The 72,089-nt window shown below is 42.0% G+C and overlaps 1 long non-coding RNA gene across 2 annotated transcripts; it reads right to left on the bottom strand.

Annotated features, from left to right (window-relative positions):
* Nucleotides 1-44,037: 44,037 nt before the first annotated feature.
* Nucleotides 44,038-71,465, bottom strand: LOC130541466 (uncharacterized). Of its 2 annotated transcripts, none has more exons than XR_008955527.1 (4): nt 71,324-71,465; nt 67,536-67,711; nt 62,430-62,540; nt 44,038-44,521 (listed from the first exon to the last, which is right to left on the bottom strand). It is a non-coding gene; the product is annotated as an uncharacterized LOC130541466 (long non-coding RNA). The 2 variants fall into 2 exon arrangements; XR_008955528.1 differs by lacking the exon at nt 67,536-67,711 and adding an exon at nt 45,310-45,397.
* Nucleotides 71,466-72,089: the final 624 nt, after the last annotated feature.

The raw sequence follows: 72,089 nt of genomic DNA, 5'->3' as shown, positions 1-72,089 counted from the left end.
AGGTGGATTTAATGATGGAGATGACATTTCCAGGGGTTTATCTGCAAGTGAGAAAAGTTCCTTCTACATTTCTTCATTGCATTTTTGGCCTGGAACCTCACAAAGCAGCCTAAATGCTGTCAAACATCTTCTGGGTCATAAATCATGATCAGAAGCATGGTGAGCGCTAAATCAATAGCGCTTCTAATTTTTCAAAAACTAGGAAGGTGCTTATGTAACCCTGCTGGGGAAAGAGAAGGCCATTGGCAGCTTGTCTTGTTTATCCTGAATTGGATTCACGCTTGGAGGCCTCTCTGCTTCCTGGAAACCCCTTTGCTCAGATGGCACTGGGGAAAATGCTGAAATCTGCAATCCTTGGACATCCAATTTCCCCATATTATCTTGTTCTAGCCATAGTTCATTCTGCAATTGGAACTGACTGAGGAGAGGTGTTTACAGTGTTGCACATTGTAGCGTTGCTAACATTTTCTCTTCTGTAGGAGTGAGGAGGTGGGAGCTGGAAGAGAAAGAACATTTATCATATGGGACAATTTCCCTCCCAAATGTGATCTTCTTACCTTTTCAGAGAAATAAAACACTTCTGGCACCTATTTCCTAGGAAATTTAAATTCCTAACCCCTCACACTTCTATGATATAATCTTAAAGCAAAGGACATCTGAGCAGAAACACAGCCTGTACTCCAGTCCTCGAAGCTTCTCGGCCTTGCCTGTTTATTATCTGCACCCAAAGTCTGCTGAATGCTCTGGGCTTTCTTTATCAGAAAAGTAGGGTGAAAATGTTTTTTTCTTTGCAGCAGAACCAAGGTGGGGAATGGCACTGGCAGTTTAATACTCCAGATACCTGGTCTATTGTACCAGTTCAGCAAATTTCAACAGGGCTAGATATCAAAGCTGCCCTTCATGGACGAGGGAGAGTTAAGTGAGAGAGAGATAAAAAGATATGACATAAATGATCAAAGCAATAAAACTCACTGCTCAATTAGTCAGTCGGAGAGGCAGAAGATAGAGGGAATTGGTGGTTGAGGAAAAGTGTATATTTGCTCTGCAGGGATCCTATTCATTTCACAGTGTCACCCTAACCTTCTTGAGCATGCCGCAGAATTCAGGCTGGTTGTTAATTTTATAGGAAGTCCACCTACCCGCCCACCCCTCTTTCCTATTACTTTAAAACATTAGCTGGTTAACCAAAGAATATTCATCATCTTATGCAAATTATGCCTCTCTGTTGTGATGGCTGTAAGAGCAAACAGCCTTGCTCCTACTCCAACTGTTGCCGATGATTTGAGTTTCGTTCATTTTCCCAAGATACCATTATAGGCGACACTGAAAGCAAAAGTCCTTTAGGGTCCATTTGGCAACTGCTAGAAATTTATATGAATACATGTTTTTATTGGCTTAACATGCAATACACAAGTCCTGATATTAGGCATTTCTGATGGCTGCTCCTGGCTTGACCTTGGAGGATGTTCTAGGAAATCCAGAACTAGGACAACATTAGATGTGCCCCAGAAAATTTGATCTGTCATCGAGAAAGAGCAATTTATATTGGGAGGAACTGGTGGAAGCTAATAACTACTTTTGAATTTTTCCAATCTGGTCTAAATTAGCCCTAGTACTTCCAAGGTCTAGCTACCTAATGAGAACAATTATTTCTGGATTTCAATTCAATTAAATTGAAGAAGGATTTTACTCATTTTTATTTGAAATTTTTTCATTATAAAAGTAATATAGCCCCATTATAGAGAATATGAAAAATATATTGGAAAAAAAGACTGCCATAATCCCCTGCCCTAATGAGATTGCTGTATTTAATCTTGGTGTAATCGAATAGTATTTAAGGAGCATCCACAGTGGTAGATGTAGTGTGGTGGAATAAACAACCACAGTAACAAAAGCATAAAGTAAGAGGTTTGCAGGCTGGCTGGGGAGGTCCTACATGTGCATGTCACTCAAACATTAGGTTGGTGCAAAAGTAATTGTGATTTTTGCCATTGATAGTAATAGTAAAGTAATAGTAAAGTGCAATTGTTAAGTCTCTCATTATCTTCATATTTGAAGACTCTTGAAAATGACTTGCAAGACCTTCTATAATCTGAGCAAACCCTTTCCTTGATTTATTTAGTCAAAAATTATTGATTGAACGTCTGCTTTTTCCCAGACACTATGTGGGTCACTACACATATATCCATGAATAATAGAACAACAATTTATTAAGTGCCATTGATAGTAATGGCAAAAATCGCAATTACTTTTGCACCAACCTAATAACAGAATGGGGTCATGCATGATGGTATGACTGGTTTAGGACTGTAGGGGCTTATGAATAAGGCCTAGTATACAAGCAGAGATCCACAAGGTCACAGGAAATGAGTAGCGCCTTAAAGAGTGGACAGATGTGGTCAGGGGAGAGGCTGCTGGAGTCATGGACCAGGGCAGAACTAGGGAATGAATCCAGCATATTTGTAAGGAATAAAGAATTGTGGCTGATGGATTTAAATGGGGGAAGTCATATATCATATGGTAGAAAGTATCAGCCCTGGCAACATAGCCTGAAAAGTCCTCGTGAGATGGAACTATGTTATCTTTTTCCCCAGCACAGCATCTGTCACATAGTAGGCACTTAATAAATTGTTGTTCTATTATTCATGGATATATGTCTAGTGACGCACATAGTGTCTGGGAAAAAGGAGACGTTCAATCAATAATTTTTCACTAAATAAATCAAGGAAAGGATATGCTCAGATTATAGAAGGTCTTGCAAGTCATTTTCAAGAGTCTTCAAATTCGAAGATAATGAGAGACTTACAATTACACTTTTTGAGTTAGGGTTGGGGGTGGGGAACAAATTGAGACTAGCAGTCTAGAAAAGTGAATGTGGTAGCAGAGTGCAGAAAGGATTGGACAGGGAAGGTTTGAAGGGAGGAAGAGCAGTTAGGACATTATTATAATAATTAAAAGAGGCCGGGCGTGGTGGCTCATGTCTGTAATTCCTACACTTTGGAAGGTGGAGGCAGGCGGATTGCTTGAGGTCAAGAATTTGAGAACAGCCTGGCCAACATGGTGAAACCCTGTCTCTACTAAAAGAATACAAAAATTAGCTGGGCATGGTGGTGGGCGCCTGTAATCCCAGCTACTCGGGAGGCTGTTGCATGGGAATCACTTGAACCTAGGAGGTGGAGGTTGTAGTGAGCCAAAATCACACCACTGCACTCCAGCCTAGGTGATAGAGCGAGACTGTGTCTCAAAAAATAATAAATAAATAAAGAGAGAATGTGATGAGAAGCTGGAGGAAAGTAGAGGCAGGGAAAATAGGAAGAACTGGAGATAGTGAGGGAGGCAGAGATCTGAAGAATAATTGGATATTGGGCAGAGATGGTCTTGATGAAGGCAGAGTCAAAAACTCTACAAGTCTTGAACTTGGAAATCTGGAGATACCAGTGAGGGAAACTGGGTAGTCAAAATGTGGATTCTCTTGGAGGAGAAGGGCTGGATGCCATTTTAAACTTACTGGGTTCAGAGTGACACTGGCACATTGAGACCAAAACACTGGGCTACCAGACTGCAACTAGGTTGGCTCTAGTGGTACTCTCTAGCCCAGTGGTATTCATACATTTTCATCAAACACCCATCAGGAAAAAGTTTTGAGCATACAACCTATGGTTTATTGTTACTTATTATTGTTATGTATATGTACACTCTAATATATTAGATACATTAAAAACTATACATAAAATTTAAATTAAAAAGGAAGGGAAGATTAAGTTGACAAAGACAATATTTTAAAATATTTTGCTAATGTGATGCTTCATTTGAGTAGCAAATGCTAATATTCCAGAGTGAGAAACTCTAAGGATGAAATGGATTGTGAATGGTAGTGATATAAATTCATATTTAAAATATCTTTTTAATAACATCAAAATATCTTGATTAGCTTCTTGACAGACCTTATTGTAATCTGCATGTTCTTTGCCTTGAATGTGGCTGAGGAAGAGCTTGTGTCTGGAGAAAGGGTGTCCGCAATGCTTTCTCTTACTGTTTGCTTGTGCTGCGTTATTAGTGGAGTGAACATGTGTCCCAGTTTGCTTAGGACATTCTCAGTTCACACCTGTTTCCTGGCATAATGATTAATAGTTCTCCCTTTAACCTCAGAAGTGTCCCTGTTTGGATGATAAATTAGATCGCCCTAATTATTAGTATTATCTCCAATTTATAGTTTCATTTCAGGAAATTTTTTAAGCCGCTTGTCCATTTTTGTGGGTTGGTTTGGTTTAAAAAGGATGATGCAATCCACAAATCTGCCTAAGAAGCACTTATAAACACAGTGGGCTGCAGTGAGCTGCAACAGCCTCCATGGCTGTGGGGCTTAAGGTCAACCCTACGTTGCGTGGACATCCTTTCAGCCCTAAGGGCCACCATGAACCAACATCCGTTCAGCCCAATGGGCCACCATGCACCACACATAACCCACAACTGTCTGACTTTTAGACTGAATGAAGAATCACTGTCCACACAAATAGGGACTATTAATAAACCCTCACTTCTATCTCAGTTTTTGCCTGAAAAAGAATTAAATATGCATGAGAACATTCCCTTCGATGAGCTGCCTTTTGCACCTGCTGGGACTATTCACCTCACATTGAGTTCTTCAAGGGTCTCCCTACTCCCGTCTCTATCCCCAAGGCTTGGCACTGCATTGGGCAAATAGGAGGTGTTGAGTGTGTCCAAGGAATATTGAATAAGTGAATGATGTATGCAAATGAATGAAATTCAGGTGAAATGCAAAAGTGGAAGTGATGAAGAAGAGAAACTAACGTCTATAGTACTTTTCTTGAACCCAATTCTTTTACTAATGCTTTCATTTACTCCTTCCTATAATCCCATTAGGTATGCTTTTTTTAGTTCCATTTTTACAAATGAGATTGAAATTCAGGAGAGTTACATAACTTATCCAAAGTAAGTGATGAGGCCTGGTCTGTGTGACTTCAAACCCATATTCTTTCTCGGGCTTGGCTGCGCAGAGGTCATGTTTGAAGGCATGAAAATCAGTGAGTTCTTCAGTGCAAAGAACGTACTGTCAAAGAAGAGGGCTAATGGTTGGGTTTGGGGAAATGCCTACAGAAGGGGTTCCCAACTCCCGGGCCACGGACTGGTACTAGTCTGTGGCCTGTTAAGATCTGGGCCGCACAGCATGTGGTGAGTGGTGGGTAAGTAAGCATTACAACCAGACCTCCGCCTCCTATCAGAACAATGGTGGCATTAGCTTCTCAAAGGAACGAGAGCCCTATTGTTAACTGTGCATGTGAGGGAGCTAGGTTGTGTGCTCCTTATGAGAATCTAATGTCTGATGCTCTGTCACTGACTCCCATCACTCTCAGATGGGACCATCTAGTTGCAGGAAAACAAGCTCAGGGCCCCCATGGATTCTACATTATGGTGAATGGTATAATTATTTCATTATACATTACGATGTAATAATAATAGAAATAAAATGCACAATAAATGTAATGCACTTGAATCATCCTGAAACCATCCCCCAAACCGTCTGTGGAAAAAGTGTCATCCATGAAACCAGTCCCTGGTGCCAAAAAGCTTGGGGACTGCTGGCCTACAGGGACCAGGAAGGACCAGGAAGAGGAGTAAATACAGAGGGGTGAGGGAAACAAGGAAGAGTTGGATGAGGACATCTGCTTATGGAGGAGGGAATTGCACCAGGAAAGGAAGGCTGACATGTTCAAGGCCTGCAATGAACTGAAGAAATGGGGGCCATGAAAGAGAGTGACTGGCAACCCTCAGAGTGGCTTGTAATCAAACAAGGCAGGGAAAGGCCGCAGTGCAGGGTAAGAGAAAGACAAGCTGATGAGGAAACACACAGAGGAGAAGCACACACTTCTTTGGGAAGCTTCTCACTGAAAGGCAGTTCAGGTCCAAGAGGGTCAGGCAAAGCTTTCTCAAGTCACAGGAAATGTGTGCATTTGTGAAGGAGATAGCAGAGACAGTTGGCATTCACTTCTACATACTCACTCCCATTTACCAGTCTTCTTTGCAAACAGATGAGGGCCATGTAGTTATTTCTGGCCAGAGGATTGCGAGCAGGAGTGACGTGCAGAGCTTTTGGTGGAGCTAGGAAAAGCTGATGTGCCTTCTCTGTCACCTTCTTTCCTTGACTTGGTGCCTCTAGAGACCACATGTTCCAGATACATAGCTCCAAAGCAAAGGAGGGCCATCTAGCCTTTTTCAGACTGTGAAAGTGAGACATTGGTCTTTGTTGTGTTAAGCCACTGAAATTGTAGAGTGTTGTCTGATAAAATAGCTAATTTCCATTATTCTGACTAAGTGAAACCAACCCAGTTGTCCTATAGAACTGATGTTTATGGTTTCTTTTGAATAAACATAGAGATTGACCCTCCTTGTCTTGAAATTTGAGAAAGTTACATTTGTCTTATCTGAGTTCCTTTCTTAGGAAACCAATCATCAGTCCTCCCTGATAGTATCAAGGAACTAAAACTTCCCAGATCATGGCGCCTGGACAATGATCAGACCCCTCACCTGTCGTGATTGCCTAACCCATCACCTGCATCCTATTGACCTACTCTTCTTCCTCACCCCTCCCTAATTCCTGTTTCCTCTCATGTAGTTACATTTGTTCCCTGCTATATAAACCTCTAATTTTAGTTGGTCAGGAAGATCGACTTGAGACTTATCTCCCATCTCCTTGGCTGCAGCACCCGACTAAAGCCTTCTTCCTTGGCAATATTCATTGTCTCAGTGATTGGCTTTCTGTGGTGTGAGCAGCAGGACCTAGACCAATCCCCTGATGTTTTGGCAACATAAGGAAATAATGAGATGATAGAGAGGGAGGGAGAAGTCTGTCAGGATTCAGGAAAGAGTGGGATTTAGAAGGGAGAACAATTCTTGACCTGAAAGCAGAGGAAAGGCTGAGAGGACGAAAGTCGAGGTTGAGGGCTCCTGTAGGATGAGCTGATCTTCTCACTGGTGGAAGGTGAGGGGATGATCACTGAGCTCACTAGCTGGGGAGTGGTCATAGGAGCTGGGGCTGGAGAAGAGAATCCATGATCTGAAGCAACTGCTGTCAGGCCTGTGCTAACTAAAGAATCAATAAGGGATTATCAAAGCCCAGCTGAAGTTGTATTTCTCCTCAAGAAAGATATAAAGAGCTGGAAAACATCCAGAGGAGAATGAAAATGATCAAGTAAATGTGATTTTTGTTCGAAGAGAAGCTGAAATGATTGGAACTCTTCAGCCTGAAAGCACAAAGGCTGAGCAAGATGTGATCAAAGGGTTTATATTATGAAAGGGACAGAAGGAGAGGAAGACACAGTCTGGCTCACTGAAACTTGCAAAATTCTGCAAAGGAACACACCCTGAAACCTGAAAGAAGTCGTTTTAAGATAAAGAACCAAAACACTACTTTCTATAGCACTTTAGTTATTGGCATAAGGTATGGTGTAAGATAAATACAGCAGGAAATTGAATTCTGAGACTGGATTTTCAAAAATGTATACAAACATTACATAGAAATAAGCAAGACTTGTGCATGGTTGAAAGCAGAGTGGAAAAAGAATATGGTTTTGAGATAGAGAGACCTGGTTTTGAGCTCCCCTTACCAGTGTGTTCCATCATTCGTCCAACAAATACATAGTGCTGTTGAACACCTGCTATGCATTTGCACTGAGCGACACAGCAGGGTTCTGGTAGTGTTTCTTGATTTGGTGCTCCTGGAGGCCACATATTCCAGATAGCGTAGTGTCAAGATGGAAGAGGGCCTGTCAAGACATGCGTGGTTCCTGTCTTCATAGGGTTTACAATTTAGTGGAGAAGGTAGATATAAATAAATGATTGCAGAAATAATTATTTAAATTAAAATTTTGATAAGTGCCTCCAGGGGCAAGCACAGGGTGCTGTGAGAGCATCCAGAGGGACTAAACTAATCTGGGTGCATGAAGGAAGATTTTTTGAAGGGAGTGATATTTAAGCTGAAATTTATTACAAAACCAATAAGAATTGGCAAGCACCAGGTGTGCCGGTTCATGCCTGTAATCCCAGCACTTTGGGAGGCTGAGGGGGGAAGATCACCTTAGGTCAGGAGTTTGAGACCAGCCTGGTCAACATGGTGAAACCCCATCTCTACTAAAAACATAAAAATTAGCTGGGCATGGTGGCAGGTGCCTGTAATCCCAGCTACTCAGGAGGCTGAGGCAGGGAGAATCGCTTGAACCCAGGAGGCAGAGGTTGCAGTGAGTGGAGATTGTGCCACTGCACTCCAGCCTGGGTGACAGAGCAAGACTGTGTCTCAAAACAAAAAAACAAAAAACAAACAAACAAAAAGAATTGGCAAGCTTCCAGGAAGGTGAAGAGAGTTCTGGGCAGAAGAAAAGGCAAGAGTGAAGGCCTAAGGCTGACAAACTTCTTACCCTCTCTGAGCCTCAGTTTCCCCATCTGTAGTAAATGTTGCTGGTGGCCCACACAAGCCACAAGACACATCCCACAGCTGCTTGGAGGGTTGGCTACCAACAGCCCACAGCTGCCCCTTTGGAGAATTCGTCCTCTGCCTGGAGAACTGCATCACCTGAAATGCCTGGGAAGTGATGGTACCCCCATTCCATCTTCACTGTGGGCAGGTGGAAAGGGGTAGCTGCAGCCCAACCCAAGGATTGACTGGTACAGGAGAACAAAAGGCCAGCCCTTCCCTCATGCTGTGGTGTCACTCATGCTCCAGACATATATGGGATCAGCCTAAGCCTGGACTTCAGTGGACATGACACCTTTGCTTGATTTCCTCTCCTGTCTTCTCTGGAGACCTCTCCTGAGAGTGCTGTCTCCATGTGCACTTACACAAGAGTCTCCATCTCAGGCTTTGCTTCTGGGAATGCCACCCAGGATGGTCACCTTAAATGAAATCATGGATTTAAAGGACCTGAGAGGGCCAGGCACGGTGGCTCACGCCTGTAATCCCAGTGCTTTGGGAGGCTGAGTCAGGCAGACCGCTTGAGCTCAGGAGTTCAAGACAAGCCTGGACAACATGGTGAAACCCTGTCGCTACAAAAAATATGAAAATTAGCTGGGCGTGGTGGCATGTGCCTATAGTCCTAGCTACTCGGGAGGCTGAGGTGTGAGGATCACTTGAACCTGGGCAATCGAGGCAGTAGTGAGCTCAAATCATGCCCCCTCCACTACAGCCTCGGCACCAGAGAAAGACCCTGTCTACAAACAAACAAACAAGGGGGGCCTGAGACACATACTGATGGTCATGCAGTGGAAGAGCACTGGACTGAGAGTCCATGGCACTGGCAGAATGAGCCCTGGGAGCATCTCTTGATACTTCCTTCCAGATATCTGGATACTTTGCTTTGTGCAAGGAAGTTTACTGTACTGTTAACAAAATACATTCATATCCATCATCTAATTTGTCTTTCAAAACAATCCCTTGGAGCAGGAGGCAGCAAGTATCATCGCAGGCCTCATGGTCCAGATGAGGAAAGCTACGGTCAGAGAGATGAGTGACTTGCTGGAACTTACCCATCTGTGTTGCTGGGACTCAGAGCTGTGACCTTGGTCACCAAGCTCTTTTACCTCCACACACCCCGCCCATCCTGTTGATTGGTGCCCCTGTACGGATTGAGCACAGATGGAGATTGAGGACTTGCCTGACTTGATGTGGCATTTTCATGCTCTCGTGAATTTGCTTTCATCTTTGCTAATTCGACCTTGAGGGAAAACATGTTAATTATGTGAATACATATAACACTTTCAAAATGTGTATCTGTGTTTTCTTTTTTCCAAACTAAATGACATATGCTGGCTTCCTTTACCTCTGAGATTCAACTAGTGCATAACAATCTAAAGGGGAAAGTAAATGAAATGGTTTGGGTACTGTTTCCGTTAGAGAATTAAGGAGGTCTTGAAGAGCCCCAACCTCTCAGGCAAATTTGCTGAAAGATGCCAAATGATTCCAGGGAAGGAGTCCCACTCATTCTCTCCCGCCTGTGAGCTTTGAATAAGAGGGCAGAGTGACTTTGTACGTAACCTATCTGGTCCTGAAATTCTATAGGCAGAAAAAAGAATGCGTTGGCATTTGTGTGATAGCCTCTGGATTTTTCTTTCCCTGCCTCCAAGTGCACAGAAACAGGACTTTCATTTCTTGAGAGTTAATTTGCTTCAGCAGCTTATTCTCCATCTAAAGTCACAATCCTCTTTGGGGAAGCAATTGGTTATTGTGTAAAGGATTTTGAAGTTACATACTAAGGATTATGTCTCTATTTGGTGAGTAAGAAGCAGTGTCAGGAGAATTCTTAAGCACCAAATACCCAGTTTTGATGAAAATGTTCCTAGTGGAGATAAATAAGGGAAGGAGCAGTAAAATCTATGAAGTTGTTATAAGAGGGAGAATTGCTAATGAGAACTTCATCCAAATGTGGCACATCATTTTATCTATTGAGCACTGCAATGTGTTTCTGCCAGGTGTACTGGGACACTCTGGTTATAAATTGAACTTTACTGGTTTTATGAAACTCTTTTTTCTCATTATTTTTATCACATCACTCTTGCCATAAACATAATCCCTGCCCTGCCTACCTCTGAGGACTTCAGTGAAGAACAAATGAGAAAATGTGCAAAATCACTACATTTCTGCAGAGAAGTCTTCTCGTCACGTGTAGCTCATCACAAAACAGAAAGTCCACAGTATGGTTGTTTCACATTCCTGAGTAGTAGCATTTTAACACGGTTCTACATGAGCACTGTTTTATTTAAACATGTACACGAACCTGACCGAAATAATGCTCATGATATTAACTTAAGAAATCTAACCCAAAATGCATGATGTGGGAAAATTGCAAATTTCATCATGCTGATCATTCAGTGTCTTTCACTACTGTTTAATTTTTTATGTAAGCCACCTATTTGCAACCAGAGTTTGTTGGCCTACAATTCAGAATGTTAACTTTAGCATCACATGGCTCCAGGGAAGCCAGCCCTCTTTGCTCATGGGAGGTACGTGTGTTCTTCCATTTAGCTCTCTGAGTTAATTCATTAAACAAAAAAATGTGTCCTTATCCTGCAGATCCCCTTTTTCCAATGGGTTACCATGGCTTCCAGCCAAAAGTTATTTTGATTAGCCTCCTTGCTTTAGTTTGGAAATAAATTCTAAGGAAAAGAACTCCAATATACATCCTGAAACCATGTGACTCCACCAGATCAGAAAATGCTACACAACTAATTGTGGGATGGACTCTGAAGCCCAGAAGTACATGCCACTCCTATTTCTGCCCATTTGCTGTAGAATATAATCATATTTTCATGAGGGGAACAGGCACACTATTGTGCTCTTAGTCAAAAGTTTCATATTTCCTCTGCATTAAAGTGAACTTTCCACCATTTTGAGCTCTCATTAGTTCTTATGAATCATTTTTCAAAGTCAGCCGTGAGTGCCCATTTATTCAAAAGCCCATGTGTGATGCTCAAATGGCTGTATATTTCCTGCACAGTGACAAGTGATGCTCTTAATGATGACTCCAAGGTACCACGAGATCCTGAAATGTCTGTAGAATCATCAGGGATAAAATAACACTCACTGCAAGCTTAGGATTAAGTGTATGTGATTTTCTTATAATTCATTGCAAAACTGATAACTCTTGTTGATATATAGGTAAGTCTGTGTTAGGTAAAATATTAGCCAACAATCCTATTATCCCAGTGTCAAATAAGAAAAAACACCCAACTAATATCTTTCAAAAATAGAAGCTAGGAGAGTGACTTTTAAAACAAATCTCCAGAGAACTCAGAACTTTGATTTTTAATAGATATGTTCATGATGACTTTGCAGCCCTACGTACATTCTTTTTTTTTTTTTTTAATGTAGTCTTGCTCTTGCTGCGCAGGCTGGAATGCAACCTCCACCTCCCTGGGTTCAAGTGATTCTCCTGCCTTGACCTCCCAAGTAGCTGGGATTACAGGCTCCCACCACCATGCCCAGTTAATTTTTGTATTTTTAGTAGAGACAGGGTTTCACCATGTTGGCCAGGCTGGTCTCAAACTCCTGACCTCAGGTGATCCACCCACCTTGGCCACCCAAAGTGCTGGGATTATAGGCATGAGCCACTGCACCCGGCCCCTATGTACATCCTTAACGCAACACAGACATGTACAAATGCATGGCCTTTTCTGAACACACACATAATTGTGGATGGAGGGCAGTGAATTTGCTGCCTGCCTGTAGGGAGAGTCAAGATGTGGCTTAGATCATAGCTCTGATCAGAAAACCCCAAGGAGGTCTACAGCCATACCACCAGTCTTAGTTTGTATTTTGTTGCTATAAAGGAATACCTGAGGCTGGGTAATTTATAAAGAAAAAAGGTTTATTTGGCTCACAGTTCTGCAGGACGTACAAGAAGCATGGTGCTGGCATCTGCCTCTGATGAGGGTCTTAGGAAGCTTCCATTCATGGTGGAAGACAAAGGGGAGCAGGAATGTGCAGATCACATGGTGAAAGAAGAAGGAAGAGAGACAGGAGGGAGCTGCCAATCTCTTTTTTACTATCAGTTCTTGAGGAAACTAACAGAGTGAGAACTCACTTATTACCATGAGGATGTCACGAAGCCATTCATGAAGGATCCGCTCCCATGATTCAGACACATTTCTTTAGGTCCTATCTCTAACACTGGGGATCAAATTTCAACATGAGATTTGGAGGGGACAAATATCCAAACTACATCACCACCCTGATCACACTCCATCTAGTCTGATCTTGGAAGCTAAGCAGAGTCAGGCCTTATTAGTACTTGGATTCGACAAAACCCCAGGAGGCCCGGTTTTAGAAGGCTTTATGCCCAACCCAGGAGAGTAACCACATCTTCCTCCTTACAGAAATAGTCAGTGCTTCTCCATTGAGGAGTCTGTGGCCTGTCCTTGTGGGGTTGTCACCATACTGGTCTGTGGAAAGGTCTTCATGCCAGCTGGGACCCTTGGGTCTAAGATGACTTATCAGTCAGACCTATCCCCTTGGGGCAATTGGCAGTGGAGCAAGTGCCAGCATTGTCCTGTGCAACAGGATATATTCATTGGTTTTCAGTTAACAAAGAATACTGGCTAATTGCACGGACTTTGGTGTTAGCTAGACCAGCTTTAAACCCCTTTTTTGCCAGTTACCAGCTATTTATTTACCATTGTCAAATTGCGTAACTGCTCCAAGCCTCCATTTTCTCATTTGTATATCAAAGATAATAATGCTACCAATAATATCTGCTTGCAGAGTTGCTGTGGATTAAATGAGATAATGTGTGCCACATCTTTGGCACAGTGCCTGGCTCACGGTAAGCCCTCAATCAAGAGTGACTTTTGACAATGAGATATCATGTCACCCCAATTAAAATGGCTTCTATAAAAAAAACAAGGAATAACAAATGCTGGTGAGGATGTGGCAGGAAAAGGGAACCCTTGTACGCTGTTGGTGGGTATGTAAATTAGTGCAACCACCATGGAGAACAGTTTGGAAGTTCCTCGAAAAACTAAAAATTGAGCTACCATATGATCCAGCAATCCCACTGTTGGGTATATACCCAAAAGAAAGGAAATCAGTATATTGAAGAGATATCTGCACTCCCATGTATGTTGCAGCACTATTTACAATAACTAAGATTTGGAAGGAACCTAAGTGTCCATCAACAGATGAATGGATAAAGAAAATGTGGTACATATACCACAATGGAGGTGGTGTACCACGTATACCACAATGGAGAACTATTCAGCCTTAAAAAAAAATGAGATCCAGTCATTTGCAACAACATGGATGGAACTGGAGATCATTATATTCAGTAAAATAAGCCAGGCACAGAAAGAAAAACATCATGTGTTCTCACTTATTTGAGGGATCTGAAAATCAAAACAATTGAACTCATGGACATAGAGAGTAGAAAGATGATTATTAGATGCTGGGAAGGGTAGTAGGGGATTGGAGGGGAGAAGGGGGTGCTTAATGGGTACAAAAAATAGAAAGAATAAGACCTACTATTTGATAGCAAAACAGGGTGGCTATAGTCAATAATAATTTAATTGTACATTTAAAAATAACTAAGAGAGTAATTAGATTGTTGGTAACTCAAAGGATAAGTGCTTGGAGGGATGGATATCCCTTTTCCCATGATGTGCTTATTTCACATTGCATGCCTGTATCAAAACATACCATGTACCATGTACCACATACATATATACACCTACTAAGGACCCACACAAATTTTTAAAAAAATAAAATAAAAACACCAAAGTGGGTAAAAAAGAGAGAGTGACTATCGTTTTTATCTGGCAACCTTCCACAATCAAATATACATATATACATGTGCAGGCTTCCTTTATTCTTGCTGATTTAATAACCTAAAATCATTTTCTCACTCATTATTATAATAGTAATCACTATTACAATTACTGCTTATTCATGACACCTCAAATTATGGTAATTATTGTTTTTATCCTGCTCTCACAAATGTCATTAATAACTACCAACCATTAGTTGTCATTAATAATTTCCAACTTAATGACATCTCACCTCATGTGCAGAATAAATGAGGTTTGTTTTCTTAGTTCCAAGGGCTGGCCATAAGTGAAAGATGTGTCTCTATTAAGCAAAAATCCACTGCAATGTTCAAAGTGTGTTTGTTTTCTGCTCTGAACTAAACACAATAACCGACTGAATTTAATGTCCAGCCTAAAACATTTGAAAAGATCCTCTTCTGAAAGCAAACATTCAAGGCTATGAGAAGTGTGTGAAATCATGTATACTGGGCAGGAGTATGCCGCCCATGGTTCTGTGGGCAATATTCTGGAAGAAATAACTGGGTTGGTGTGTTTGTTTTAAAGCTATATGAAATATCAACTCACTTTAATAAACTTTCCATAATAAATGCATGAGTATATGGGTGTGTAAGCTAAATCTCATTAACTTCCATATTTTTCCAGATTATTTTATTTACTGGGATTTTGCTAAAATTAAATACAGTACGTGGGATAGAAACCAGAGCGTGGGGCTTCAGCTTCTGAGAGAATAAACTACAGTGAAGCGTGGCTTCACTTGAGCCGTGAAATGACAGGTTGTTAGAGCGACAAGTGAGAGATGAAGAATGACCAGCATTCCGTGTGTGTTCTAGACCTTTGATTTCCTTCCCCGCCACGTCCCATGCAACTTTCTTTAGCTGCTGGGGTGAAGAGACAGTGTCAATCAGCATGTCCTGGAGAGGACACAGGATGGGGAGGGACAGGCAGTGGGGCTCAGGTGCCCTTCCTTCACCCCCTCTTTGAGGGGGTACGCTAAGTTGGCATGGCCATTCTCACGTGTGCAAAAGCAGCTGGATCCAACCCTGAAATGATTTTCCGCTCATGCAATTTCTATACTCTTGCTTTGTTCCCTGAAGGGTAATAATGCGGACTTCTCAAGGTCAGGGACTAAGTTGTACTCAGGTTGGTAACTCCAGCGTGTCACACAGGGCCTGGTGAACAGATGGTGCCCTCTAAAGATTCCTGAATAAAAAGGCAACTGTGCAGAGTACATCCAAAAGTGGGTGGGTGTAGCATGGAAACGTGTGGGGCAGAAGAGAAAAAACAGCCTGGGGCTCTTTCTGGTCCTATAAAATAGACTCAGGTCACCGTGGGTCATGGCTACCTTTTCCCACTTTGATTTCTGTGTGGTAGAGAGAGGTTTTCAGTCAAACCATTTGAAAATCCATCCTTGTCAATCAAAATGTTCAAACATCTAGAATTTAAGTTTCAATCAAATGGTAGGCAGAGGGGTTAAGAACACTTATTTCAGATGCAGAAATCTGAGTTTGAATTCCGACCTCTCTGCTTAGAACCCATGTGACATTGAACATGTTACTCCACATTTCTCAGCTTCCATTCCTTTGTGGACCTGCGTAGTTGTCAAGTTGTAACAATAACACATTGCCTGTTTAGCTGCTACTATACCTTCTCCAAGGTTTTAGCACTCAGACCTGGTTCTATTCCTTTTTTTTCTTTTTTCTTTTCTTGTTTTTTTTTTTTTTTTTTTTGACTGAGTCTTGCTCTGTCACCCAGACTGGAGTGCAATGGCGCTTTCTCGGTTCACTGCAGCCTCCACCTCCCAGGTTCCAGCAATTCTCCTGCCTCAGCCTCCCAGGTAGCTGGGATTACAGGCACACGCCACCATACCTGGCTAATTTTTGTATTTTTAGTAGAGACGGGGTTTCACCATGTTGGTCAGGCTGGTCTTGAACTCCTGACCTCAGGTGATCCATCCGCCTCAGCCTCCCAAAGTGCTGGGATTACAGGCGTGAGCCACTGGGCCCAGCTGGTTCTATTCCGTTTTATTTGTCCTCTATAGTCCTAAAGGTAGATCATGGCCATATTTTGTTAGTTACTACCCCACTCTGCAGTGTACTTTCTGCATGATGTTAGTCATTATACTGTTTGTCATTTTAAAATAAGATTGAACTAGAAGCTTAAAAACAGTCATTCTGTTGGTTTTTTCTATTAAAATCAGAAATTTCAATACAGGCGGAAAGTATTTTTTGGTATTTAATTATTCAAACTAATGGGATTTTTTAAAACCATTATGATTGGCAAAGGGCTGAGGCTTAAAATATTTTCGTTTACAGATATGTGCTGCTTTAATGAAACCCAATATGCAAAAATCTAAACTTAGGTAAATTGGAAGCTTTATCTAGGCTTATATTGTTTACATTACAAAAGGGCTATTCTGCTTCACTAAAGCATTTATTTCAGTGTTCCTTAAAAAGTGAGATCTCTGTGGTGCATTTAGAATACAACTTGAATGATTACCAGGTTATTTATACACAGGTGTTTTGTGTAAAGCAAGGTTCACCTGGGGAGAGGATTGGGCTGCACTAGGAATGACTCTGTATTGTGTAATCAGCCAATGAAGAGGAATTGAGAAAAGATTTTGAGTGACATCCTCGTAGAAGGTAAGAAAGGTTCAACATGCGACTTTCAGGGCCCTATCTCATCTTGATGTGAAGGCATCTGTCAAATGTACCATTATATCTCTTTAGCTTAAACGGAGCAGTGTTTAGCGATTAAAGTAATGGAACATGATTCAGGAGTCGTGTTTTCTGTTTCTGTCTCCTGTAGCTTCCAAGTAGGTAGTCTTGATGTGTTCACTTTAATGCCAGTTCACTTTAAAGCAATTATTTCCATCCTAGGTGAGGCAGTAAAACCTTGTTAATGTTTTTAATAGGCTGTGAACTCTTCAGATGAAATATCTGGCCTTTGTGCCCTCCTCAGCTTGTGAACCAATTGCCAGCAAGCCCTCTATTCACCATGTGTCCTCACCTTTAAAAAGAAAAGAAATGGTTATACACATCAAATCATGAGTAGTGGAATTAAGAAACAAAAAGAACTGTCACCCAAACTGTACATAAAAACTTTCCCAAACAGCTTTAGTAAATAAAACTTTAAAATCTGTTAAGTGGACAGCAACCTGTCACTAAAGCTGTTGTACAGGCTATTTTATTCAGAAGAATTTGTTAAACATATATCAGCAAGTCAGGGCCAGTTTGTGTAGCTAGCGAAAAGACAGAAATATCCTCATTATATAGAAGTGGGCAAAATACTGACTATATCTCACAATCTAAATTATGAGCGTTTGAAAGTAGAGTTTTGATGATTTCAGACCTATGGTCTTTGAAAGTAAACACTAGTTCTAGAATTGCAGTAGAATCAGATTTTTTGATATAATCATTTAAATATATAATTGCTTTACTTATCTATGAAGGGAAAGCAAACTATCTTTAAAAGAAAACAAAAGGGATGTGATAGATGTGTATTCAAAGGAAAAGGAAGAAACCCACATGATGAATTAAAGCTAAGGCTTAAGTAGATAAGCTATCTCCCTTCCTTTTGCTTCTAAGAGTGGAATGTATTCATTTATTCCTACTTTTTAAATGTAATATGAAACCAACCTCCTCAGAACCCAGAACAGTTCCTGAAACAGAATAGCCACTCAATAAACGAGTGAGTTGGCATTTTTGGAAGTGCTGTATCTCCACATGCTCAGTGTGGGTATGGTGCCATACAAAGGCAGGATGGGAAGTGCAGACCAGGCCCTGTCCCAGTCACACTAGCAGCTGGCACAGGTGGTTGGTTAGCAGAGACCCAGGACCCATCACTGCACCCCAGCTAGGGGCAGCCACCCATGGGCAGCAGAATTCCTGGGCAGGGTATTGATGAAAGCAGGATTTTTGAGTCCCAGAGAGAATGGACAGAGAGACACGGGAGTAAGGAGAGGAAACCTGGTTGCAGCCAGGCTAGAAACCAGTGAGTCTTGATGCGGAGTCCCTGATACCTGAGGTCAGGACCTGTCCTGGGAACTCACATCAGGTTGAACTCGAATATGGAAGACCACTGTTCCCAGCTCTGGGGCAAGGGACTACGTTAAGGTTGGGAATTTAGCAATGACATGGAGTTAGCATGTCTATGGTTTCCTAGGTGGTGAAAGAAATAAAAAAGTTTTTAAAATCTACGATCTGATTATGTCTCACTGAGTGCTACTAATTTACATATCAAAACAGAATAATTATGAACAAGGATTATTTAAATTAAGGCTTTCTCTAAGCATTCCATTAATGCTGGTCCCAGAAATAATCTAGAATAGATATTTTGTTTTTTCCTTTAATGAAGAAGGCTTTCCCTACTCTCTATCAGGAAGGCATGAAATAGACGGTATCCTTAAGCTAGGTAATTTGAGGAGGGTTTAATAGAGGGACTATTTACAAAAATGTAAATTGGATTTAGGAAACCAAAATGTATAGTGCAGTTCCCCTTACTCGCAATAGCAGGCAGCCGTTCCAGCTTCAGACATGAAGGGTGGTGTTTGGAGACGGTTTCCTGCTTAAGTCTTTGTCGAGAGATAAAGGATGGGAGGCAGTGGGGAAATAAACACCCTAATCATAGTATCGCCTTACCCATTCATCTCCCGCCACCCCTCTCACTGGCTGAACCCAACCCAAAGCCAGAGGGCACACAGACCAGCCTCCCAGGCAGAGCTGGATGGAGAAGGGCAGAGGGCGGACCTGGAGGGGCAAAGGGAAGCCAACACAACTCTCTGGGAAATTAATCCACATTAAGAAACTGATACTGTTTAGCTGCATACCAGATACCAGGAAGAAAACTTTAAAAAAAGAAAATATATATACTGCAAAGACATTGCAGAATGGATAAAAATATTAATTTGGAGAAATAGATGAAATCAGCTCTATTTGACTTTTCAGCACATTTAATATTGGTAGTACATTTCATAAAAGCACCCAATAGGTAGGTGTCTTTGGTTAGACTGCAAACTTCCTGAGGGCAGGACCTGCACTTTATTCCTCATCCTTCACAAACAATACTGTGCCTGGCACATATCATTTGTTTGGTAACCACTTGTGGAGTGATTACATACATGAATAAATTAATGAATGAAGTATATTCTGGTTTATTTTTCTTGTCAAAGGAAGCTTTATCCAAAAAGAAAAACAATCACAGAAAACCTCATTGATCATCTACCCCCATGTTTGAAAATTCTTCCTAAACTATAACATTGGTTGTTCCTGCCATTCTAAGAGGATTACACTAAGCATGAAGGAGTATTTTTTGGTTGACTTAGAATCCAGCAATACTTGGGGCTGTCATTCTAAATTGTAGATGTGGGCAACAGGGCTGATTTTCAAGATACTCGTGGCTTTTAAACACAAATAAATAAACATGTGGGAATTGCCATACCAGATCAGACTGATGGTTTATTCTGTTAAGAATTCTCTGCTAGGGGCACATGTTCCACACTTTTCCTTAAGTGTAAACTCTGATTAATTTAGAATTGGAATTAGTTAGATTCCAATGGGTAGAGATTTTATTTATCCACCAAAAAAATTTTTTTTTCTGACGCTATCATATTTGAGTTCTCTTCTGGTGTTTTTCCAATGTCACTAAACAATTTAACTTAAATTGTCTCTGGACTGTATTTTTTAATTAATATTTTTCCTATTTGAAAGAGAGTCAAACAATTAGGTCATGTTATCTTATCCCTTCTTCCCAATAGTAGATGAAATAATTGCAATTCTCTTTTAAACTTTCTGTCTCTATGATCCAAGTTCCCTAGTAATGTCGCCAGTTTGATGGCTCTTTGACAAACTCCTCCAAACCTCTCATAATCTTGAAAAAAAATGAGGGCCATTGACCTGGCCACCTCTGGTGTTCTGAGGACAGTCTGGGCCAGGGTTCTGTCACAGGTGTAGATTGATCAGAGAACATTGACTTTCACACCTAAAAAGAAGCTTATAACTCAGCTTATGTGGGTTTCCCTGGTTAACTTTGTTTAATGCTAGGGTAATTTTCTGGCAGTGGCCTCTGGTAATTTTCTGTGGTCTACACCTCTCGTCCTTTCAGAAATCTGGCTTTTAACACTGATTCTATTCTGTTTCCAAAGTAACAAATCATTGCAGGCACATGGAAATCTCCCAGCTTTCACAACTCTTTAAGTCTCCCCTTCCACTGTTTCTAAAAGAAAATTTCTCCTCCTATTCCCTATACCAGACTTTGAAGTCACTTCTATTTTTTGGTTGCTGTAGAAAGACTGATACCCCTGCTGCGGGAAAGAGCCTTTGTAGACACACAGATTCATCAAATCTCCCCTAAAACCTCTGGTAGAACTAATGATGTGGCCTTTTTAGTCTGTGTCTTTTATCCTTCTCTTCCCTTCTTCCCAATCCCATTTCTACTTCCCATCATACCCAAGCCATTTTTGTGGCTAACCTTTGAACCCTCTACAAACCACCATTTGTGGCTTCATTTTGAACTCTCTACAAGTTCTTTAATTCCCTCCCTAGTTTAGTTCTGACTTCTTGAAAAAGTGACAAACTATACTTTAATAAGAGGAGAAAATAAAATTTAAATTATACTATATATATGAAGATATGCATAAACAAAAAAGTTAAAAATCAAAAAATAGATCAGCAAAAAATTAATAAGATAAAATTTCATCTAATCCTATTATTCAGAGACAACCGTTGTTTCCATTTTGATATATACAAATAGTCTTTTCTCAAACAACCATATGTATGTGTTTTTAATAAAATAGGACAATACTATTTATAACTGTCTTTTTTATCTCTTCTAAATAATACATTGAAGATATTTTCCATGTCAATCTTTTACATCATTTGAAGTGACTGCATCCGATTCCATTTTGTCAATGTTCATAGTTTATTCAACAACGATCTCATTGTTCTGATTTTCATCTCATTACAGATGCTCTAATGGTCACCTCTATGCCTAATATTTGCACTCGCCAACATAAACAAATAGCTCTAGGTGGAATTACTGTATCAAAGAGCATGCAAAATAGTGGGGACTTCTATACAAATCAACCACGTGGCTGAGATTTGGAATCTGATCTCCTGGAAATATTGAGAGTTTGAGGTAAGGGGAAAGATAAGAAAAGGAGGCTGTTCTGGAAGAATGGGAAGAACATGATTAATGAAGGAGGCCTGAAGGCATTCAGGTAAAGAAATCAGAGATTTGGAAGCTTCACTTATAAACCAAACATCCGGAGGAATGGCGTTCATAGAACCCTTCAGAAATCTTAGTCTCCTCCCTGACTCAACTGAAAAACCGCCTTTATAGATGGACGACACCTCAGCACTTCCCCATTTATCTCTTGGCATGTTTCCTCAGTGAAACATTTCTCAGATGAAAAACAGATTGCAACATCATGGTCTCAATAGAAAACACAGAGAGAGAGAGCTAGAGATTTTAAAAAGAGAGAGGATTTTAAAAAAAGGAAATTCAAAAGTCAGCATTGTTGATTTCATATAGCATTGCAAATTCCACCCCAACAAATCAAAGCTGCAGTAGGGTGTATACAACCACCATTCTCATGACCTTTGAAATTAGAGATGTGGGATGGCTGTTCTGGCATGTTTGTCTCCTTTGTGACTAGTCCAGTAAGGGTGTTGTCCCAGTTGTCTTAACATCTGATTGAAATAGAATCTTGGAATAAATATAGCAGACTGAGATTCTCCTTTCAGAACAGTTCACAAATACAACTGGGCTGAGGGAGGGACTTTGAGATTGTATCCAATGATGCCATTTCAACCACGGGTTGAGGAAATTAATAATAAAAACTAACATCCTTTGTCTTAGGTGGCCATAGAACATGTCCTCAATTCTGGACCCACATATCGCTTCAAGTCTGAATGACCCTGGAACCCAGAGCAAACATAAGGCACACCCACAAAAGAAGGAAGAGAAGGCAGAAGGAGACTAAGAATAGGAGAAAAGTAAAGAAAAGAGAAGGAGAGAAAAGAAAGAAGTGCAAATGGAGAGAAAGTAGAGAAACTGCTTCACTGCCATCAGTGGCATGAGAATAATGATTTGTTTATCCTGCTCTAAAGATTTCCTGTGCCAGAGGCCTTGAGATATTATAGTCTCTTCTCCTCCATAAGAAAAAAAACATTTTCATACAGTTTGCAGTTTGCAGTTTGCATAGCACTGGCCCTTAATACACACACACACACACACACACACACACACACACACACACACAGAGTACTTAAATGGTCTCCCAGAAACAAACAGAGTGAATGTCAAGTCCTTGATGAACTGGTCTGTGATAAGCCAAACATGGAAACGCAGAGGGAATGTACTTCTAGGAAGTCCAATCATTGGTACATTGTGTTGCCTTCAAGGGCGTGGTTCCAACACAACCTGAGTGCAGGATGTTTGATACCCATTCTTTTTGAGTGGGTTCTTTAGCAACAAATTCTCCAAAATGGTAAGCCCTACTTCTCAACACTGTCATCCAGGATGGAGAGATGCTACAGCTGACAGCAGTGACTGGCAGGAGCCTGGAAAAGTACAATAATATTCTAAGTTGTCTTTAGTCTTATTTTTATTTAGGCTAATTTGCATGAGTGGTTTATGCCAAATGAGGATATTTTTCCTTCTCCTTGGAATAGCTTTATGTGAAAATATCACTCTTTTCAAAGTGCCCAAATATTACTGTGCTGAATAATGAGGCAGATGGAAAATAGGAAGGGTGGAGCAAGTTCAAAATGCTTTATGGTTGGCAGAATAGATGAACTTTTCAGATTTCCAGCCTCCCTCTACTTTATTCATCTGACAGCACTGTCTGCTCCACCCTGCAAGGATGCAAGGGCCAGAGAGGTTCCTGGCTCTCAGCTTCCAGAGGAGCCACATCAACCTCTATGGCCTCCTACACACAACCTATTCAAAGGACATGTGGCAGCTGTCTGTCCCCGGGCTTAGCGTGACACATTCTAAGGAGTGAACATGCCCAGGGAAAGCTTCCAGGCTGTGGGACATTGCTGCTTGCAGAATTCTGCCTGAAGCATCAACCTTTTTCCAAAAAGAGTATCCAAAATTCAGTGCATTATGGATTCTTAGAAAATGGAAGATTACAAGGAGTTTTTAATCCCTTTCTGAGCAGACAGAAGCAGGAAGCAACCACCAGCTAAATATTTGACTAAATCCAGTTCACAGTTTTGTGTTGCTGGTAACACGGGTATGTCTGCTCCATCCCCAGAAGGGCAGCTGCCATATAGACGGGTTCCAGTGTTGTTCCCCGGCTCCAGCGTGCCTGCCTCTTCTCCCTCTACCCAAACCTAAGCCACCCACCGAGGCCCACGTGAAATGTCAGCAGCAATTCCAGGAAGCCTCTCCCGTGTAGACGCCTCCTTTCTGTACCAGTCCTCTCCACTAAACAATTTAGAGATTAATAATGTAGCAACAAGAGAGAGATTAAAAAGCCATCTGGTGAGCAGGCCCTGACACAGCTTAAAATACCCACAAAACCAAAAAGAGATGAGAACTCACAGTAAAAGCAAGAACTTGGGAGTCAGACAAGTTTGAGTTCAATTTCTAGACCTGCTACTTACTAGTTATGCAGTTTTGGGGGTGTTTACATAACCATTTCATGCTTCAGTTTTGGAATAATAATAGTACCTACTATTTTTTTAGATCAGTTGATAGTAATTCTAAACAGTCTAATATAAGTAGCATAAAGATTCGCTATTGCAACTACTGCTTTCACGGCTGGGATGGACCACCTATTGCCGATCCCTCAGGGGAGCCCCACTAACTTCATGACTGATGGAACTAGATTGAAAAAGCTCTGGGTGGTCCACTCATGTCTGACTGGCTGATGTAATCAACAAGAGCCTGCACATGGGCAGGAGGGTCCCTGACCCTCAGTCTCTTCCTGGATGTCAAGAGCTCACAGGGCCAGAGTTCATTCATTCATTCCCTCAATGTTTGTGCTATTATGTGCTGGGCACTTATCTAAGAGCTGGATATAGAGCAATGAACAAAGCTGATAAAAATCCCTGCCCTCGTGGACCTTACACTCTAATTGAGAAAATAGGCATAAAAGTAAAATCTATGGCATCCCAAAGGCATAGGCAGTGCAAGGATGGTATCACCTATTTGAGATAGGGTGGCAGGATGACCTTAGTGAGAAGGTGATGTTTGAATAAGGCTATGACACCATCCCACTTCCTCCCACATCCCTTCTCCTCAAGAGTTCTTCTCTTTCTATATCTATAGAACTTAGCAAGCACAGGGGCCATGAGCTACTTCTGCAGGCACAACACATGATCAGGAGGGGGAGAGATGATCCAGCTCCTGGCCAGCCCCAGTGTAGAGAGAAATGGTCCCATTAGTCCTGATAGAGAGAGACATGTCCTGCTGATATGGCAGGGACAAGGAGGGTCACTGAGGGGCTCCAGGCAGCAGCAGCAGCAGCAGCAACAGCAGGTGGTGATCAAAGAGTTCCATGTAGGCATCTCCAAAGGAGTTCTAGGGTGGGGAGGATAGCCCTGCAAAGTGGTTCTGACCACTTTTTGGGGAGACAGGTAAACATCCCTTGGCAGCTATGGCTCAAGAAAGTGGAGGGTGGTGACTACAAGGACTGAGAATACTGCAGACTGAGCCCTCTTGCAGGCAGCGCCCCGCTGGAGACCACAGAGCCTGATGCTGCTAGCACCCGGTTGTGCTGGGAGGTGGAGATGCACAGCTGAGACTTAAGTTTGGTTGCCATCATCATTCCTTCCACCTCTTGGCTTTCCCTTCCAAAGTGGTGGCCCAAAAAGCATCCGTCACGGAAAATGTCTCTTGTTGTTTTTATTTATTAGATTTATATTCTATGTAAGACGACTTTAAGCATCTTGAGGGCAGAGACCAATTCTTACACTCCAATGCCCAAAATAACTCCCATAGGGCTAAGTAATCATCGTAATAGCTGACACTTCTTGAGCATTGCCACATGCCACTGTCCCAAGTGCTTCATGGGGATTAGGGCTTTTAACTCTCACACCTCTCAGTGAGGTGGTAGCTTTATTATCTCCAGGTGAGGAGATGGAGGCACAGAGAGGTGAATACCTTGTCTGAAGCCACTCAGCCAGGAAGTGGCAGTTTGGCTGTAGCAGTAATGCTACGGGCTGAGTCTCACCCCTGCCGCCCCACAAATCTGTTTGAAGTCCTGAGCCCTGTTACCTCGGCTGTATTGAGAGACAGGGTCTTTGAAGAGGTATAAGTTAAAATGAGGTTGCTCCTGTGGACCCTAAACCAATATAGGTTATGTGGTGTCCTTACAAGAAGAGGGAATTTGGACACAGACAGATACAGAGGGAGACCCCGTGAAGGCACAGGGAGAAGATGCCATCTGCAAGCCAAGGAGAGGCCTCAGGAGAAACCACCCTGCTGACACTTTGATCTTGGACTTTCTGCCTCCAGGACTGGAGAAAATAAAGTTCTGTTGCTGCTTAAGCCAACATGGTGGCTTCACCCAATCTGTGGTATTCCGTTATGGCAGCCCTAGAAAATTAATGCAGGTACCTAGTATTTTAGAAAGACCTGGAAGGCATTGCTTTATTTATGAGGTCACTCAATCTGGCCCTGCCGTCTCTCCTGTGTTACTGTGTGGAGGTGACGTCTCTGGGTCCGAGGCATCTGGCATCCAGCAGCCTGAGATGCCCATGGTTTCCTCAGTGCTACATGTGCCCTACTAGGTAGAAACATTCATCCTCATCACACAGAAACTGTTATTCACTGGCTTACGCCTGATACAAATCATGGAACTTGGCTTTTTCATTCATCCGTTCATTAATTCATGGAACCAATAATTATTCCATGCCTGCAATGTCTCAGGCACTTTCCTGAGTACTGGGACTGTAAAGGTGACCAGAAACGTGTTACAGTCTCAGGGAAGTAATCGTACAAATAAATGTAAAATGTATTTCAGTCAAGTAATCAATCAAGTAATATAAAATAATCAATGTGGTAAGAATTTAAAAAGAGAGACACCATGTGATGGAAGCAGAAAGTAGGGGAAGTTGGCCAAGTAAGTGGGGGTCAGCAAAGGCGTGAGCCTCTGGAGATGGGGAAGATGGGCTGTAGTTAATTACACAGAGAAGACACAGGGAGTATCCAGCAGGGGAGACAGCAGGGCCGAGACCCAAAGGAAACAACCCAACACACACCAGCCCTGCCTCTCAGATGCTTGCAGAATGGAGGGAAAAGGGAAGGAAAGGAGGAAGGAAGCAAGATGAGGAGAAGAAGAAAAGATAGAGTAGAAGAAGGAAAGTCAAAGGGAAGAAGGAAACTAACATTAATTGAAACGTACTACATTCCCGGCCATGTGCTAGGCATCTTCACATGGTTCAGTTCATATTTTCAGCCATAATAAGAAACAGCTCAATAGGACCGAGAGGAGAATGAGTGCCTCCTTATATTTTAGCCCCCAGGTGCCTCCCTTGCCTCAAGGTCACCCAAGCCCGCAGCTCTAGACTAGACACATGTTTCCATATCCCTGTGGCCTGGGCCACCAGCAGGAGGCCACCCCACTGTGCTGCAGCAAGCCTCTCTCTGAAGCCCAGCACAGGAGCAGCGTTCTCTGAAAGCCTCACACAACCAGTTAGGCGCCTGGACAGTCCCCGCAGCTGAGCTACCACAGCCTGTGCATTCCATTGCCTCTGCAGCCTCCCTGCAGGACTTCGAACAAAGCCCAGGGGGGCTGGTGAGGATAACAGAAGGTCAAGAATTGGTGGAATGTGATAGGATGTGCTGAAGGATTCAGATTCTCAGGAAAAGTCCAAGATAGCAGCAAGAATTTATAGCTCAAAACCAAGACCTGGAATACAAGCAGAGAGATAAACTGGGCTATTTTAAATTGCTGCCCAAGAAGTGCTTTTGTGCTATATATATACCAACAGAAAAAGAGAGAGAAAAGCTCAGATCAAAAATGTTTTAACATACATTTATTTGCCACTTTCAAAAGGCCTGGTAGCACTTAGGTCAGAGGAATTCCTTCTATTTTCTATAATCTATCACAGTGCTTAGCACTGTCATTCTCCCACCTCCTTTACTAAAGAACACAAGTAACAGCTAAATGAATTTTGTTAACCCAATATCTCCAAAAGTATGATTGAGAGCCTTGTCTTTTACCTAGATCAGCATCTATATTAAAGTCCACAAGATAATTTTTTTAAACATCTAAAGCTGGGAAAAGCTTTGCTTCCTTTCCAGTAATAAGAGCTATAGAACTTGCTAAGTTTTCCCTTTTACCATGGCTCGGAGTCATGATTAAAGTTCAACTGTTGCAATTATGTTGACCGTTATGCTTAACAATTACCATTTCTTTTATCTGGTTGTGGTTTTCTCTTTCCTATTTCTCTTTCCTATTTACCATATTCCTCTTTCCTATTTACCATGGCTTCCATGAACATATTTTTGTTGTAGGTTGTTGCACCTTCTTTGAGAAGGGAGTGTAAACAGAAATCAAACAAGTTCTATTATCTGCCCCTGGACCAAGCTTCTCAAACTAAGAATTCCTGTCCTTGGTCATTGCTTTAAAAGCCTTAGCCACTCTGACATGACCGAGATACCTTACCTTTCACCTCTAGTTCTCACAGGAAATAATTTGAGTGCAGAGTATATTATCTATTGCTATATAACAAATTACCCCAAAGCTTAGCAGCTTAAAACAATAAACATTGATTATCTCACACAGTTTTCGTGAGTCATGAATGTGGGAGCCACTTAGCTGGGTGGTTCTGGCTTAGTCTCTCGTAAGATTGCAGCAAAGTCATTGCCCATGGCTGCAGCATCTGAAAGCTTGACTGGTGCTGAAGAGTCTGCTTCCAGGGAGGCTTGCCACACTCCTGGTAAGGGAATATCGGTTGTGAGGGGTGCTCAGTTTTTTTCCACATGGGCTCCTCCATACAGCTGCTTGAGCATCTCACAACATGGCAGCTGGTTTCCCCCAAACAAGTGATCCAAGGGAGATAGCAAGAACAAAGCTGCAGTTCCTTTTATGACCTAGCGTAGGGGGTAACACATCATCATTTCCACCACATTCTATCCATAAGAAGTGAGTCACTAAGCAGAGACCACACTCAAAGGGAGGGTAATTAGCCTCCACCTTTTGAAGGAAGGAGTATCAAAGAATTTATGGACCTATTTTAAAACCACCACTCAGATTATAAAACTATTTTCTTTTTTTTTAAGTAGGTATAACCAAGGCACAACTTGGTATTTGACATTGCCTTTACCTAGCTGCAAACTGGGGTAGAAAAAAACATGAAGGTTGGGCACGGTGGCTCACACCTGTAATCCCAGCACTTTGGGTGACTGAGGTGGGTGGGTCACCCGAGATCAGGAATTTGAGACCAGCCTGGCCAACATGGTGAAACCCCATCTCTACTAAAAATGCAAAAAAAACTAGCTGGGTGTGATGGTGGGCACCTGTAATCCCAACTACATGACAGGCTGAGGCAGGAGGATCACTTGAACCCAGGAGGCGGAGGTTGCGATAAGCCGAGATAGCACCACCACATGCACTCAGCCTGGGTGATAGAGTGACACTCCATCTAAAAAAAAAATAAAAGCATGAAAAAGAAAATGTTTTTTTCCCCAAATGATATTCTGCCAGCCATCATGCTGAAACTGCATGGATCTATGACATTCTAAATATAGTGTCTTAGTCTGTTCAGGGTGCTATAACAAAATACTTAAAACTAAGAAATTTATAAACAATAGAGAATTATTGCTCAGAGTTCTGGAGTCTGGGAAGTCCAAGATCAAGGCACCAGCACATTCACTGTCTGGTGAGGACCCATTCCTCATAGATGGTGCCTTCTGGCTGAGCCGTCACATGGCAGAAGGGATGAACAAGCTCTCTCAGGCCTCTTTTATAAGGGCACTAATCCCATTCATGAGGGCAAAGCCTTCATGACCTAATCACCTCCCAAAGGCCCCATCTTTTCATATCATAACTTTGGGGGTTAGGTTTTAACATACAAATTTTGGGGGGACATAAACATTTAAACCATAGCACACAGGCATATGTGTGTGTGAGAGAGAACATGACTCCAAATGGAGTGAGAATAAGAGACAAGACAAAGATTTTGAAAGGAAAGAAAGGAAACTATGTTCTCAGCCAATCTTAAAGGTCAGCCCCACTTGAGACAGAATAGAAGACTAAAACTAAGGTGGCAAGGTCTAACGTATCCATAAATTACTCTCATCTTTTGTCAAACCTTCTAGTTAGACCTCGAGAGAGAAACTAGAAGGTAACCAGAACAAGGTTACCAGTAAGAACTGAGTTCATCTCTGGTGGGAATTACAGATGCTGGCGAAGGGGAGTGGGAGGCCTTAGTCCCAGCTCAGATTGTTGTAGAGCCATGTTGCCAGGGGAAATCCTGTAACTCCAGTTGGCCAGATGCTGAGTGCCTGATATCTCCCTGCTGCTATTCTGAACCCATGTGGCAGTGATACTTAGCATCTCATTCATCTAGAAACTGACCCCTCATAGTGAGGGAGGCCTCAAGAAAATGGGAAAGCTTTCTTATTCATCTTAATAGGCCACCACTCTGCTTTCGTTTGATAGTGAACACCCTGATGCTAAGGTGATTCACAAGATAGCCAGGTTTTCATTCTCCTTAAAGTCATCTTCACTCTTGCAAAATTGGCATAAAATACTCCAATACACACGAACTAAGTAACCAGCTCTGTGAGGTGTGTTACATTCTTGTCATGTGGGAATTAACTAGCCTAAAATATGGGCAAGCCAGAGAGCATATTATGGAATAAAGCATGCAGCTTGGAGCTTTTTTTCTTTATTCAGAAATTCAGATGCCTAGGGACATTAAATTTATTCATTCAATAACATGAATAATTGCACATTCTCCCCACCCCTTGGGTCACACTTCCACCACCACCACGTCCAGCTTCTGACTCAGAAGAGGACACTTCCAGACTCACTGAGGCTGAGTTCAGTGCCCTCCCCTGGCCTTCCATAGGAGCCCTGTGCATATTAAATGCCTTCCCGGACCACGGTGTTTTACATTTATCTGACAATGAGTCTGTTTCTACTTACAGAACATGAGCCACAGAGGGAAAGAACTTAGGCATGCATATTGCATTTGTACGAGATGCTAAGGCTGAGACAAGTGCTGGTGGCTGGTGTGGATACTTTACTTTGGGGAGGAATCGCAGGGATAGAGAAGGGGTGTGGGGAAGGAGACACAGGAAAGGAAGGGAGACCAGTAAAGGAGGGGTGTGTGCTTGAGGTGGTCACCAGTGTGTAAGGGGAGCATGCATTCATGGTTTCCACTCCTCACTGGTCAGGGTGCAATAAATCCCTGACTTTTCCCAGTCCAGTGGATGTGCCTGAGTGAAGGGCTTCCCAGCAGACACCAAACACCCTGGGTGAGAGAAGCCTTAGGGCAGCTGAGGGGAGGTGCTGTTGGATGCTGCATTTTACAGCAATGGCTCATGTAAAAGGAGGACCAAAGGATGTGAGGCAAGGTTCAAGAGGTGACCAGTGCAGTGATGAGTCAGGGAGAAGGGATAACAATTTGGAGGCCATTGCAGTCACCTAGCAAAAGGTGGTAAGGACCTGAATTCAGACAAAGGTTACACAGATGGTGTAAAGGGAGCCGGTGAGAGGGCTGTTTAGGAGACAGCATTGGTGGATCATGCAGACTCCAGCTTGAGGGAGAGAAGGGCGCTGACTACAGATGTCTCCCTGGCTTCTGCTCTGACTTGCACAGGGTGAAACTGGGAACTGAGGAGGAGTGCGGGACCTGAGAAGCCTGGTGGGGGTTGCAGGAGTCATGGAGGAGACTGAGAGCAGCTGAGGACCAAGGCTTAGGAAAGAGGATGAAAAGCACCAATAAGGGCTCAGCTGAAGGAAGAGGCTGTGATTTCCAGTGGCCCCCAGCCACGTGATGGTGACGTTTTCTGCAGACTGGATATAGGAACAAGTCATGTTGACAGCGGATCTGATCTAAGTTTGGGATTTTGTTGGATAGGTCTGGAAGGACAAGAGAGCAAGGGAATTGAGGATACTAACAGCATGTAAAACCCTAGACCATATGGCAAATTATATAATGGGCTGTAGACGATTTTTGGAACCTTTTCATATGTTCCAGATTCTTAAATTAATATGTGCAATATGGTGACGTCTCCTGTCTGTGACCTGAAAAAGAAAATTAATGTGTCCAGTGTAGGTGCTATTATTTATTGCCAGAAAATATATATATATTTTGAAAATGACAGTGGCCAGAGGTTTCTAGCAGGCTTCACAGGCAACTGAAATGAGCTCCTGGGTGCCTTCCTTGGAAGGGGCTGAGGTCATGAAAGTTTACAAGGCTTCTCGCAGTTGGGACTCAGCTGTCCTAGAAATGACAATGGATATCTAAAAGCCAAAGGGCTTTAAGCAGCCTCTTTCCCTAGTCAGATCTCCATTAGCATATGTTGCTCTGGGTCCCGTTTCATTTTGGATTTTCTGAGTTTCTCCCCTCCCTTTTCCCCTCTCCTCCTTCTCTTTCCTCTATCCCTGCTTCCGCTAGTCCCTGGTGCTGTAAGGTGACAAGAAAATACTTGAATCCAACCCAGCATGTCCTGTAGGTCATTCTTTGAGTAAGTGCTCTAATTACCCTAGAGCTGGACATGCCCCCAGGGCATTTGTGCCAGCCACACTTAGGCTGGTTCTCCCCACGATCACACAGTACAGACCCTTAAGGTTGGAAGGCACTGCTGTCCTTTGCCCTGCAGTTGTGGGGATGGGAGAGGGGGTGGGGGTGGGGGAGCAAGACCTTAACCCATCTCTGCTGAAAGCCCTGGGGTTTTGTTTTCTTTGGTTCTTTTTCTAAGGCCTTCTGTGTCCATGCCAACGTTATTCCATCTAGAATGAGTTTTCAAACCTTTGGCATTTGCTTTAAAGGTAAGTCAGCTTTGAAGATTCTGGTGGAAATTTCAATCATATTCCTATTCATAGTCAAAGAGTGAGTGGGAACTAAAAATACCAGCATTTTTATTTTTTTTCTTCTGAAGCCCTGAACAGAACCTCCCCAAGTTCTCCAAGGGAGCCAGGGAGTGGCGTCTGGCTCCTACACCAACGCTGACACCCTGTGTCAGTGTCATCTGCCGGTTCTCAGAGGCCCACAGGCCTCTTGACAAAGCACCACGTGTCTCCAGGGCCATTTTTCTAAACATGTAAAATGAAGTTCCCTAAACACATTACAAATTTAACAGGCAAGACAATTTGGCTACGGAAAAACCTCAGAGCAGTCAGAATGTTCTGAGTATTAAAGCCAAATTAGCTGACAAGTATCATCTCCACTCCACGTGCCGCCTGACATCAAGCAGTGCTAAAAGTTATTAGCAGGGCGTTGTGGCCAAAGAGAGCTCCGTGCTGCTTTCAAGCCCACGTTCATTATTCATTGGCTTGTTCTGCCTGTGCTCTTGCAGGGCAGTTATATTCTCTAGACATGGACAAGGCAAGTGAACATGGGGTTGGAAAATATTCTACTTGAAAGGCAATCCTAGCATAGACAATGATTTACCATTGATGGCTTCTGTGTGAGTCAGTCTTTCTAAAAGAGGAAAGCCTTCTTTAAAAGAAAAAAAAAAACCTCCGAAATCTGTCGACATTTAAAAAAAAAACCAGATCTGTCTTTTGGAATTGGATTTAAATTAAGACAAGATGACTCACTCTGCCAATGCCTCATTAAAATAGAGATACCTTAAGGAGGCCAGAAGTTTGGACATTGAGGTTGGATACAAAGTGTTCTTCCATTTCTGGAACTCTGCTCTCCCAAAGACAAAAGAATCTGGCAAAGTCTTATTATTTCTTGCCCAACGGGGTCAGGTTGCCCCTTGGCAACGTGGGCCCATATTCTGATTGACAGGCTGAGTTAACAGTCCGTAGCCAAGGCAATAACCATTTGGTAGGACCATATCAAAGCTAATTATTAAAGTTAATTAACAGGAAGCTTAATTAACTTATTAGCCATCCAACGGTGGAGAAACTGCTAAAGGTCACTTAAGGACTGGGCAGTCCTTTGCTGTTTCATTTTAGGTGAAGGATGAAGCAGGAAAACATTTACCAAGTGAAACAGAACAAAAAGAAAAATTGCTAAAGATCAGAGGCACCATGGTGACCCTCCATTCTGAGTGCCAAACAGCATCCAGCAGACAAATGATAATGATGACAATTTCTGGTAAATTGTGTTAGATATAATGCTTGTCACAGAGGTACAAGCAGGGGAACCATTGTTTCCATGCTATAACTTATCTATTTCTTTCACTTAAAATCTTAGAGGAAGAAACTTATCCACATGAAAACAAATCACTTTTTGGATAAACTACCTGAGAGTTTTGCCAATGCAGAAGATGTGATGCCTGGTGAAATAAAAGCAGATGGTCATTATAGCAGACACTGAGGAAATAGTGATTACCCACTCACCCTTCCTATCTACCCTGGCCCACCCAGCCTGTCATTAGGATTAAGTTCAGCCTTATTTTCTGGATACTTAAAATGAATCTGATTTAGTACATATGCACCAACTGTAGCTTAGTGTCTATTTGACACTGGACAAGTTCATGCAAATCCATAGAGGTCATGGTGGCAAGAATATGGGATTGAGAACAAAGGCTTGAGAACCAGACTTAGATTTGACACCAGGGCTGCCACCTGCCAATTCCGTAACTCAGGCAACCCCTGGGCCACTCTGGACTTAACATAGAGTGTTGTATGGAATAAAGGCCTCACCTAACAGTTGTAGCACTGTGTAGGAGCTCCATAAATTATATTATTGTCTTAAGTGGCCTGTTTAAGTAACGAAATGTAGGAGGGCCATGTATTTATTAATCCTTTATTTAATACATATTTATAGAGCACTTCCTACATACCAGGTCCTGAAGGAGCTCTGAGGTTCTCTAGGATCACCATGGGACCCTGGAGAAGACTGTATCCCTCTGGAACATGGCCACGTACCGGGGCCAGTCCACTCTGTCCAGAGTCTGCTTCCACTGTCAACTCTGGTTACCATGGAGGAATGGCTTGCAGATTTTTTTGTCTCAGAACTCCTTTACACTTAAAAATGATCAAGGACCCTGTATTAGTTTTCTTGCTACTGCTGTAACAAATTACCAAAAACTCAGTGGTATGAAGCAATGCAAATTTAGTGCCTTACAATTCTTGAGGTAGGACATCCAAAACCAGTCTCACTGGGCTGAAGCAAATGTGTCAACAGGCCTGGTTCCTTCTGGAAGCTCTGAAGGACATCTGTCCCTTATCTTTTTCAGCTCCTGGAGGCCACCTGCAGTCCTTGGCTCACAATCCCTTCCTCACGTCACCACAACCTCTGCTTCTGGCATCACTTCTACTACTTACTCTCATCTCCTGGACCCTCTTAGAGGCACAAGAGCCCCTGTGATTACATCAACCCCATCCAGATCATCCAAGATACTCTCCCCATCCTGAGATCCTTAACTTAATCACATCTGTAAAGTCCCTTTGCCATATCAAGTCACATTTGCAGGTCCTGGAGATTAAGATATAGACAATTTTAGGAGACCATTACTCAGCCTATCACAGACTCCAAAGAGGTTTTGTTTATGTGGCTTATATTTGTCAATGTCTACCATGTTCAAAATTAAAGCTGAGAGATTTAATCATTATGTATTTATTAATTCACTTTAAAATAGCAAGAATAAATTTATTATAGGTTAAATAAATAAAATATTTTAATGAAAAATCATTATATTTTCCAAAACAACAACAGAAAGTAGTAAGAGTGGCATTACATCACATTTTTGCAAATCTCTTTAATGTCCAGGTTAACAGAAGACATCTGGATTCTCATATATATTGTGGGTGTATATATATTTTTTGGTTGAAATGCATAAAGAAAACTCAGCCTCACACACAGACACATAATTGGAAAAGGAAGATCATATTTTAATAACCTTTTCAGTACAGTTGTGTATATTCTTCTTTGATACTACACCAAAACTCAATAAGTGACAGTATCTTAAAGATTAGTTGCAGTGTGGAATCTAAAAGCATATTCATCAGCTTTTCATATTCTGTCATAGTAAAATCCATTGGTCTACTTTGAAAGGCTCTTTAATTTGTGCATGAGTTTATAATATCATGTTACAATACTGGTCATTTGGAAAATATTGACTCACTAGGTTATGCAAGTCTTCCATGTATTGACACATTTAATTATATAAAATTTTAAAATTATACTCACTAATATCACCATAAGTTTATTAGAAAAGTCTTTAAGTATTGGGAAACTGTCAACATATTTCCCAAAATTCTAACTTTTGCTTGAAAACTTGTGTGTTATCATTGGCAACACTGTTAGTTGTTCCCCTTGAAGTAACAGGCTCACCTAGTTCATTTTTGAGAAGATGTCTGCCAAATCCGAAATCTAAATAGTCATAATTAGTCAGCAATTCTTTCAAATAAAAGTAGTGATTCACGGGGAAAAAGTGGCTAGTTCAGCTTATAGCTCAAACAATCACACAAGTGATTTTCCTTGAGACAATCATCATAATTTGGTATGCAACATAAAACATTTTTCATTTTGTCACCCAGAATATAAAACAGAGATTCTCAAGAGTTGAGAATTAATAAAATCCATAATTCTTATTGCTTATTCAAGAGTGTTCTTAAATGGAAATATCTTTGGTATTATACTGTTTTTTATAATCATTTGTTTTGCTATGAGTTCCTGGCAGTGAGGAATATAATGGCGACTAGTATGATGTATTAGTTTGTTTTCCCACTGATATGAAGAAACACCTGAAACTGGGCAATTTACAAAGGAAAGAGGTTTAACTGACTCACAGTTCTGCATGGCTGAGGAGGCCTCAGGAAACTTATAATCATGGTGGAAGGGAAAGCAAACATGTACTTCTTCACATGGTGGCTAGAGAGAGAAGTTCCAAGCAAAGGGGGAAAACCCCTATATAAATCTATCAGATCTCATGAGAACACACTCACTATCACCAGAACAGCATGGGGGTAACTGTTCCCATGATTCAATTACCTCCCACCAGGTCCCTCCTGCAAAAAGTGGGACTTATGGGAACTACAATTCAAGATGAGATTTGGGTGGGGACACAGCCAAACCATGTCATTCCATCCCTGGTCCATCCCAAATCTCATGTCTGCACATTTCAAAACCAATCATGCCTTCCCAACAGTTCCCCAAAGTCTTAACTCATTCCAGCATTAACCCAAAAGTTCAAGTTCAAAGTCTCCTCTGAGACAAGGCAAGTCCCTTCCACCTATGAGCCTATAAAATCAAAAGCAAGTTAGTTACTTCCTAGATACAATGGGGGTACAGGCATTGGGTAAATACACCCATTCCAAATGGAAGAAATTGGCAAAAACAAAGGGGCTACAGGCCCCATGCAATTCCAAAATCCAATGAGGCAGTAATTAAACCTTAAAACTCTGAAATAATTTCCTTTGATTCCATGTCTCATATCCAGGTCACACTGATGCGAGAGGTAGGCACCCACAGCCTTGGGTAGCTCTGCCCCGGTGGTTTTGCAGGGTACAGCCACTCCCTTGCCCCCCCCGCCCCGGCTGCTTTCATAAGCTGGTGTTGAGTGTCTGTGGTTTTTCCAGGTGCACTATGCAAGCTGTCAGTGGATCTACTATTCTGGAGTCTGGAGGATGGAGGCCCTCTTCTCACAGCTCCACTAGACAATGCCCCAGTGGTGACTCTGTGTGGGAGTTCCAACTCCACATTTCCCTTCTGCACTGCCCTACCAGAGGGTCTCCATGAGGGCCCCACCCCTGCAGCAAACTTCTGCCTGGACATCCAGGCATTTCCATATATCCTCTGAAATCTAGGTGGAGGTTCTGAAGCCTCATTTCTTGACTTCTGTGCATCCACATGCTCAATACCATGTGGAAGCTGCCAAGGCTTGAGTCTTGCACCCTCTGAAGCCACGGCCCACACTGTATCTTAGCCCCTTTTAGCCATGGCTGGAGTGCCTGGGATGCAGGGCACCAAGTCCCTAGGCTGTACACAGCAGGGGGGCCCTGGGCCTGACCCACAAAACCATTTTTTCCTCCTAGGCCTCCAGGCCTGTGATAGGAGAGGCTGCCATGAAGATCTCTGACATGTCCTGGAGACATTTTCACACTGTCTTGGTGATTAATATTCAGTTCATTACTCATGCAAATTTCTGCAGCTGGCTTGAATTTCTCCCCAGAAAATGGGGTTTTCTTTTCTATCACATCATCAGGCTGCAAAGTTTTAAACTTTTATCCTCTGCTTCCTCTTGAATGCTTTGCCACTTAGAAATTTCTTTCTCCAGATAACCTAATTCATCTCTCTCAAGTTCAAAATTCCACAAATCTCTAGGGCAGGGGCAAAATGCTGCCAGTCGCTTTGCATAGCAAGAGAGACCTTTACTCTCTTTTAGTTCCCAAAAACTTTGATATCTCCATCTGAGACCACCTCAGCCTGAACTTCATTGTCCATATCACTATCAGCATTTTGGTCAAAGCCATTCAACAAGTCTCTAGGAAGTTCCAAACTTTCCCACATCTTCCTGTGTTCTTATGAGCCCTCCAAACTGTTCCAGCTTCTGCATGTTACCCACTTCCCAAGTTGCTTCCACGTTTTTAGGTATCTTTACAGCAGCACCCCACTCTCCAACATATAAATTTATTGTATTAGTTCATGTTCATGCTGCTGTGAAGAAATACCCAAGACTGGGTAATTTATAGAGGAAAGAAGTCTAATTGACACACAGCTCTGCATGGCCGGGGAGGCCTCAGGAAATTTACAATCATGGTGGAAGGGGAAGCAAACATGTCCTTATTCATATGGTGGCAGGAGAGAGATGTGCTGCGCAAAGGGGGAAAAGCCCCACATAAAACCATCAGATCTCATGAGAACTCACTCACTATCACAAGAACAGCAATGGGGGTAACTGCCCCTGTGATTCAATTACCTCCCACTGGGTCCCTCCCACAACACATAGGGATTATGGGAACTACAACTCAAAAAGAGATTTGGGTGGGAATACAGCCATACCATTTCATATGGTTTGGTGCCACTACCCTGATTGGCGCTAAGGAGCCAGTAGGCTTACCTACTATTGCATTTGCACCACTGGGGCAAGTGTCAACACATGAATAAGGCAAATATCGTCTTAGTATTATTATGAAAATAGTTTTGACCTCAACAGACTCTCTGAAAGGTCTTGGGAATCCCCAGGAGGTTTACAGATCACACTTTGAGAACTGCTGCCATGGATAAACCAATACCCCAAGAGACATGGACTCAAGTAGAGGTGATCCAGATCCTTTTTAACTGTTAGAGACCACAGAGGCAGCTCCAGATAGCAAACATATTCCTGGAATAGACAAGGTTCTAGTCCTAACTTAAATCCTGTGCAATTATGTTATTTTTTCCATTGCAACCATAGTTCTCCTATCTGAAAGATGAAAATCATATCTTTCCTAACCACTTCAGAATTTTATTATGAGAATAAAACTTCAATTATGTGTGTGAAAATAATTTTTTCTTAACATATTTATTGGGTATAATTGACATTAAATAAACGGCACATATTTAAAGTATGCCTTGATGTTTTGACATGTAGATACTCCTGTGTAATCATCACCACAGTCAATACAATGAACACATCCATCATGCCAGACATTTCCTTTTGTCCCTTTGTAACCTGTTCCTCCTACCCCTATGTTCATTCCCTGATCCCTAGGCAACGATCAAGCTACTTTCTGTTACCATAGATTACTTTGCATTTTCTAGAATTTTATAGAAATAAAATTACATTGTAGATACTCTTTTTTTTGACTGGCTTTTTCCACTCAACATAATTATTTTGAGATTCATGCACGTTGTCATGTGTAGCAATTGTTCATTCCATTTTATCCCTGAATAGTATTCCAGTGTATGGGTATACGATAGTTTGTTTATCTATTCACCTGTTGAGGGACATTTGGGTTGCTTTTAGCTTTTGGCTATTACAAATAAAGCTGCTTTGAACATTGGTGTACAAATTTTTGTGTGAACATATCTATTCATTTCCCTTGGGTAAATACTTAGGAGTAGAACGGCTAGATCATATAATAGGCATGTGTTTAGTTTTTTAAGAAACCGCTAAACTGTTTTTCCAAAATGGTTGTCTTATTTTACATTGCTACTGGCAGTGTGTGAGTGTTGCAGTTCCTGCACATCCTCCCCAAGACTTGGTATGGTCAGTCTTTTAAAGTTCAGTCATTCTATTAGGTGTGTAGTATGTGCCAAAGTGATTTGAGGCCAGGCACAGTGGCTCCCAGCACTTTGGGAGGCCGAGGTGGGTGGATCACCTGAGGTCAGGAGTTTGAGACCTGACCAACATGTTCACCAGGCATGTTCACCAGCCTGGCCAACATGGTGAAACCTCTTTTCTACTAAAAATACAAAATTAGCTGGGTGTAGTGACGTGCGCCTGTCATCCCAGCTACTCAGGAGGCTGAGGCAGGAGAATTGCTTGAACCCGGGAGGCAGAGGTTGCAGTGAGCCAAGATAGTGCAACTGCTCTCCAGCCTGGGCAAAAAGAGCAAAACTCTGTCTCAAAAAAAAAAAAAGTGATTTGAATGCCAAAAAAATCTCAGGGCATGTGGATTTAGCTTGCATACACTTCCCAATCCTTGGTCAGTATTTTTGTAAATATTTTCCAAAGTTTTTGAGCATTTTTAATTCTTAATAAAGATGGCAAATTCTTCAACAGCAATGATGGGGATTTTAATTTTTTTGATATTTTTTAAAAACACCATTGACTGCCCAATGAGAATATTTTCTTCATATCCTTCCCCCAACAAATTCTCCAAACTACTTCATGTCTATATTTACATCCAGTCAAATAGACATAGCTTTGGAGAATTTTACAAATTAAAAGGCCATTCTGCTAATATGTCCCAATGACATCAGTATTTCTGTTGGTTTTGTCTTCACATCATTAGGCCAGTTCTTATTTTCACTGCAAATGCAGGCTCCAGCAGGAAGATTAGAAACTTGAGGTGACTTGAGGCAAAATGTGTTTGGAATCTTCTTGCAGCTACTTCTTAAATAGAAATAACCTACACAATGCAATTCTTCCCGGAGACATCCTGATTTGCATCCCCAGAATCACACTCAATCTCATGCAAGACAGAGGGCCTGGCTAACTCTGCTAAGGAGGAAAAAAAATAGAACATTAAATAGCAGGGAAGATCAGAACAATTTCTAAAAATAAACACTAATTAGATACACTTTTTAAAAACAATGCTTACTTCCTTGTTTCCCTGTCAGTGTTAATTTATCATGTTACTGCCTATTATTAATAAACCCTTTTTATCAGTGTTAACAACTTGATAATTTATAAAATACTTTTAGGTGCATTATCTCAATACCTCTATAAGGAATGCCCATTTTTAGAAATTAACAAAAAATGTAGAAGGAATGCCCATTTTTAAAGATTAATAAAAAATAAAAGATGGGAGTCTAGAAAAGTTAAGTAGCTTACCCAAGCAGCCCCTATTCGTTTGCTATGGCTGTGTAAAAAATTACCTCAAAGTTAGCCCTACGGTTTGAATGTTTGTTCCCACTAAAACCTCCATTGAAATATAATCCCTAATGTAAAAGGTAGGGCCTTTAAGAGGTGTTTGGGTTATGCCGCTTTGCCTTCATGGGTGGATTAATGAGTTAATGGATTAATGGGTTACCATGAGAATGGTTCTGTTATAAAAGCCAGGTTGGCTCTCAGTGTGCCGCTCCCACCTCATGTGATGCCATTTACCATGTTATGACACAGCATGTTGCCCTTGCCAGATTCAGCTGCCTGATCTTGAACTTCCTTGCCTCCAAAACTGCTAAATAAACCTCTTTTCAAAAATAAATTATCTAGTCTTGGGTATTTAGTTACAGCAACAGGAAACAGACTAAGACACTTAGCAACTTAAAAGAACACTAATTTATTATATCAAAGTGTCCATCAGTCAGGAATTCAGGCATGAATTAACTGGATTCTCTTCTCTAAAATCAAGGCAGGGGCTGCAACTTCATGTAAGGCTTTGATTTCTCTTCTAAGCTCAGTTGCTTGCTGGAGGAATTCAGTTCCTTGCAGTTGCTGTTTTGTCTTAGAGCTTGAGTTGCAAGTTTTCTTGCTGGCTATCCACTAGGATCATCTCAGCTCCCAGAGACTGTCCTTGAGTCCTAGTCACACGACCTTCTCACAACACAGTAGATTATTTCTTCAAACCTGGCAGGAGACTCTCCAGTCAGCTATGATGGAGTCTTACTTAATGTAAGGTAGTGGGAGTGACTATCCCAGCACCTTTGCCATTTAACAAAAACTAATCAAGGGAGCCACTATCCTATCATATTAATGGGCCCCACACACTCTCAAGGGGAGGAGACTATATAGGGTGTATACACCAGGGAGCAGAAATCTTGGGATCCATCTTAGAATCCTGTCCTTCACAGATCTGCAGATAATAAATTGTAAGGATCAGAATGCAGGTCTAGATGATCCAGCAGTTTTCCATGGGTGTTTAAGAGATGTGTCATCAAGAGGCCTTCAGCACCTATATACCTATCCTTTATCACATCCATTTCCCCTGTAGAGCTCCTTGTCAACATCAGTGAGTCCCCAGTACCCCCAGTAGAGAACACAGTTGAAGCATATTCAGCAGGACCTGGGTCAGGTGACTTGACTTTAGTTTGGACCAGTCTGAGGTGGCTCAGGAAGGTATCCTGAGTGCCAGAAAACAGCACCGCTGATGGTGGCACTCTCCCTGGGTGGCCAACAGCATTTTTTCACCCAGTACACAGACAGGGCAGTCGGCTTGTGGCTGCCAATTCCCTTTGAGGAGCCACCATCCTTTGCTTCTTCACTTCATAGTTGTACTAGTCTGTTCTCATGCTGCTAATGAAGACATACCTGAGACCGGATAATTTATAAAGAAAAGAAGTTTAATTGACTCACAGTTCTACGTGGCTGGGGAGGCCTCAAATTCATGACAGAAGGTGAATGAGGAGCAAAGTCACATCTTACATGGTGGCAGGCAAGACAGCGTGTGTAGGGGAACTCCCCTTTGTAAAACCATCAGATCTTGTGAGACTTACTCACTATCACGAGAACAGTATGGGAAAGACCCACCCCCATGATTCAATTACCTCCCACCAGGTCCCTCCCCTGACACATGGGAATTATGGAAGCTAAAATTCAAGATGAGATTTGGGTGGGGACACAGCCACACCATATCAATAGTCTTCCCAGTGACTTTATTCAGAATATAGCACCACCTTCCCCTCTTTCCCAATTTCCAATCATAGTGTGTTCAGAGGATCTTTTTCCATGTCCAGCAATTCTCAGTCATCTTATGATGTGGTCCCATCACCCGGAATTGTCCTTCCATTGAGGTCATCACTAGCCACCCAACAATGTTTGTTCTCTCCTTCCTTGGGCACAAAGCTAAAGTATATTTTGCAGCCTTTCTTGCAGTGAGGTTTGGCCACATGGCTAGGTTCTCTGCAATGGAGATGAGGTCATGTGGGCCGCTTCCTGTTCTGGCTCATAAAAATACTCCCCACTTGCTCTTTCATGTTCTTTCCACTTGCTTTGGCTAGCTGCAGATATTGGTGAGGTCTTTGGGGATGAAGAAGCCACAGACAGAAGGAACCTGGGAGAAAAGTTGATCGTCCAACCTGAGCCCCCTCTCAGAATAGCTACATGAGAAATACAGTCTTCTATGGTATTGAGGCATTGCCTGTATGGTCTATTTGTGGCCTCAGCCTAACCTGCACTAACATGTTCAATTGTACTTCTCTACCTCCTAACCCAGTGCTCATCACAAAGTAAGCAACCAGTCAAAGAATGAATCAGTAGATATTTGTCTGAGCATCCTGCTGTATTCTATTCACTTTCTTCTAGCAACTCAATATAATTTCATTATAGCAAACAATAAATGCTCCATTAAAACCTTTAATGTCAGCATTGAATGTTCTGGGTATTGATCATAGATCACCTTGATGTTACATTAGATTTCTTGACCAATTTCATCACCTGTAAGTCATTTTCCTATCTGGGGGCTAAGAACTGCTGTGGCAGGTTACCAAGCACCCTGGTTTCAACTTGGACTCTTCTGGTTTATAATAATAATAACTATCATTTATCAAATGCATAAAATAGCCAGGCTACATACACACACACACACACACACACACATACTCAAACACACACACACACACACATTTTTCATCCAAACAACAAAAACCCTGTGATATTGGTATTACTACCATGATGTACATAAGAACCAAGGCTCAGAAGTTGAGGAATTTATGCAGTATCAGGAGGTGGTGAAGCAGGCCTCAGACCCAGGTGCTCTTTCATCTGCCTATACAGACTTCCTGTCTACTGCTGTCCCCCACTTCAAGGTTTCTCTGCCACTGAGCCATCTGCCTTCTTCACCAGAAGGAGTAACACAGTCACTGCAAGCCCATATGGCACCTTCGTATGAATTAGAACAAGGCACCCCTACATCAAGACACTTTGATGATATCTGCCAGGAATTTGTTGGAACAAATACACGAGTTTTCTATATCCATAATCTATATCTGTATCTTTATCTATATCTATATCTATAATGTACATAGTAGTGCTTCTTAAGTTGTTCAGTGTTCAACCCATACAACTGTGTGGATTTGTCCTGGGGGGGAGAACAGCAAATGGTCATCTAGGTTCTGATGCAGGTTTTAATACAGTTGGTCTATAATGAGGCTACTGGTGCTCAGAAGACTCATTTTCTATAGGAGTTTGGTGGTTCTATGTCTCCCTATTCTAATAAAAATTAAAAATAAAAAAACCTGTCACAGATGACTCGAGAAGAAGAAGACTGCTTTATTGTTTTCCCCAGCTTCTATTCCTTTGATTGTGAACTCTACTTAGGAGTAGCTTCCCGGACCATGTAGCTCATTTTACTCCTTCCAGAAATGCTGTGGGGCTCTGAAGTTACGAACCTCAGGCAAGCGTAGAAGGAAGCATGTGCTGTCCCCACTGGCAGAGTCAGCAGCAGCAGAGTGGCAGATGATGCAGCCAAGCCTTCCCTTAATGCTGACCTGGTGACTGCATTGTCCCTTCTTTATTCTGCAAACTGCAAAGAGAAATGAGGGAAAATGGGTTCATTGGTGTATCTTTAAATGAACCAAACATGTGTTTGTTCACCAAGGCAGTTTATTAAGTGGAGCCTGAGAAGAAAGGAGATGAGATAGTGTTAAAAACTATTAGTTAACAATAATATCTTGTTTCAAATGGCAAGATGGATGTTGAATGTTCCCAACACAAAGAAATGATAAATGTTTGAGATGATAGATATAACAATTACCTCGATCAATATATTACATGTATTAAAATATCACTATGTACCCCATGAATATGTACAATTATTATTTGTCAACTTAAAAAGTAAAATAAGAATAATATTATAGGGAAAAAAATCCAATATATTAACCAGAGAACTTGAAATGTTTAGGGAGGTATAATTCCCAGCTGCTGCTGCCCATATTCATAATTAGCAGTGTTTCTAGGTTCATAATCTAGAAAATAAAATTGGATGTGGATTTTTCTGCTTTAGGAACATAATTGCTTCAGAGCAGAATGAATTATTAAAGTTAACTTTAAGTCATCTGGAAAGAGGCATTTAGGTTCTGACATCTGGATGAGTACCAGCCACCAGAGGTTACTTAGCCTCCATGAACCTTGGTTTTCTCATCTGCGTAATGGGAAAGGTAGTACCTACTTCATAGGTTTGTGGTGAAAATTAAGTAAGAAAATTAGTATAAACCATTTATCTAAGCCTCTTTCATTTGGCAGGCACCAGTAAGTAGTAGTTATTACTATTAACATAATAATAAAATAATATAAAACTAATATTAAACCCACCTTCCCCAAGGGTGACAAGGCATTTCTTCTCTTATGGCATTTAGCAAAGTTTCTCCCAAAACTCGACAATTACACCTGGAAAGAAATCCTGAAGGAATGAACAACTGTAGTGAATAATTAATTCTATAACATGTGATATAAAATTTGTATGCAAAAATCACTACTTGCCACATCCATGCCCTCCAACTCTCCTGGCATGGATTATGGCAGCAATTTTAACAGAATACAGTCTTCTGAACCTGAGAGATAAAGAATAACAAGTCCATTGAAACGAACTACCATGAGGAGGGGGAATTTGGATAAAGACTCTTACTAGTAAATTGTGGCGGTCTCTTTGGACCTGGGATTCAGGTTCTCCCAGCTGCCCGCTCCTATATTTCTGCTGTCTGATCTGGATTTAGCCATGGGACTGTGCACTCAGAGAGAAAGAGAACTGGGAAGTCTAGATTTAGCCAGGGAAAGGTGAGGCTGGGCTCAGGTCTGAGTGCATTCTGCATTACCTCTTCTCTACTAGTCCTCAGTAAAAATAAGAGATACAGATTGGAAAGTTTCTGAGTTGATTTTACATTCAAATATGATGCACATGTAGTTATAAAAATGGCTAATTGTTCAGGTAGAGCAGATCTGAAAGAAAAAATGATAGTATGAAATGGAGGAGTAAAAGACACTCCCTATGATGGAACAGCAGTGAGCTTTTAAAGGTCCAGAGCTACCCCAATTTGATTGTAGAGGCTGTGCAGTGTGCAACCTAAACAACTGTACATTATGATCTTGAATGGGTCTGAAATCCCGTTCGTATGCTTACGTCCACAAATGTCAAAGGCACACCTAGTTGTGCTATCTCAAAGGTATCCATGCCTCCCTCCCAGTCTGCTCTGCTCAGATTACAAGGTCCAGCCTAAGGCCCCATGGGGTTGGAAAACTCAGAGGGACTCCTAAGTTTGAGGATCATTCTAGATAGCAGGCAGCACTGGGGACCCTTATAGAATTGTTGTTCCTTTGAGTCCTAGTCTACACAACTTGGCACTCTGGAGGCTGCCAGTTAAGAGCCATAGAAGGCAGAGAGTTGTGTTCTTGGTGAAACAAAGCCCTGGGCCCTGCATGCTCACTCCTCCTGACAGCATGGCCATGGTGGTACCCTGCATTTTTCTCTGTTTAGTAGATGAAATATAGCCTAAAGCCAGAAATGAGAGATGCACACTTGCTAGTGAAAGCTCAGGGCTGATGTCAAGTAGATGTCCTGGCCCAGTATAGAAAAGGGGTGACTCTCTCTATTTTTCAGATAACCTGTGTTTCTCTGTAGAGGAGGTGGAGTTGGCAATGCATCACCTGTTGACTGCCTGGAATGACTATGCCCTTGGCCAACAGCAGGCAAAACCGTGGCAAATGTGCCAGCAACACCATGCTACCTGTGGGTGGATGGCCTTCAAGACAGAAAGAAAATTAGGAGCTTTCCTTTCTTCCAGGCTCTGAAGCAGGGCAACAGGGAAAACATATATTATGGTGCCAGCATAAGTAAAAATGTTCCATGTACTTTTTTATACTATACTATTCTATATTATATCATACTGTATTATATTATGTTAATTAATCATATCATATGCCATCTCACCTTTATGTCATATCATATGGTACATGTGACAGGATGACATAATACTCTTTTAAAGGGGAAAAAGTTATCTGAAGCTTGAATAAACCCCTTAGGAAATTCCAATCATGATTTTTTTTGTGTTTGGGTTATTTTCTCTATGTTTTTGTTTACATGTTGCCTTTGCCTCTTTCTTTGGCAGTCTGATATTGAGGTTAATATTAAAAGTATGCTATGAAGAATCGTACAAAACTGTAAAAGACAAGAAAATGACGGGATGCGTTCTGGGTCAGGCTGAGCTTGTTGTGAAAATGGAGTCCCTAGAAAGTTTGATAACGGGATGATGAAGCAGAGAGATGCAGGGGTTAATGACACTGAAGAGAGCTTGAGGAGTGGTGACGGGGTGAGGAAAATGAGAGTGGAGCTGCTCATGGGGAGGGGGGAAAAAGGAGGTTGCTAGGCAACTTCCCAGGGGCAGGGGGGAGAAATCCTGAGGGAGGAGGTGCTTTTGGAATCGCTGGGGCTTGCCATGGGTGGCTATCTGTGGTGAGAACAGACAGACCCGAGAGGTGGGTCACCTAGTTGGAAGCCGGCTGTTTGCCCAGAGCTGATTCCTACAATAATAAACAGTCAGGAGAAGTCAAGGGTATATAGCCCGAGCACTGTGGCAAACCATCTGCGTAGTAGCCGGGATGCAAAATAAGAACGGAAGCTGTTCATTCTACAGCCCGTGCCCTGAAGGAGATAATGGCATGGCCAGTGGAGCCTAGGGTTGTGGTTTGCAAACGCATTCATTGACTGCCAACTGGGTACCAGGCATTACTTGCTGGGAGGAACAATGGTTAAACCAGACATGATTCTTGTCCATAGCAGCTCTTCATCTAATAGAAGAGAAAGGCCTAAAGACATGTGCATTGCTAATTAGCTATAGTCATGGGGTATAAAACAAAACCTCATTATTGAGAGTTTGGAGTATGGAGCCAGGTTAAAATCCCAGTCTGCATCACACTAGCTATGTACTCTGGGATAACAGGACCTTGTGGAAGTTACTTCATCTCTCATTTTTAAAACACGAATGATCATAGTACCCATGTCATAGGGTTGCTATGAGAACTAAATGAGTTGACAATGGTAAAGTGCTGAGGATAATCTCTAGCAAATATGAGGTTTGTTCGATAAGTTCTGCATAGGATCTAAATAATCAGGGCTATGAGTGCAGCATTGAATGTGGCATAAGTACCTTTCCACACATCCATACTTTTATAAAGGTGACGCCCAGCTAGGGAACACTTGTGACGCTGGGGCTCACCGGCTTCCCGACTTTTCTATCAAATGGTTCTTTGATTATCCTATTGCATGGTTCACATTGTTGTAAGACACCTTCTCTGGGTGGAGGAAATCGTGTCTTTCAAACTCAGATATACAGCCCAAGGCAGAACTAGGTCTGAAAAGCATAGATATCAGTTTCCTCAGCTCTCCTTCTTGTCTTCTTTTCCTGTCACCTGGAATAGGGAAGAATAAGTGCCTTTCACGGTACATTTCCTTTGCCATCAGTAGGGTCCTGCCCTAGCTCTCTTGTCTGCACAGGGTCCCTTTCCCTTCTCCATCTACAAAACCCTGAAGGCTGCCTGCAATTTTTCCCAGAAATTCATTTAGGTGTTTGGAATGCAGATATCGTTAGACTTGCATTTCCAACTTTCCTGGCCAGGTAAGCATGTTGCCTGTTCAACAAAAATAAATTTAGATCCACAGATCAGCACATGATGTTCTTATTATCCCAGCCCTGCCTCCCTGCAAGGGCCCCCATGATTACTTTATTGGCAGGACCCAGGGCCAGCCAATTGCCACACAGAGAGACAACTCCAATGTCAGTTGTACAAAAGACAGGGTATTTATGGCACAAACTCTTTGCAGAAGAGAGAGGTGAAAAATGCACTAAAACAGGAAGAAACATAGTCTTGAAGACCCATTTCTTCTGCCCTGGGATGCCATCCCCATAGTCCCCAATCTGTCCACAGAGCCATCTGGGGCCATCACTCCAGTGTCCCAATGGCCCAGGTCCATGCAGTCTGTGTGCTCATTCTACCCTCAGGATTTGCCATGACAGAGGTAGTTAGCAGACTATTCAAACTTCCAGTTTTCTGTCCCTAGAGAGCCGTTTTTGGTCAATTCAGATAAAGGCTAAGATTCAGAGTTCTCTCACTTGATTCCATGTCTGAGGGCATTTGACAGAATGGGCAGAAATTTCTCTTTAAATGCCTGAGTCTCGCGGTAAACCATAATTTTTGCATTAAGTATGAAGACCTCTTTAGGGAGACAGTAAAATGCTGCAACCCCTCCCTGTGCATAGACTCTCTCCAGGCCCTGCATGGTCTGTCGGCTGTTTTCATCCTCATCCATCTGGTAAACTGGCCTGGGGCCTACTCATGAGTTGGTTGGACCCTTGACCTCAGGCACACATCCAAAGCAACATGGGCTTAGATGGCCGGTCTGAGTAATGCCGGAGGTGCCATCTGTCCTGCAGGAAGACTATCCTCTGTGTCAATCCTAAAGCATTGGCTCCATATTTTAATCACAGCTGGTAACCATCATTTGCCAAAATGAAAGATACCTGAACAGTTAGGAAAGGAAGGCATGTGATTCAGGGGCAACTTTAAATATTAGCTAGAAGTTTCAAGCCACAGGAAGATCTCCTAGAAAAATAGGAATGACAACAACAAAATAATAATAAATAAAATTAGAAAATTGCCCAAGAATAAGGAGTTGCCCAAACACTTAGAAAAACCCAGAAACATTCCCATAACTTGCAGAATAACCTAGCAATGGATTTTGTCAAAAATCAGAGCTACCAAAACGGTTCTGAAAGTCCGCCTCATAGACAATTTGCATTGAGGCCAGCATGTCTCATCTTTCCCCATTCCAGAAAATGCCCAGGTTTTTCCTAGAGAAATCGGGAACTCTAATATTTCTAGCAATATTTGCATGTCATGGAGGGGAAGTGACTACCCCCAGAAATAATACAACTGCTTACCCAATCCATGAAGTGAAAGATTTGAAAGACATTTCTCTGTTCCAAAGGCCTATGGGCAGAATTAAAAGTAATTGCCGGAAAAGCCAGTTTCAAAACAGTCTCTACACTTGCATTTATTGAATGAGCTTATTGGATATATTGGTTGCAAGCAGGAAGCAACCTGCTGACCTGAGCTCCCTGTGGCCCTGGTCCTCTCCACTCTGAAAACATCCAGGCAGATCTTACAACTCCTCCAGTCACACCCAGATACCAACTCTAGGCCAGACCAATGCGATCTCTTGCCTGTATTTCAACTTTTGATTTCTATTGTATTTATTTAATGTTCCCTCCTTCCCCCCAGCTTGGGCCTGCTGTAGTTTGGGAAACTTGTTGGAGCAGGGCTGGGGGAAGAAGGAGGAGCCTGGAACATCGCAGTGAGGAGGAAACCCCCTTTCTCCCTAACTTCCCCTCCAACTCACAGGGTCTAGTTCAAGGCCCTCAGGCGTAAGCCCAGGGCAGAAAGGATTAGAGGGGAAAATTGGAAAGACCTGTATGGGTGTAATCTAGTGCTGATGCTCCCTGGACAGACTTGTATAGTACAGGTGGGGGTTTTAAAGCACAGGGTAGTATGTAACTTCCCCAGTTAGAAAGTGGCAGAGCATGGCCGGGCGCAATGGCTTATGCCTGTAATCCCAGCACTGGCAGCAAATCCACTACTCTGGAGACTGAGGCATGAGAATCATTTGAACCTGGGAGGCAGAGGTTGCAGGGAGCCTAGATGGCGCCATTGCACTCCAGACTGGGCGGCAGAGTGAGACCCTATCTCAAACAAAACAAAACAAAAAAGCAATAAAAGAAAGTGGCAGAGCATGGATTCTGGAGCCAACAGCAAGGAGATTCTATTCCCCTTAATTTGAGCAATGTTGCCTCTTATGACATCCTCAGCACCAGGCAGTCCCCGACTCCGTCCCCCACACTTCTGCTGCGGCACACTGCCATCCAGGGGTCACCTCGGCCAGAGTCCCTCAAGATGACTGGCAGTCAGATATCTTCGGTGTGGTCAACACTGGTGCTCAGGAAGCACGACTCTGAGTGGTGAGCTCTTCGCCAAGCAGCCTTCTTTCCACTCTGCCACTGGCCAACTGCCCAGCCAGTCTCTAGCTTTTGATTTTCAGACATGCATGAGGAGCCAGAACCTGCCTGGAGACTCCAAATGTTCAGGGACTCATGTCAGCCCCCTGAGAGGTACCTGAAGCCATCTTCACTCGGCTTTAGGTGAAGGAAGCTCCCAGCACCCTAACAACTCGTTCAAAAGAAATCCTCTCCTTCTGATTTTTGTATCTTTAAGGATTTCTTATATACCCCAAGGTGGGCCATAAGCTCAGGGTTGCAAAATCGGCTTCACAATCCCTTGACATTTCTTCTATGGGTGATTGGACATCTCCTGTTCTCAGACTTTGAGTCCTTGGCCAAAACTCAAAACTTAAAAAGAACAAAATAAAAGCTACATTTGACATCCTGTTATACATGGTAGAGGCAAGACTCTCCAAAACATAGTACATATACATGTTAGGAGTAATACTTTTTAAAACAAAACTCTGTCTCCCAGGTTCTTCTTTCTACACACACACACACACACACACACACATACACACACACACACACACAAGAAACAGCAGGGAGGGAAGGAGAGAGAGAATAAAGAAGAAAGAAAGAGAGTGAGGAAGAAAGAAGGAAAGAGAAAAAGGAAATGAAAAAACGGAGACAACAGAGAGAGGAGATACAATAAAGGAAAGGAGGGAAGGAGAGAGGAAGAAGGACAGAGAGAAAGAGAATGAAAAAGAATGAAAAAAGAAAGATTCTAAGGAGAGAGAGAGACCATGTGCTCACGCAGACTGGGCATTGGCATCACAGGTGTAAATAACATGACACGAAGCCTCTTTGTGTATCATATATAACAGTTTATGAGGCTCTTTGTGGAATCTCCTAATAACAGCCTTTTTAAAAAGGTATTATTGGCCAGGTGCGGTGGGTGGCTCACACCTGTAATCCCAGCACTTTGGGAGGTTGAGGCAGGTGGATCACTTGAGGACAGGAGTTCGAGGCCAGCCTGGCCAACATGGCAAAACCCCATCTCTACTAAAAATACAAAAATTAGCTGGGCTTGGTGGTGCACGTCTGTAATCCCAACTACTTGGGAGGCTGAGGCAGGAGAATCTCTTGAACCCAGAACGCGGAGATTGCAGTGAGCTGAGATGGCGCCATTGCACTCCAGCCTAGGCAACAGAGTGAGACTGTCACAAAAAAACCAAAAACAAAACAAAACAAAGGTAAGGTAAGGTTTTCCTTTTAATGCTAAGCGGCCCCCAAATCATTTTCTTTTGTGACAAAGAACAGCCTGTAAAATCAAGCTGCAGACATAGAAAGGCAAGCTAGAAGCTTGCACAGGTGAATACCAGCAGCTGTGCCAATAATAAGGGGCTACCTGGGGACTAGGTATGTTAAAAATGGCAGCTACATCTTCCATTTTCTTTGTCAACCATGTGTACAGTAAGGAGCAGGCAACATGGCACCTGCCAGGCAAAGACTTCATTTGCATAACAGAAGATTAGGGTGGGGCAGCCAGCTTCCTTGCGTGCTATGTAAACACCTGGTCCAACCAATCTTTGGGCCCTATGTAAATCAGACACCACCTCCTCAAGCCAGTCTATAAAATCTTGTGCACTTGGCAGTGGGCCAGAAGTCCCACTCAGGCATCCCTCTCTCGCAGGAGAGAGAGCTATTCTCCTTTCTCTTTCTTTTGCCTATTAAACTTCTACTCCTAAACCCACTTCTTGTGTGTCGTGTACTTGATTTCCTTGGTGTGAGACAACGAACCTCAGGTATTTATCCCAGACAACAACGCCGCTTCAGTGAGTCCAATCATTGGGAGTGTTGAAATGAATGTTGGGTGATCACCTGCCAGGTGTACCAAACCTCACTGCCTAATCACCTGGGAAGCTTGTTAAAATACCACTCCACCACCACTACCACCACCACCATCACCATGGCTGCCCCAGAACTACTGAATCAGAATCTCCAGGGGTGGCAATTAAACATCCATATTTTTTCAACTCCCCAGGTAATTCTGAGGCAGCCCATGTTTGGGATTCACTGCTGTAGAATTAGATACAATTATCTCTACAGTTCCTTCTAATTCTAAGTTTCTATCATTCAATGCACACTCTGGACGTTTAAAATCATCCTTTGTGTCCATACAAAGTTTCTGAGCCAGAATTTCTTCTTCCCAGAGAAGAGGTCCTGAGAAAATTCTTCGAAGTATGGGGACCTCGAGGTCCTGATTCCAAACAGCAACAAACATGTGCTCTAAGATTAGCCTTTCTGAACCATATTTCTCCCTGAAGACTTGTCTGTTTCCTCAGTGAAGCTATCCAAGCTTCCTAACCTCCCTCCAAGGCCACAGAGACCTCTTCTCCCTCCTCCAAACTCTGACCAGCAATCTGTGTCCTTTTTTCAGAGGAAGGGGGAAGCAGAGGGCACTTCTCACATGCTCTCTGGCATCAGCTGTTGGGGGATTCAATAGGCCTGGTTAATAATGCCAGGCATTGCCAGCAAGTCACAAACTAATTGAGAAATAAGACAAAAGAATAGGGCATGTGGAGACCAAAACAACATCTTCATTGTTGATAAATGTGCTATTAGACTAGCAGAATTCACAGCCTAGTCACCCTGTCACAGGCAGCACTGGGGACAGCTCTTCCCTGGGGCACAGATCCCCGCCCTTGCCAATGATCACAGAGGAGAGAGCAAAGCAAGCACTTCTTGTGGGCAGCCTGGCTCCTAACAGGAAGGGGAAGGAAGGGAGCGTGGTTCTGTGTGCCCTGTTCCTCTTCATGGCTCTCCAGTTAAAACATCACACTCCTCCTTTCTGGGGACGACTGGATGGAGAATGGCCAGCTGAGTCACACAGGTGAACCCCCTCTACCTAGGACAAGCTACCCAGAGCAGGAAGGAGGCTTCCTGCCTCCCCCAACACTTTCTTATTCTTTTCTATGTGCCTTGGGTCTTTGATGGGATGATAAACCAACAGAATGCAGGGATTCTGTATTATCTTCTGTTGATGTTTTCTCCAAAGTGCCTGGCACTGTGCTGGGCAAATTATAGAAGTTCAAAAAATATGTTTGTTTGTTCTCGAAAAATAAAGGGCAAAAAAAAAAAAAACACAGAAGCAAGGAAATGACAGAAGGGACAGAGAGGGGAGGAAGAAATGGGGTTGGGGGACACTGTGATGATTATTTATAAGCTTATCTTAAAAATAAGGGAAGCATGAGGGGTTGGGGATTTGACTCTGAAAGCAGATGGCCTGAGTTCAAATCCTGCCTCAGCCCTTTACTTGCTGTATTGCTCTGGACAAGTTGCCTAAGTTCTCTTTCATCTGTACCTACCCAAGTGGGTTGTTGTGAGCATTCAATGGGATTTGGCTCATCAAGGGGTTAGAATACCAGTTGATGAACTGTGACTTTCAGGTTATTCTGACCTGATGCCTGTTTTTGTAAATAAAGTTTTATTGGAACCCAGACACATCCGTTCATTAATGTATTGTCTACAGTGGCTTTTGCAACTACTCTAGTAGTTGAAACGAGATTTTATGACCTGCAAAGCCTGAAATATTTACTATCTGGCTCTTTAGAGAAAAAGTTTGCATATTGACTCCTGGCTTAGAACACAAAGCCCCATTCTTTCACCCTGTGAAGTAGAAGACTGAGTACATATGTCACTCTCTTTAAAGCAGTGCTTGATTCTTGCAGTTAGACATTGGTACTCCCTTCCCACTGTCATTCTATGGCACCTCAGACTCCTTCTACGGCACTTTTCACATGGCATTGTCTAGAGATTCTCCAGTCTGGGATTGTGTCATATTCACTGCTCCAGCATAGTGCCTTAGACAAAATTGATACCCAGTAAATGCTTGCTCAATATTCATTGGTAATACACACATGCACAATAAAAACCCTCTAAAAGGAATAACTATAAACCTACAAAGTGACAAAGGCTAGAGTTCTGAGCAAGCCTCTCTGGACTTTTCACTATTGTTCCATCAGGTAGGTTTTCATGTCCTTCTTTCTGCCTCTTTATTTCTGTCTTCTTGCTTCTCAACGTCTGGCCATGGTGGTGGTGGTGCTTGAGTGGCAACAGTTCTGCGCTCACTGATGAGCCTGCAGTCTACAACTGGCATTCCATTCCATTTCTTGCAGGGCCATCAGCCTTCCCTTCAATGCTTGGAAGTTCACGTCAAGACATTTTGGCCAGGCGTGCATCAGTCCTTGGGCAGATGCTCCTAGTGGGAGGTGAGGAATGCTCCCACCTGAGTCTCTCCCACCTTGCGTTCCACAGCAGGTGTGCCAGGGGCATTCTAATCATGCTTCCTGTGGATTTGCATCTGCTTCTGGTTTTCAGAGCTTCTGGTCATTTTCACTACAAAATTTTAGGCTCTATTTATCTGTCACATCACCAAAGCTAGTCCTGGATATTTCTGACCAGGAAATATTTGAGCTGTGTTGTAAACAAGACAATGACCATGGGCACCTCCCTGATCCTCATCCTCTTCCTCAGTAAAACAAGAGGAAATGGTCACAAGCCCCTCTGATTCTAACATCAATGGCATCTATGAGGTCACATGAACCTTCAGTGCTAGCAATGTCTTTAAATGGGATTAGCAGCTGGCTTGAGCACTGACCCATTTGAGGGGCTGGTTGCTGACCCCACACTCCTCAAGTCCTCTGTCTGCAGGATACTAGGATGCTGACCTTTCATCATTCCACTGACGTTATGTGGCCTAAAATCCTCAGCTTGAAGGTAAAATTCCTTAAAAAGCTCTGAGGTTCCCAAAGATTCTTTGGGGTTCAAAGGTGAAGTCAATGTTTGCCTCCAAGTAAGAATTCATTAGCTGCTATTGCCAATCAGAGCTGTTTTCTCTGAGCAGAAACGAGCTCCTTGGAACTTTGCAGGTCTCTAGGTCAACAGCTTAACATGCAGGATGTGCAAACGCCTGTGGTCTCATCCACCAGAACTTGCAGGTACACATAGCTTCCTCGCCCGACTCCGCAGCTTGGCTTCCCATCAGAAAACAGCTGAAAAGTACCTGCCATATCTTGCTAGTGAGACCCAGGTCCCATCAGACATCAGATCGCAAATCTAAGATGGAGCTAGAAGCTTGAATATCTCTCCTGGGTGTTCTGACACACTCATTCTCCAGCTTGACTTAAAAAGAAGAGCTTTTTTCTCCCCTTACGGCATTTTTATTCTCATAGGAATCAGTAAGTGAAATCTATTTGTAAAGTAATGGGTAAAATGATTACTGGGGTTTTTAAAATGCTCTTTCTGATGTTTCCATTTTTATTTAACTCAACAGTGGCAGATATACTGACAGCCACACTTATTCATGATCCAGAGAAATCTTTGCTTAATACTGTATTAAGCACTATTGAGAAGGAACATCCCTCGGATGGCTTTCTCCAGGTGTTCAGGACCTTCGCTATCCTCCCTCCACAGGGGCTGATGATACTTCAGCAAAGTTGGCTGTTGAGGATGGAATTTCATTTTGGGCAGAGCAATGTCTCAGGATAGGCTTGGGAGTCTGCCTTCCTTAGATAAATGGGCCTAAAGATGGCAAGATCATCTTCCCAGCATTGACTGCCACAGCACACATGTTAGGAACAGACTTTATTCTGATTGGGAAAGGCCACTGAATTAGCCCTTTTTAATTAAAACCCCTGAACCTTCCTCATTAAGACTTTTGGCACACGCTGACAGTGGAATTTTTCCTGCATGGTCCTTTTGGGAGCTACCTAGATGACTTTCGCAGAGAAATGACATATAATAACATTTAGGATTATTATTATTGGGCTAGGTTCTCATCCTGTGTAACTCTCCAGGAATTCTAGCACTCAGACTTGCTTGTTATAAATACTACACCCTTCAACTTCCTCCAAGTGCACAGGAGACGAGGTGGTGGAGGGCTGTGTGGGGGTTAGGAGATGGTGTTGTTTGCAAGATCCATTAATCAAAGTCAGCTTGAAAGTCATCCTGCACATGATTAAATCAGTTATAAAAAATTATTCCCTTATTTCAGGTAACTGATTCATTCCCCCACATTTCCAGGGATGTAAGTAGCAGGCAGGTTTCATACCCATCTCAGGAATGGAAAGCAGATTGAATTGGCCCAGTGGGTGATGAGGTTATAGAAAAAATGACACTGATTTGGCCCCAGAGCAAGGAACCAGGACCCATCAAAGCAGGGCCATGTCTCCAGCAAGATAAGACACTTTTGGGAGACAGAAGATAGGGATGGGAGACTATTCCCAAAATTTAACAGAAAAGCTTCTATTTAGGAATGCTGGTACCAGATCCAAGCTGACCACTGATTCGCTTAGCCAATACGTGAGTCTGTACCACGAGCCAGGTACTGTCCCCTGTACTGGTCTAGGGTGGTAAAGAGGACAGACAAAGTCCTTGCTCTCTGGAAGCTCAAATTCTAAGGTCAGGGGTGGGGGAAACAGATAAATAAGCAAATAAGCAACCATACGAACAAAGATGAATTTATCAAGATAAATTCAGATGAATTTAAAAATGATACAAAGTCAACAAAACAAAGAACAATGATGGAAAGTGATGGGGAAGGGTAAGCCACGGGAGCCTGGGCAATGCAGACAGAAAGAGCAGAAAAGGCTTCTCAAAGGAAGGTGCATTTGAGCTGAGATCCAAAGGATGAGAAGGAGCTAGGCGTGTGGTGACATGACTTCAGAGCTTTCTAGGCAGAAGGAACAGCAAGTGCAAATACCCCAGGGCAAGAGCAGGCTTGGCATGTTCCAGGAGCAGAAAGAAGAGAGGTCCTTGTGCCACCCCATGAGCAAAGGAAAGAGCGGCAAGAGGACATAGGGAGAGGCCAGATGCCCTTGGCGGCCATCATGAAACGTTTAGACTTCATTGTGCAAGCATGGGCAGCCATTAGGGAGTGTGGAAAAGACTACTAGTTGTCTCCCCCTGCCCCCACCCATCCAGTCTCTCCTTTTTTTCAGTTCTAGAATGTTTGAGTTTTAGCCAGCAAATGCCCACACGATTAGAAGGTCCATTTTCCAGTCTTTTTTGCATAAATGTGTGGCCATAGGATTAAGCTCCTGTCAACAAGACATGTGCAGAAGTGATGTATGCCGCTTCTGGAGCTAGTTCTTAAAATGTTTGAGCATGTGCCCTCCCTCCACTTTCTCTTTTCCTCATCTCAGCGGTTGGTGCGTGCATCTGGCTAGAGAGCCAGCTTTGACTTTGGAGAGTGTAGGGTAGCACCTTTTATGATATGGTGAGCACCAAGATAGAAGGACTCTGGGTCCCTTCATGGCTGTACATAACTTGGCCACCTGCCTGCCCTGAACCATCTGCCTTCCTTTGCTTGAGCAGTTGCATTTTAGGTTTCTTTGTTATATCAACTCAGCCTGCATTCTAACTAATACAGGATGTTTTAGGTAGGAAGGTGACATGATCTAATTTACATTTCAAATAGATCAATCTAGCTGCCATGTAGATAATGTATTGGGAGAGGAGAGAGAACAAACTGGATACAGGGAGGCCAGAGGCCAGCTCAGAAGCCATTGCAGTAATCCAGACTAAAGGCACTGATGGCTTAGGGTAGCCACTCTGCAAATAAAGAGAAGTGAATCGATTTGGGATCTATTTTGGAAGTAGAACCAAAAAGATTTGAGGAGGGATTGGATGATTGGGAGAGAGGTTGAGAAAAGAATAATTAAGGTAACTCCTAGTTTGGGATCCTCTGGTGATTTCCCTAGATATCTAGATGGGATCTGAAGATAACAGGAGGTGGACCCCATGGAAGGAGGTTGGGACATCTCTGACATAAGAAACTACCCACGAGATAGCAAACTCAGAGATGATGCATACCCCAATTGTCAGTCTAATAGTCTTTTGTATAGACACAGACTTCATGCCCCACATTTGAGTTGAAAATACTTAAGATTCTTTTAGTTGCATGTAACAGAAACCAACTCTGGCTAGTTTAAGATATAATAATTTACTGGAAGGATTGACACAGCTCCTAGAACCCAAGTATAGCCAGATCTTTAAAAAGGACTAGAACTGAGGAGTAGAAAGATTACAGGAACCACAAATACTCTTAGCTCTTTATCTCTGAACAGACCATTTTTTTTTTTACTTTTCCATAGATATGATGAATGATGGTATCTTCAAGGATTCTGAGTTTATTTTACTTCTAGCAAACTATACCAATCTAGATACGCTTAACCCCCTGGGAGTAAGAATTTAACCAGCTTTTCCTGGGTCAGGGTCCAATCAGCTATAGCCAGGAGGATGAAACCAAATAGTACAAACATGGCTGCCTCTGCCCATCCATGAGAAAAGGGCAGGTCACAGAGAAAGGTGTCTATGTGAGCTGGGGGTACACCCTCCCGGAGCCTTCTAACAAAGTCCATATTGACTAAGAATATCAATTTCATGAAGATACAGCACCGTAGAACTCCAATGTTCCTTTAGAATGATCTACTTCTAGTGCAGAGTTAAATGGAAGCCATCTTGAGCTGATAAATATCTTTTTTATTTTTAGAGATATCTGGCACAGATTTCATAGCTTTTCTTGGGGACCACTGGTAGGGACTTAGAATTCTCACAAATGCTTTCTGCTTGTTTCTCACCTTTGCACTTGCCACAGCCTGTGAAAAGCTCCTCTTGTTCTCTCCTCATTCAGAAGGCGGCTATCTGGGCACCCATTCTATCTGTCGGAATAACCCTCCCTGATGGTACACCTCCAGCAAGGCTGGACTGGAGTGAATAGGGAATTCTGGAGACAACTGACCTAGATGTGATCCTGCAGTCTCAAAGATTTGTCTAAAGTGTCGCTGAACAAACCACAGGGCTTTGGATCTTAGATTTGCTTTTTCTACAAGCATCTATTCTGCAAATAAGTAATCCCATCTTTCTCTTCCCCTTGCCCACTCTCAAACACTCATTCTTTATTCTCATCCAGGGCTTCTTCTCCCCACTTCTCTGAATAAAGTTTAAAATGGAGCTATAAGAATGGATATAGCAGCTCTTTATCTGTCAGAGAAAGATTAGCTAAGGATAGTTATGGGCCCCAGGCAAAGATGGGGATGCAGTCTGCCTCTTAAAGGCTTGATTGGGAGGATTTTATTGTTATTATAAAAATGTACTTTCTTTTAAAAGTTTAGAGTTAGATTTTTTTTCCTTCTTTTAGTCACAGGAGGTCATGCACTTTTTTTTATTAGACACTTCTTATTTTTAAGGCTGAGGCTTAACAGCATGCTCAGTAAGGACTATGGGAACTGAATGGGGCCTCCGAGGAAAGCCTCACCTCCATCTGCAGGGCTGGAGGGACATACGTTATGAGCTTCGTGCCTCCTGGTAATACGTGTGGGTCATAGCCCTTTCACCACAGAGCAAGCCCTTGGCGGGGGTTGAAATATACTGTTTCCAAACAGCAAGGCAATGGAAAATGACCTTTTGCTATCCTCTCTACCTCATGATTTTTTGACTTTTTTAAATTATGGACACTAATGATTATGATCAAATAGATATCATGTATAAAAAGTGCTCTAAAATATAATCTCATTATTTTTATGGGTTTTAAATTTCATACCAGAGTTTCTGTTCATGGTGTTCATAACCAGTGATCATCATCCCAACTGTCACTTAACCAATAACTATCATGAGCTCTTGCTTTTTTTTTTCTCATTATTTTATTGTGGTAAAATATACATAGCATAAAATTTGTCAGTTTATTTTTTAAGTGTATACTTCAGTGACATTAAATACATTCACATTGTTGTGCAACCATCACCCCTATCCATCCCTCCAAACAGAAACTCTGTACCCATTAAACACAAACTCCCTTTCCCCTCTTACCCCAGTCCCTGGTAACCCCTATTCTACTTTGTGTCTGTATGAATTTGCCTATTCCAGGTATCTCATACCAATAAAGCATCTACTTTTTTTTTTTCTTTTAGACAGAGTCTCATTCTGTCGCCAGGCTGGAGTGCAGTGGTGCAATCTCAGCTCACTGCAACCTCCGCCTCCCAGGTTCAAGCAATTCTTCCACCTCAGCCTCCCAGGTAGCTGGGACTACAGGTGCACATCACCACGCCCAGCTAATTTTTTGTGTTTTTAGTAGAGACGGGGTTTCACCATGTTGGCCAGGATGGTCTTGATCCCCTCCTGACCTCATGATCTGCCCACTTCGGCCTCCCAAAGTGCAGGGATGACAGGCATGAGTCACCACACCCAGCAGCATCTGCTTTTAATTCTACTTTCCAAATCAGGCACTGTGCCTTGATACCCAGCTATACAGAGACTCACCACCAGGCCTCCCCACACTCATGCAGAGGCTAGAGACAATCCATTCTAAGTTGTGGTCTCTCAGCAGGAAGTCCATCCTCTGTAGACATCATTTTATTTAAACCTTATAAAACCTTGCAAGCTGGAGATTACTATCCCCCACCTTATAGCTGCAGAAAATAAAACTCCCACAGATTAGATCACAATGCTGGTAAGCAGCAAAGCTAGATTCAACTCAGGATGAGTACCAATTCCTGCTCTTAACCCATATGCTGTCCTCCCTTCCCCACTGACTATTGAAGTTGTATATCTGCCAACTCCTTGGCAACTCAGAATAGCTGTCCTCCAGGTTCTTACCAAGGATTAAAATCGTGACCTCTATGTTGTCCAATGTTTACACAAAACCCCAGGTTGGAAGACATGTGACCTCTGTAGGAGGTACGTGCACTTCACCAAGAGGCAGTATAGTATAGTGGTTAAGCACCCAGGCTCTGGGGCCAGGCTGCTTGAGCTCAGTAGCTGAGTGAACTTAGCCAAGTTACTTAACCTTCATGACTCACTTTCTACTTCTGTAAATGGAAATGATACTGAGATAATGACGGGGATGATAATACTAATCTTACTGAGTTCTTGTGATGATAAATTGATGTACATAGAATATGAAGACCACTGCCTAGTGCTTAGAAAACATTATGTATGTGACAACTCTTATGACCTGTCATCCATTTCTTTCTTTTTTCCTTTTTCTTTCTTTCTTTTCTTTTTGTTTTTTGAGACAGAGTCTTGCTCTGTGGTCCAGGCTGGAGTACAGTGGCACAATCGTAATTCACTATAATCTGGAACTCTGGGGCTCAAGTGATCCTCCCACCTCAGCCTCCAAAAGCATTAAGATTACAGGCATGACCCACCACACCCAGTCTGTCATCCATTTTTATAGCTGATTCCTACATCCGTTTAGTCATAGATTCTTCAATGGCAAGTTATGCATCTCTGTATCAGTTACAATGCTTACTGATGCAAGTCATAAAAACATGATTCACATTGGCTTACATTCGATTAAAATATCTGGAAATAACTGAAATCTAGATGTAGAGCAGATTCCAGACATGGTACAATCAGCAGTGAATGGCGTCATCAACAACTTACTTCTCTCTGTTACTCCATTCTGCCATACAGCATCAGTGGCATCCTAAGGCTGGTTTATGGGGGCAAGACGGCTTCCAGTGGTAACCAGAGCTTTGTGCTTCCTGTGCAGATCTAGAAAGAGACAGAGCATAAACAAGCTTCACCATATGATAGTTGAGCCAACTCAGGTCTCAGGCTGGAGTGGATCCCTATACAAAATCAGACAGGACTAACAGCAACAGCCTCAAATCTCTGTACCCCAAAATGCAACATACAAACTTGGCAGACAATTCCAGAAGTTTCACAGTCTGCAGATTAAGACCCTGTAGGAAATATTTAGAACATTACTCATAGAGGAAGTCAGACTCTCAGAAAGTTGTATATATGAAACACATTGTTTCAACTCCTCTTAGAATCACCATGACTGAATTGCATGTCAGTATCATGCCATGGGTGTCTTCTTCATCTATAATAGTGTTAGGAAAAAAGTTCACTTCTCCTGAGTAATTCATTCAATTTTATTTTATGGACAATGTAAAACATATTTAAACCATGTTTCCATCTCCCCTGAGGCACCTTAGGTTCATAGCTTACCTCAAGGAAAAAGTAGAATTAATTTTTCTGTGCTTACCCTGTACTTTGTTTTATTGTTTTCCTATTAATAATTTCCCTTCCTCCTAACTCAATTCATTACTTTGTATTGCATGTAACTTAATATGCAATGTATGGAAAAGTATATGTATACTCAATGCCAATCCCAGCATGAATAGTTAATTTTAAAAAGCAAGCAAATATAAATGTTCAGTTAAGAAGACAATTGAGTAAATTATGCATGTTTATAAAATTAAAGACATTGCCATTAATTACAGCATTGAAAAATAAAGAGATGAAAAATGATACAGAAATTTTAAGAATTTAGAGGATAAGGAAGACAGATATCTAAAAACAAACAAACAAAAAAAAAAAAAAAAACAATAAATGGACTGATGTTTCATCAGAAAAAATAGAGCCCAGATACAGTGGAATGTTATCCTCAAGGTATTCAGGAATATAATTGTCAACAAGGAATTGTATACCTAGAGAAACCATCACTCAAGAGTGAGGGCAAAACAAAGCAAAGAGAGTTTATCACTCATAGGCCATCGCCGAAAGAACTACTGAAGAGAGTTATTTATTTAGAAATAAATTGAATCTAGAAAATAGAAGAGGAACACATAAAACGTTGTGGAGCAAATAAATTGGTAAATGCAAAGGGAAGTCCAAATAAGTATCAACTGTAGAAATGAAAGAAAAACAAAACAAAAACTCTATACATAATATAGTGACTAATTTTAGGGCATTTAAAAACAAAACAGAACCAAAATTTTAGATAATGACGTGGATCATAAGTGAGAGTCACCAGAATTAAAACATTCTAAGGCTCTGGTATTGTTCCACGGAGGGTAGATGTGTTGATTTCATGTTAGATTTCTTAAATTAAGTATGTAGGCTAAAAATTCAAAGGTAACCGCTAAAAGAATAAAAATTGAATATGTACTTCTAAAAATATAAATATTCAAAATAAATATAATTACATTAAATTTACCCACTAAAAGACAGAGATTATAAAATTGTTTTTTAAAAATATGCCTTATCTTCCTAGTGAATTTTTCCTTTTATCATTATTTCATGCTTTATCTTTTTCCCTATAAATTATTTTTGTCTTAAAACTTGTTTGTCTTTTATAAATATAAATTCCAGTATCTTGAGTCAACCATTTTTAACATGTTAGAATTGTTCCCTACTGGCCTTAAAGAAATTACACAAACATGTTATATTTTTTCCAGAAAGGCTTTGATTTAGAAAGATGTCCATTTTAATATGTGCATAATATTGATATCATATTCATTACCTTTCGAGTTCTAGGCTTCCTAACTAATATGCATTCACATGCATATTCAATTATTAATATGCATTTATCCTCCTAGACATGGGCAATATGTGTTAAAAGTAGAATATTCTTGTTAGATTTTTGGTAGATGCTTGTCATCAAGTTTTGAAAAATATTTTTCTTTTATAGTTGGTGAACAGTTTTTATTATGAGCAAGTCTTTAATTTTACACTTTTAAAACATTAGAAGCTCTACAGGATACTCTGTCCTTTGTCCCAAGTTCTAGTCAACATTGTTCTACAGGAGATCTTACCCAACAGAGTAAATCAAGAAAAAAAATTCAGAGGTAAATGGACTAAAAAGGAAGAGACAGCATTGTCATTATTCACAGGTATTATGATTTCTTGATGTGGAAAATCCTTGAAAATTTCCATATGGACTATTAGAATTACGAAAGATTTCAGCAACTATGCTAAATACAGCCACCATACAAATGCAAACTCACATGTCATCATTAATATTGGCCTTGTCTAGAAGGACACATCACGTCACATTGTTAGAGCAGGCCTGGAAATCAAAAGACAGTAGATATGAAATTTACTATTATTGACATACTAACAAGGACAGTCTATTAAACCAAAACATTTCTGGGAAAAAATTAATACATGTGTGTATAATTTCTAAAGGCCACTCGGGAACATTCCAAAATGTCAAGAATGGCTGACTCTAGGCAGTAGAATCTTCATATATGGCTTTTAACTTTCATCTCCATAATTATCTATTTTACAAAATTTCTACAATAGGCATGTACTACTTATAATTGGGGGGGTGGGAGAAATGTTTTTAAAAAAATAAAAAGAAACACTGGGGCCAGATCCATCCAGCATCTCTATCTTACCTCCCACCTCCCTGAGGAGGCATTCTAACTAGCCAATCCAAACTGCTTTCTGCCTCATTAGTTCCATCTTACTTCAATTCTCATCTGAAAAAAATATTTTTTCTCCGTTTCTTCATAGTGTATGCCTTAATTTCTCCTGCTCTGTTTCCTCTAACTATATCATCCAATCATGTGATGTTTTGGCCCAATACAACCTAGATTATAATAATACCTTTACTAAACATATGGTATCCCACACTGCCACAGCCCTTGGCAGATAGCATGGCAGAGACATTGTGAGCAAGACCTGCCTTTAACACACAGTGGAGGCAGTTGCTGGGATGGGACAGTGTCATATGGCCTCAAATTCCACCATTAAAACCTTTAGGTTAAGCATTGCCCTCTCTGGGTTCCTCTTTAAAGATTTAATTCTGCTGGAAGGTATTTAAACATCAAAGAATTCTGTTTAAAATCTCCCTCATAGTGAAAAGGAGTGAAGGAGGTAGACAAAAGAAAAACAATTTTATATAGTCCAACATTGGACTAGGCCCGCCTTACAGTGAATTCCCAGCTCTTCTTGTGGCAAGGAAGAATCCTGGGAAGATCAGAAAGGAGATTGGCTCACCCAAGCAGACTTGTTTCATGATATGCTGGTGTGACTTTCTACTAAGAGAGACTTTTTCAGATTATTCTGCCAAAGTGTTCTGTAGAAACTATTACAATCCAAGTTTTCAGAATTTGGACAAATCATTTTAGTCTTACATCCAAGTACTTGGCTCATGAAAGTGAGTGAGAAAACCCATCAGGAAGCCTCTTTTGATAGACAGAAGTTGCTAGGGTAGGGAGGTTCTCTGCCTACCCCTCACCCCACAGCAGGGGCCCATGCTGAGAGCAGCGGCAGGGCCATCTCAGTGTCCCCTGCCCGGCCAACAGCCCTAGAGGGGTCTGGGCTGTGCACAGGGCAGCTCCCTAATGCGATTCCAGCACTAGCCTCTCACTCAAAACCCTGCAACCTGGTCCAACACAGTCACTTCCTTGCCCTGTTCAGGTTGGTGTTTAGGTTTATTAGCTCAGAGATTCCCATAAAATAGGTATAGAGAAGACTGGGAAACCCAGAAACACCAAGTAAAACCTGGGCATCTTAAATGACCCAATTTTTTCTTCCAGGCCCCACAGGAAGTTTAAAAGAGTTGGCAACTTAGTCAGGCATACAGCCATTCAGTCATTAAACAACAATGGAGCATCACCCCATGTGTAAGGCTCCTGCTAGGCCTTGGGGTTGCAGGTGGATACAGCGTAATCTCTGTTCCAAGAACTTAGCAGCTAGATGGCAGGGATATAATAACAGGCAAATAACCATGAAACAAAGCAGCATCAGAGAAGTATCATGAGAGAGTTCCAAACCAACTTTGGGGCCAAGGGGTTAGGCAGAGCTGTTGGAGTCCCGGATCCAACAATTTCTAGCTGTGTGACTTTGGACATGGCCAAGCATTTACTGAGCATGTTCTATATGCCAGACATGGTGAAAAGCACTCTACTATGCATGATCTTGTTTTGTCTTTATAATAACCATAGGAGGTGCTATCTCCTTTTTATAGACTGGGAAACAGAATTCAAAGCAAACACTGAGTTTGCAGTCCAAGATGTTTACTAGGGATCAGCACTTTTGAAAAAAAGGAGGAAGACACAGATTGGGCAGAGGAAGCAGCTAAACTTTGATGAAGACCAAACAAAGCCTTGACCCCAGAGCTTTGGAGCGTGAGAATTGTCTGATGGAATGTTCCACTTTGGGCTAAAATGGCTGGGCATTTACAAGGATGCAGGCTGCCCTGAGAAAGACAGGCAGTCCTCTGCAGCTGAGGAAGACCCAAAAGGAGCTGACAGCTTGAGGTCATTTGCTGGCCACACCCCCCTGCTGGTGAACAAATCCTGAGTGACATCTCTCTATGTCCACCACAGGATTCTTCCCTGCTGAACTTAGAAGGATTCGAAATAACTTTTGTAAGTACTTGGCACAAATTAGCTGCACAATAAATTGTAGCTTTTGTTATTCAACACAGAGCATGGATAGGAAAAATGTCGAATGTCGTGGTAACCCCTGGAGGCTATGTCTCAAGGAAAACGTCATCCACGTTGGTTGTAACTTAAAACAATTTCTCCCCTCCTGTCCGTGGCTGAATCAGGCTGAATCATGCCGAGACTCACCTTAACTACAATTTGTAGCACAACCATAGAGTGTGATGTGGGAGGCCTGTTTTGTGGCACGATTTTCTGAAAGTAATAGCGGATGGATTTTGTTTGTTTTGTGAACATTTAGTAGAAATATTTTGTAGTGATAGTGTTTGTGAAAAAATGCCTCGGGTGGGTGGGTGTTATTTACCAGCAGGACAGGGAGGAGGTGGTTGCAGCAATTTGAGGAGTACATCGAAGCTGAGCTCTGTAGGAGCCAAGGTGGAGTGGGGTCTGTATGGACTTCATGGTGAAGTTGAGAGGCAGTGATGGAACTGTGGTTACGAGAGAGCCCACACTTTCCAATTACTCACAGCAAGATCTGTTCTTAAAATATAAAAATGACAACTGAGACAATAAGAAACAGGCCTTTGGAACATGCGTCCCACATCCTGGCTGCTTAATGCCATTGATCCTATCAGTTCATTGGAGACTAAGTACCTGATGTGTACGACATTTGGAGAAAATTGTTTATCCACCTATTATTTTTAATTAGGAAAAGGTGAGAGTCAAATATTTTACTATTCTATGTTCTTCTCTGCATGTTTGTAAAGCACTTCATAGTCTTTGAAGCATTTTCACATTTGTGGTCTCTAGGCTTCTCAGCTTCTCTCTCCTTATGGCCTCTGTTATGAATACCCAGTTCCTCTCTGTTGCTGGACCCTACTACCTATCAGAGCAACTTTTGAACCTACTTTGCTTGCAAATTCAAGGAACAGGTGACTGGCACCCGCAGCCTCTACTTCTCTTTCCATTACCTTCTTAACCTCTCACAGCATGGATCCCACCACCACCCCTCGACAGAAAACACCCTCATTGCAGGTACAACCAGGGTGCTCCCGGACAATCAGTGCTATTCAGCATGGCCCCCCTGAAGCAGCTGGCATCTTCCAACTCTTCCCCTTTTAGAACTTTGTCAATTTTCTTACAACACTAAGCATAGCAAATACATTTAAAATTGAATGCTTGCTTCTACCAGTTAGTAATGGTTGCTTGGAGTGTTGTGTGGAGAAGAAAATTCAAGTTACATCTAGGATGCTGTGATTGATTAACATGCTTGTCACAGGCCTGAAAAAGAGAGAAGTGGCACATGTTCTAGGCATTCACCTTCTTATACCACACATTTCTCTTATTTCTCTTTGGTTTCTCCTTTTATTCTTTCTCTATTTGGGCACTTGATTTCTTCTCGGCCTCTAATGCGGTCAAGAATTTGACCCCCTAATGGGGTCAAAAATTATTGAGAGGATTAAATGAGGTGATATATAGAAAGCTCTTTGAATATATTGGATCCTGAATCAATAGCAACCATTATTATCATCCTCAGCTTTTTCCTATTGTCTTTATAGATTTATTTCATTAGATATCTGTGTGTTTTCTTTTTCTTTTTTTTTTTTTTTTTTTTTTGAGATGGAGTCTCGCTTAGTTGCCCAGGCTGGAGTGCAGTGGCGTGATCTCGGCTCACGGCAAGCTCTGCCTCCCAGGTTCACGCCATTCTCCTGCCTAAGCCTCCCGAGTATCTGGGACTACAGGCGCCCACCACTATGCCCAGCTAATTTTTTTTGTATTTTTAGTAGAGACGGGGTTTCACCGTGCTAGCCAGGATGTCTGTGTCTTTTCTTTATGCAACTCAGACACTGCCTTGGCTCCCAAGTCTAGTTTTCCAGCCCCAACAACTATCTACACTTAACAAAGAAGACAAGGTAGAGAATAGGAAGCAGAAAACTGTGCAAAGGGTAAACCAAAGACAGGAAGTCCTAGCTAGAGCAATCACTCAAGAGAATGAAATAAGTTTGATGATATGAGTCTGTACCTAGAAAATTCTAAAGACCCTGCCAAAAGCCTCCTGGAACTGAGGAACAAATTCAGTAAAGTTTCAGGATACAAAACCAATGTAAAAAAAATCAGTAGTATTTCTATACACCAATAATGTTCAAGCTGAGAGCCAAATCAAGAATGCAATCCAATTTCCATAGCCATACACATAATAAAAAATGCCCAGGAATACATTTAACCAAGGAGATTAAAGATCTCTATGAGAAGAATTACAAAACACTGCTGAAAGAAATCAGAGATGACACAAACAAATGGAAATATGTTCCATGCTCATGGGTTGGAAGAATTCATATTGCTAAAATGGCCATAATGCCCAAAGCAACCTACAGATTCAGTGTTATTCCTATCAAACTACCAACATCATTTTTCACAGAACTAGAAAAAACTATCCCTTCATATGGAGCAAAAAAGAGCCTCAATAGCCAAAGCAAGTCTAAGCAAAAAGAAAAAAGATGGAGGCTTCACATTACCCAACTTCCAACTATATTATAAGGTTACGGTAACCAAAACAGCATCACACTGCTACAAAAACCAGTGAAACAGAATACAGAACCCAAAAATAAAGCTGCACACCTATAGCCATCTGATCTTTGACAAAGTTGACAGAAATAAGCAATGTGGAAAGGACTCCATTTTCAATAAAATGGTGCTGGGATAGCTGGCTAGCCATATGCAAAAGAATGAAACTGGACCTCTACATTTCACTATATACAAAAATTAACTCAAGATGGACCAAAGATTTAAATGTAAGACCTCAAACTATAAGAATCCTAGAAGAAAACCTGGGAAACACCATTTTGGACATTGGCCTTGGGAAAAAAATTATGACTAAGTCCTCAAAAGCCATTGTGACAAAGACAAAATTAACAAATGGGACCTAATTAAACTAAAGAGCTTCTGCACAGCAAAACAAACGAACAAAAAAAACTATCAACAGAGTAAACAGACAACCCACAGAATGGGAGAAAATATTTGCAAACTATGCATCCAACAAAGATCTAATATTCAGAATCTATAAGAAACTTAAACAATTGAACAAACAAAAACCAAACAACCCCATTAAAAAATGGGCAAAAGACATGAGCAGACACTTCTCAAAAGAAGACATACAAGCAGCCAACAAATATATGAAAGAAACATTATCACTAACCATCAGAGAAGTGTGATTCAAAGCCACAATGACATATCATTTCACATCAGTCAGAATGGCTGTTATTAAAAAGTCGAAAAAACAACAGATGCTGGTGAGGCTGCAGAGAAAAGGAACCACATACACTGCTGGTGGGAAGGTAAATTAGTTCAGCCACTGTGGAAAGAAGTTTGAAGATTTCTCAAAAAACTTAAAACAGAACTTAACATTTGACCCAGAAATCCCATTTCTAGGTATATATCCAAAAGAAAATAAATCGTTCTTCCGAAAAGACACATGCACTTGTGTGATCATTGCAGCACTATTCACAATAGCAAACGCATGGAATTAACCTAGGTGTCCACTAATGGTGAATTGGATAAAGAACTGTTACATATACACCATGGAAACTATGCAACCATAAAAAGAACAAAATCATGTCCTACATGAATCCTAGCAGAAAACCTAGGAAACCCAATGGATGCAATGGAAGGCCATCAACCCAAGCGAATTAACTCGGGAACAGAAAACCAAATACCGCATGTTCTCACTTATAAGTAGGAGCTAAACATTGGGTACTTATGGACATAAAGATGGCAATAATAGATACTGGGAACTAATAGAGGTGGGAGGGAGGGAGGGGAGAAAGGGTTGGAAAACAAACTATTGGGTACTATATTCACTACCTGCGTGATGGGCTCAATCATATCACAAACCTCAGCATCACGCAATATACCCATGTAGCAAATGTGCACATGTACCCCCTGAATCTAAAATAAAAGTCAAAATTATTTTTTAAAGGGTAAGTAAAAATGAAAAACTATGGAAGGTGAAATTATTTTCTCCCCTAGGAGCTTGTTCATTGGTTTGTTTTCAACCAAGCTAGAAAGCTTTGGAGCAAAGAACGATTTCAGAAAACGTATTCTATGTCTTTATGCTCTAGCAGAGATAGGATCCCCCATACCAGAAACACTGACCTCAAAGTGCTCTGACCTCTGGCTCCACAACATGACCTCCTGATTACCCCACCGCCTGGCTTCCTTTCGTATCTCCTGCCTTCTGCTTACCTGCTGTGAGCCTTCTTTGAGTGCCTCTCCAAGGGTAGAAAAGCCAGGCTAGGAAGAGAAACAGAAACACAGAAGTATTAGTAGATCAAAACAGAGGGAAGAGGGGGAAAATACGAGGAGGGGAAGCAGCTGCCAACAGTGGGGCCCTCCTCCCTCAGAGCCACTCTCAGCCTCCACTCCCCTCACCTGCCTCTGGCCCTGAGACACCAGATGCCATCCTGGCCGACCCATTGTGGAAGGAGGTTCAGCCCTCAGTGTCTATTTTCTGACCCACAGATGAAAGTGAAAAAGATGAATTTTGCTTTTTTCATGGGATAGCTGTAATCCCACCGTTTCTCTTTCCTCTAAGCCAGGGGGCATCAGAAAGATTTCTGCTGGCCACAGACGGAGCTGTTGCCCTGGCTGTTCTTGATTAGTCAGGGCTCCCAGTGAGAAGGGCCTCATCTTCACAGGCTCCTTATTTCACCATCCCACTCTCAGAAGAGGAGGCCTTCCCTCCACGGTCTCCTCAGGAATCTCAGATTCTAGAAAATAAAAAGAATTTCCTCCTCACAGAAGGCTTAGCCACCCCTGCTTCAGTTGGTTTCTAACCACCAGTGCTAGGGCTTTTTCATGCTCAGGAGGTTGACTTTTTCACAGAGGACAATTCAACCCTTGTTTGGTGACCTGCAGGGTG

Source organism: Pan paniscus, chromosome 3, assembly GCF_029289425.2.
Source record: "Pan paniscus chromosome 3, NHGRI_mPanPan1-v2.0_pri, whole genome shotgun sequence".
NCBI classification, from domain to species: domain Eukaryota; kingdom Metazoa; phylum Chordata; class Mammalia; order Primates; family Hominidae; genus Pan; species Pan paniscus.
The sequence above is the reverse complement of the archived record's forward strand: the minus strand, read 5'-3'. Positions and strand labels throughout refer to the sequence as shown.